This window comes from Helianthus annuus, chromosome 3 (genome assembly GCF_002127325.2).
Source record: "Helianthus annuus cultivar XRQ/B chromosome 3, HanXRQr2.0-SUNRISE, whole genome shotgun sequence".
NCBI classification, from domain to species: domain Eukaryota; kingdom Viridiplantae; phylum Streptophyta; class Magnoliopsida; order Asterales; family Asteraceae; genus Helianthus; species Helianthus annuus.
The window spans coordinates 87,648,169-87,720,257 of record NC_035435.2 but is presented as its reverse complement, the minus strand read 5'-3'; the positions used below and the strand labels follow the sequence as shown (position 1 = coordinate 87,720,257).

Sequence of the window (72,089 nt, the reverse complement as noted above, 5' to 3'; positions counted from 1 at the left end):
GTGTTCTTTAAGATCATCAGATATGTACCCCATTCTTTCTGAGGTAAAGCATAAGCTAATTTGTCAACCCATTCTTCTCGATCTTTGTTTATATCTAACAGTGACATTGAACGCACTAAATGACAATATCTCTCAATCAGTTTCTTTGTAGTTTCACCCTGCAAACTTTAAAACAAATCAAATTCTTTCTTTAATAATGATTTCTTACTCCTGATCATCTCTGTACTTCCCTCAAACTTAATTCAAAGTGCTTCCCAAATCGAACGTGAAGTACCATCGTGTTGAAGTAATATGAAGATGTCTTCTATCACAGCTTGCTGGAGTAAACTGGTCATCATTTTTTCTGCCTTATACATATCTCTCTCTTTATCCGACAATTCAGAAATAGTTTTGATAACTCCCACATCTGTACGAGGTTTAACACACTTCTTTCCAATACACTCCCAAGACCTCAAATGATTTGCTTGAACCCAATTTTCGAACCGGTCTTTCCAACCATAGTATTCTTCAGTGCCCATCAACTTTGGAGGTTTCTGTAGCGTTCTTGTTTCATTTTCCATGTTCACACTCTGAGCAATGGTAACAGGAGTGCCCGGGGCAGTAGCAAACGCATTGTAAAACTCTTCTTCCATGTTTCGGTAAATAATTTCACAAACTCAGCTTTCAAACGAAATGGCAATATTCACACGAATTGGTTTTGGTGCGAAATGGCTTGATGTTTCAAGAGAAATGGAATCAATACTCAATCTGTGCGAAATGGAATTCCCTTTCAAGCGATTTGGATGATTTCGTACGAAATGACAAACTTTCAAACGAATTGGACCTAATCTCAAGAGAAATGGATGATTTGGTGCGAAATGAACCTTCAAGCGAAATGGTTCTCTAACAGACCATTTTGTTCGAAATGAGATACTGATGTCACCCAATCGGTTAGATTTTTGTCAAATTGATCAGGTTTTAGGTCGATTTTAGGTCTAATTCTTTCAAGGATTCTTTAAAACAGTGTTTCGCGCGTTATATGTGAAAATTAGCCCATTTTAACCGTGAAATCTTGTTTAATTTTGAAAAAACTTGTAAAAGAAGGTGTATAAGTCAGAATTTTGATGAAATCAAGCTGAAATCGGTAAGAACTCTTCCTCCTGAGCTCTGATACCACTTGTAGGATCGTTTGCACGACCAAAACGAGTCGTTCAGAAGAGTTCTAGTCAATACGAGAGGCGGAAACAAACGTATCGACTTTGAATTAACTTGATATACACTCTAATTGTCTTGTTTATTGATATAAAAATGTTTTACAGCCTGTAGACACTTCGGCAGCACCTCGGTACCGGAATCAGAACCTTACAAATGAAAGACTCAAGGCTACTATTTATAGGGAATCCTATTTCGCACGAAAAAGGCTCACACGAAATGGCCAGTCCCATTTCGTACGAAATGGACATTTCCATTTCGTGCGAAATGGCCCAATCCTATACATTTCTCGTTTTTCTCATATAATGTGCCCTGATCTATCAAACCTATTACAAGACTCGATACAAGACGAAGTCGACAAACATATGCACCAACAACAATTTTTGGTAACCTGGTTGGAAATGATCAATTTCCTTGAATATAAATGAACTCCATGTCTGTCACTGTCTGTATATATACTCTATCTTACTTATTAAAAACGTCTGTTGATTTGGTCATTCCAACGTTTGTTAATTTGGTCATCTAAACGTCTGTTGAGACTCAACTGAGGTTTCAAACATATTTTTTGAAAACAGGCCTTATCTTCCTTCTTCAAAGGGTTTCCTTAAAGGGACCCAGTTTCTTCTGAACAATGGTTTGCCACAACGAATAAAAACTGGCCAAGTAGCTCAAAAGGTAACTGTTAGCCACATTGGCACCCCTATTTCACAAACCATATATAAACCCTTGACAAACAGAGTTTACATCCATCATCCGTACTTATCAATATCAAAGCATTTCGAAAGAGAAAAACTCCGAATTTGCATTTAAAAAACTTTGATTTCAATCAAAAGATTATCTGTTCAAAAGATTCATAAAATATTTGACCTAATTTCACCGTGGCTCTCGAACTGAAATCCTCCCACAATTACTTGTTGTATCTTGTAAAACACAAGTACACGGATTTTCACTCATCATAGACATCATCACATCCTATAAATATGTAACACCCCTAATTTATTAAACTACATATGTTTGTGTACTTGTATAAATTATAATATTAATAATAAAATAGTGAGAATAGAAACTAGGAATAATTAACCTAGTTAAAATCTTATCATAAAAGATGGTAAATCAAGGCATTCTAACCCTTTTATAAAACTTAGAAACTAGTGGGGCCAATGGTGCCAAATTGGAAAGTTGTTTTTAAGACTCCTGGATAAACATCAAACACACACTTTGTGTGTGTTCGAATAAAACACCCAGGGGCGAACTCTAGCTCTCAAAACCCTAATCCATCCAATTTCACACAAAATCAAAGAAACAAAACCAAATTGAAAGTGATTCTAGGCTGAATTTGTGATCATCATACTTAGTAGGTCACAAGGTATGTTAAATTCTTAGATTTGGTGATGTTTTGAACTTACATTGTAACATTCCTAATTTTTATATAACAATTATGAGTCTGGTTAAATTTATTAACCACTAGTAACTAGTAACTAGTTTATTTTTAATATAAATAACCAACTCAAATAGTTTTAAACACTATTTTATATATAGTTGGTCGAAATATTATTAATTGGCCTGTATATGGTTGACATTTCTAATAAAATAAAAGTATATAAAAACTTATATTATTAGCAAGGTAGCTTACGGGTAAGTTAACTATTTGAAATTTGAATTTTGAACCTATATAATAATTAAATTTTAAAAATACATTGTATTTTGAACCTACTCTATTTTTAATAAAACTTAGACCCAAATGTAGACAAAAATATTCTCGTTCTAATAACATATTTATTGTTTTCTAAAACGTTACATTTTATAAGTTATAAACGCCAAATAAGTAAAGCAGTTAAATTAGTATATATATATATAAATCATAAAATAAAAATAAAGTTAAAAAAAATTTAGATGTTATTTGAATGATAGTTATACGTGTCGACATATGAGAAGAATCAAAACCAAAAATAAATAAATAATAATAAAACATTACATTTTGAAATCAAAGGGTGCACGTGTATAGTTGTGTACACAACATCAAATGAAACAATTAAAATAAAGTATACGTGTATGTTTGATAGGACATATGGAGCTTTCCTAAAATTCTAAGAATTAAAACCTCAAGTATAAATAGATGAGTGCGTATCATCAAAACATTTGTTCAGTCCCTTTCTTTCTCTCACTATGTCGCCAACTTACTCTTAAAATTTCAAAAGTATTCTATGTTAATTATTTATGTTATTTATATTAATAATAATAAGGCTCTGCCCCATTTTAAGTATTGTAACTCCCGATCACCGTTACCCTGCTCCATTTTAAGTATTGTAACTCCCGATCACCGTTACCCTTTCCGATTGATCTGAGTCTCATAACATATGTCAGGGCTCTGCCCGACTAAGTTGTTGGGATTCTATCTCGGGATTTCGGGACAAGGTTGAATTAGGGGTATTATACTTAACACAAGTACATTATATATTTTTAATAGCTCAGAAGTTATACCCAAAATTTATACTAGGAGATTTTCTAGTTAAACCCTAAAATTTACAAAGTGGGTCCATTCTCTTTTCTCACTATTTTATTCTCTTTTTGTGATTTACCCAAAACTATTATTTATTATTCTATTTTAAACAACTCTCATCAAAAGTCATACCTATTATTTTATTTACCCAATAGAAAACCCTAATTAAGAAACCCAAGTAATCCTGCACAACTCCTAAAAATTTTCAGAACAATCGGAATCAGGATCAGGGCCCCTAAAACTCAGGGGGGATAAACCCTAATTGACGATTATCTCTATAAACTGTTGTCGAAATTGAAATTAATGAAACTGTCGACTCAGCTAGCCTACCCATAAACGTGGCAACCCTATGGTGAAAAGTAACCCGTCGCGCCACGCGATGCCGCCCAGGCAACCCCTCGCGACACGCGAGAGGGACCATTTTCCAGCTATAAATGGTAGGCGGTGGGACTTGATTTTTGGCTTTAGTTCGACGTTAAAACTCAAGTCATGCGCCAATATATCTTCTGTTTACTACAAACACACACATAGCTCAAATTCTGCTACGATACAGGGTATTAACTCGATCGCTATTACGATTCAACGTCCGATCGATTGAAACTATCCAACAGATGTTTAAGTGCTGCCCACATTAGGGTTATATTTTGTCATTCGTCGTGATTTCGACTTGAATGTTTGAGTGCTGCCCAAATTCGGCCTATACTCTGTCATTCGTTGTGAATCCGCTGGATGTTTAAGTATCGCACTTTATCATTAGTTGTGAGGGTTTTAATCTCGTGAATTCATCATAAACGCTGTATTAGTTAATTACCTAGTTTCGTGTGCATTATCGCTTAAATTAGGTTATCAGGCTTATCAGTAGACTAAACACTACCCCATACACTTACAATCAAAGTAGATGATAGTTCTCAGAAGAATCTGAATCATGAAGCCTGTTAATTCAATACTGCATGCTTATAATGTGAGTCATTCTCTTTTTATCAACTGTTTTACAAAACTCCAGGTTATTTTTAAAGTTATAATTACAGGGATTAAGTCTTTGTAATCACCAAATTACAGCCGGTATGTGGGGTTTTGTATACATTACTTGATAATCTTCAACATTGGGGCAGCCAATGGGTGATATGACCATAATCACAGACACCACTTGACAGGTGGGCTAGTGGGTCGAGTGATAAAGTACCGTGGGTAGTTGGTTTGATATTAGAGACATTGCAATCGCTCTTAATACTGTGAATTATAACAAATGTGTCGTTTTCCGTAAAATGAATGATTCACTCAGTATTTCCCGCTGACAAAACCTTTTTAAAACGCGTTTCAGGTAATTACTGTAGATTGGGGTAAAAATTGGATCCGGCACTGAAGGACTTCAAGAAGTGGCTTATTTTATTAATTAAATCAACTTAAGAAATATTGTTTTGGGTTTATCCCTTATTAAAGCTACCATTGTAAAACATGGGTTTTATCCCATCTATTTAATAAATGAAAATCCGGTGTTTTTAAAACTCTGATATTTTTCCTAACTCACGGTCCTGATGAAATTTCCGCTGCAATGTTTTTCAAAATAATCACCGGTACCACGTGGCTGTTCGCGGCTCCCGATTTCTCATAACTGAAATTAGTAAAAATTTGAGTGATGTTATGGGTGAATTATGATGAATACACGTCTAGGATTAAGTCTTAGACAATAATTTGATTCACTCATGTTATAATCTATTGAATTCAATGTTATCATAGATGTGGTTATATGGGTTTTGTGAAGAATGCTAGAATTCTTGTGATACTTGATGTTAATCGAATGTTATGATGTCAATTTGGGTGTCGTTTCATTCATATTAGGCATAGGATTTTGAACATGATGAATTCATATGGGAAACTTGTTAATTATGAATATAATCATGTTATTGTTATGATCTTGCCTTTAAGGTGTTTGATAAAATGTCTAAGTGAATCTGAATGTTTGAAAAATATGAAGTAATCACTTAATTGATTAAAACTAGAAGTATTATATGGCGAATATTACACCATGAGTTCTAAGCGATATATTCGAATTAAATTCTATAGGTAATTTGGGTGGATCGTCAAGTGTGCAAGGCGGGACGGATGACCGTTTAAAAGGAAAGCTTTGAAAGGTACGCGGCTATATGCTTCGTAATATCTTGTTATCACTTTTATGTTTACTCGTTGAATGATAATCAAATCGTTATAATGTTTGGATATTACTAAAATGAAGGATTTTGTTTGTAGTAACCAAACAAGAATCACTAGGAAGTTTCGATAAAATACGAATATTAAAAGGTGGTGGATTCCACTCAAATTCTTGAATGGGTCAAAATGACTCGAATAATACATTTTTGATTCTAATAAGGCGATGGATTTCGCTAATGAAATCAAACGGGTCAAAACTAACCAAAGTAATAACTTTGGCAAGTTAAGGTGATGAAGGTTGCTAAGTGAGTTAAACCAGTCAAATAAGTGTTATAAACTTTAATGACGAATACACTATACACATAATGTGTCGTAAAAATATATGCATAAGTAAGTATGCATAAATCGCATGTATGACGTCCCATCAATTTAGTTATGCTATTGGTGTTAATCCTGTGGAAATTAGGAGTTAAAAACCAAGCTTATTAATCATACTTGTGAAACGGGTCGGATAATTATGAAACCTCATATAAGCCGAGGGCTTAATTTAAGAAATTTGTTCATGTGAATGTTGGTTTTAAATCCTATGTTATAGAATATCGAATTTCGATCACGTAGGAAGAAACTTGACGTAAATAGGATTAATAACGAACAAGTTATTGTAGTTTTCGTAAAAATGAGTTTGGCTGGAAAAAGATGCAGATCTGAACCAAACTCGCTGTTGAAATGGGGTCCTCGCGTCACGCGATGACTAACAGTCATCATGGTTGCGGCACGCGACGGGGGTCACGTCACGCGACGGTCTCACTTCCTCCCGTCGCGGCACGCGACGACCTACTACATTGCTGAAATGTTGTTAATTGTGTATTTTGGCCTCGTGAACTTGATTATACACATTATAATTCTCATAACTAAAAACTTTGAGTGGTTTTGAATATAGGTAACTCATATGAATATGCGGATGGCGATCAAGCTGATGAAAGAACCGAACACGCATACGAATGAAGCTCCTGCAACTAAAATTATGTCTTTTGTCACTAAACACTTTTGTGTTGGTTGCTAAACTTGTGTAGCAACTTATCAACATCTTTTGAATGTTTTCTTAAATTGGTGTAAATATTGTAGAATGTTTTGCACTCTAAGAAAATGTCGTTATATCGATGTTTTAAAAGCGTTAAATATTATATTTATAAATCCAAAACATAGGAATATGAAATGTTTTGTAAGGGTCTTACGAGTTGGTAATCAGAGCCTCATCAAGACAAAGTGTGTTCGGTTCAAAGCTTGATCAAGACATCCAGTAAGAATTACTTATAAATGAATTTAGATTTATAGAATTAAATGACGTAAATTATGAAAAAGTGTATGGGAGGAGTGTATTATTACGCTCGAACCCGGGAAATACACTAAGTAAGAAAGGTAAGGCAAGTTATATACTTGACCAAACCGAAAAAGAATAACACATTACTTATGATTAAGTATGTGTGATATAAATTTCCATATAACAAGATGGAAATGAATTAAATAGTTATTGATTAACTATTGTGAACATTTCAGTTAAAGAAATGGCCGGTGTAACCGGAAGTGAATCAACATCTCGTTTAACTGAAGAGATGAAACCTACAATTTCTGAGGAAGTCGGAAAAGCCTTAGAAGCTAGTCTACCTCGATAGACTACAAACTACGCTCTTATCGGGAATAGACGATAAGATGAACAAAAAGAAAGATATGGGTAAATCAAAAGCGTGTCCATATAATAAAATTATGGCGTGCAAACCCCCGCTTTATAATGGTGAAGTTGATCCGATCGTTTGTCAACGACGGATTAGCGACATCCAAGGCGTATTCGAAAGGACCCATTGTGATGAGACTGATTTCATGGCATACGGAACCGGTCAGTTAAGAGGCCAAGCTAAGGATTGGTGGGATAATCTGAAGAATGAACAGGGAATGGAGGCCACGAGAACTATGACGTGGGTTCAAAACACCATTCCTTAGACACCATAGCCCGAAAGCTGTAATCAATAGGATTAAAGAAGAGTTATTCAGCTAAGGCATAGTGGGGAGTCGATAGAAAAGATTAAAGAAGAACGCCTCTTCTTTCTTTTTTGATTACCTTCCTCGTGTATGTATAAGACCGAATCCATTCGATTTCTAAAAAAGTGGGAATCTTTCTTGATAAGCTCAGGTTTTGTGATGAGCTGGTTCAGACTGAAGAACATAAAATATACTATTACTACAACATGCTAAGTGCGGAGTATAGGGAGTTTATGACTCCTTCAAAATACGGGCATCTTACAGAGATAGTGAATGCCGCACGCGAAAGGGAGATCGAGCTGAATAAGCAGATAGAAAGGGGTGAGAGGAGGGTGTTTGATAAAAACCCAACCCCTACAAAGAAACCAAAGCTGAATGAAGCTCCTAAGAAAGGAGTTGAAAAAGGGGGACTACCTCAATGTAAAATATGTGGGAGGAACCATAAGGGCGAATGTTATTTAAAAAACAAACCATGTCCTACTTGCGGCAAAGTGGGACACGTGGTTGCAAATTGCCCAGGGAAGGTATCGGTGTGTTATAAATGTTATAAACCGGGATAAAAAGTCTGAATGTCCGGAGTTGGTTGGAACCAAAGACACAGCTAATACAAATCCTGATTCCCAGAAAGCAAGGGCAAGATCTTTTCACATGACAGCCGCCGAGGCTAAAGCTGAACCTAATGTTGTTTCAGGTATATTTCTTGTAAATTCAATTCCGACACGAATTTTATTTGATACAAGTGCAAATAGATCTTTTTTATCACATCGATTTATTCAACACCCTATATTCACATTAACAAAATTACCTATGCCATTAGAAGTAGAAATAGGTGATAATAAAAGTTTTATTGTTTGTGATATGTGTTGGAATTGCAAATTGAGTATTGATGATGAAGAATATTTTGTCGATCTAATTCCCATGTCGATGGGAGAATTTCAAGTGGTAATCGGGATGGATTGGCTAGCTCGATATCACGCAAAAGTAATATGTAACCGTAAGGAGATACAACTAATGTATCCAAGTGGAGAACATGTTACCATTTATGGGGAGAAAAGTAGCAGCCCCATAATCTGCTCTTTTATAAAAGCTTGTAAACTGGCCCGGCATGGATGTAAGGCATACATGGCTTACATACGTGATTCAACAAAAGAGTCTCTAGAAATTAAAGACGTATCAGTTGTATGGGAATTTAAAGATGTTTTTCCGTAAGATCTACCGGGGTTACCACCGGAACATGAGGTGGAGTTTGGCATCGAATTAGTTCCGGGCGCGAAACCGGTAAGGCTGCTTATCGATTAGCACTATCGAAACTACAAGAATTGTTGTCACAATTACGAGATCTTCTAGATAAGGGATTTATTCGGCCGAGCGTTTCTCCGTGGGGAGCGCCGATATTATTTGTGAAAAAGAAAGACGGAAGCATGAGAATGTGTATTGATTATCGAGAACTAAACAAACTCACGGTAAAGAATCGATACTCGCTTCCTAGGATCGACAACTTATTCGATCAGTTGTAAGGCGCGAGTTGGTTTTCTAAGATCGACTTAAGGTCAGGTTATCATCAGTTGAAGGTAAAAGAAGAAGATATACCAAAAACATCATTTCGAATGCGTTATGGACATTACAAGTTCTTAGTAATGTCTTTCGGATTAACTAATGCACCTGCGGCTTTCATGGATCTCATGAATCGTGTTTGCAAGCCGATGCTAGACAAGTCAGTGATCGTTTTCATTGATGATATTCTTGTGCATTCGAAGAGCGAAGCGGATCACGAGCGTCATTTACGTGAAGTACTTGAAACGCTTAGGCGTGAAAGACTTTACGCGAAATTTTTGAAATGTGCCTTTTAGCTACGCGAGGTACAATTTCTGGGACATGTTATTAGTACCGGTGGAGTGTCGGTAGATCCGTCCAAAATAAAAGTTGTGTCTAATTGGAAACCTCCGAAAAATCCATCAGAGATTAGGAGTTTTCTAGGTCTTGCGGGTAATTACCGGAGATTTATACAAGATTTCTCTAAAATCGCAACTCCATTAACCAAGTTGACCCGTAAAGACTAGAAATTTGTATGGGGAAACACACAAGAAGATGCTTTCGTATACTTAAGAAAAATTGACCAGTGCTCCGGTATTAACGTTACCAAATGGAACTGAAGACATGGTCATTTATTCTGACGCATCCCAGCTTGGTCTAGGGTGTGTACTTATGCAACGAGGAAAAGTGATCGCGTATGCTTCAAGACAATTAAAGATTCATGAAAAGAAATATCTGACACATGATCTGGAATTGGCGGTAGTAGTCTTTGCCTTAAAGATATGGAGGCATTATTTGTATGGTGTAAATGTACTATTTTCACTGACCATAAAAGTCTCAAGTACTTCTTTGATCAAAAGGAGTTAAATATGAGACAAAGGCGTTGGTTAGAGACAGTGAAGGATTATGATTGTGAAATTCATTATCATCCCGGGAAAGCCAACATAGTTGCAGATGCACTAGGCAGGAAAGAAGAATATTCACCTATTCGGGTGCAGTCGATGCAGTTAGTAGTGACCTCTGGCTTACTTGAACGAATCAAAGAGGCGCAAACTGAAGCTGTAAAAGAAGAGAATTTGAAAAAGGAAAGAATCGTGAGTCAGCTTAAAGACTTGAAAGATAATAGTAATGGATTGAAAACCAGTTTCGATCGAATCTGGGTTCCAAACATGTGCAATGTTAAAACTCTTCTTCTTGATGAAGCCCACAAGTCCCGCTATTCTATTCATTGGGAGTTACCAAGATGTACCAAGACTTGAAACAAAACTATTGGTGGCCCAGAATGAAGCGAGACATTACTAAGTATGTGTAAAAATGCTTAACTTCTTTACAAGTAAAAGCAGAACACTAGAAGCCTTACGGTAAACTTCAGCCGTTAGACACTCCGGTGTGGAAGTGGGAGGATATAACTATGGATCTGTTAACTAAAATACCAAGAACATCATGTGGATTTGATGCTATATGGGTAGTAGTTGACAGATTGACCAAGAGTGCTCATTTTATTCCAATTCGGGAAACATACACTTCCGAGAAGATGTCAGAAGTATCCACGAATGAAATTATATCTCTCCATGGAGTATCTTTGTCTATCGTATCGGATAGAGATACGCGGTTTACTTCAAACTTTTGGCGCGATTTCCAAGAGGAGATGGGTACTAAGTTATTCATTAGTACCGCATATCATCCACAGACTGATGGGCAGAGTAAAAGAACTATTCAAACACTCGAAGATATGCTACGAGCATGTATTATCGATTTTGGTGGTAGCTGGGATATCTATCTACTACTAGTTGAATTTTCATATAACAACAGCTACTATTCCAGTATTGGAATGGCACTATATGAAATGCTTTACGGCAGAAAGTGTCGAACCCCGGTGTGTTGGGGTCTGTGGGTCTGCGAGAATTAGCCCACAAAGATGTAGTCAGAATCACTAATGAAAAGATTGAAGTGATCCAGGCTCATTTAAAAGCTGGTCAAGATCGACAGAAGTCCTACGTGGATAAAAGACGAAGACCAATCGAGTTTCAGGTTGATGATATGGTTATGCTTAAAGTATCTTCGTGGAAGGGGGTTATCAGATTCTGAAAACGGGGAAAACTAATCCCGAGATTTATTGGGCCATTCAAAATCGTAGAACGTGTGGGTAAGGTAGCTTACCGACTCGAATTAACAGAAGAGTTGAGCAGTATACATAGCACTTTCTATGTTTCACATCTACGAAAGTGCTTAGCTGATGAAACAACCTATATAAGCTATGACAACATTGAAGTTGATGATAAACTGAATTATGTCGTAAAGCCTATCGAAATTCTCGATCGAAAAGTTAAAAGCTTAAGACATAAAGAGATCAATCAAGTTAAAGTAAAATAGGAACACCGGAAGGGATCGAATACCACTTGGGAGTCTGAAGAAGAGATGAAACCCTTATACCCTTCCTTATTCGGTGCATATTATGATTTCGAGGATGAAATCCTCTTTAAGGGGGATAGACTTGTAACACCCCTAATTTATTAAACTATATATGTTTGTGTACATGTATAAATTATAATTATAATAATAATAAAATAGTTAGAATAAAAAGTAGGAATAATTAACCTAGTTAAAATCTTGTCATAAATGATGGAAAATCAAAGTATTCTAACCCTTTTATAAAACTTAGAAACTAGAGGGGCCAATGGTACCAAATTGGAAAGTTGTTTTTAAGACTCCTGGATAAACATCAAACACACACTTTATGTGTGTTACTGTTCGAATAAAACACCCAGGGGCGAACTCTAGCTCTCAAAACCCAAATCCATCCAATTTCACTCAAAATCAATGAAACAAAACCAAATTGAAAGTGATTCAAGGCTGAATTTATGATCATCATACTTAGTAGGTCACAAGGTATGTTAAATTCTTAGATTTGGTGATGTTTTGAACTTACACGATTTCTCATAACTGAAATTAGTAAAAAATTGAGTGATGTTATGGGTGAATTATGATGAATACAAGTCTAGGATTAAGTCTTAGACAATAATTTGATTCATGCATGTTATAATCTATTGAATTCAATAATATCATAGATGTGGTTATATGGGTTTTGTGAAGAATACTAGAATTCTTGTGATACTTGATGTTAATCGAATGTTATGATGTCAATTTGAGTGTCGTTTCATTCATATTAGGCATAGGATATTGAACATGATGAATTCATATGGGAAACTTGTTAATTATGAATATAATCATGTTAGTGTTATGATCTTGCCTTTAGGTGTTCAATAAAATGTCTAAGTGAATCTGAATGTTTGAAAAATATAAAGTAATCACTTAATTGATTAATTAGAAGTATTATATGGCGAATATTGCACCCTGATTTCTAAGCGATATATTCGAATTAAATTCTATAGGTAATTTGGGTGGATCGTCAAGTGTGCAAGGCGGGATGGATAACTGTTTAAAAGGAAAGCTTTGAAAGGTACGCGGCTATGCGCTTCGTAATATTTTGTTATCACTTTTATGTTTACTCGTTGAATGATAATCAAATCGTTATAATGTTTGGATATTACTAAAACGAAGGATTTTATTTGTAGTAACCAAACAAGAATAACTAGGAAGTTACGATAAAATACGAATATTAAAAGGTGGTGGATTCCACTCAAATTCTTGAACAGGTTAAAATGACTCGAATAATACATGTTTGATTCTAATAAGGCGATGGATGTCGCTAATGAAATCAAACGGGTCAAAACGAACCAAAGTAATAACTTTGGCAAGTTAAGGCGATGAAGGTCGCTAAGTGTCACACCCCGATATTCCACGTATTACCGGTGGGCCCGGTGGGGAGTATCGTGACGTAGTTGTTACTATGATAGTCAATTTTTCACAGTTCAATACACAGCGGAAGTCTAAAAGTAATAATATCACAATCTGAATGAAAGTAACATAAGTTTTACAAATGGAATGTAAAAGGATCCACAGGCGGATCAAAACAAAGGAAATATAGTTCAACAAATTTTAAAGTGATAAAGCTTGCAAGACTCTTTATTTATTCACTCAGGAGTAGCCAGCCTATTTCGCATAGTACCTGCACTTAACCTTTTGGAAAATACGTCAGTTTAAACTGGTAAATACAATTAACAAACTCTTTTGAAAATATTTAAGAAAATTGACTTAAATGCACAAGGCACAAATAATCTTTTATAACTTGGGATAATTATTTTAAAAATAATCTTGTATACAGTTTTATATGTTTGTTGTCCGCCAGGGCCGGTTAGAAGAGCCGGACAAGATTAACTGACACACCACAGGTATAATGCCCACAAGGAAACTCCATATTGTGGGATACCATTTATACCTACGCAACTGTCAGGTGTATGCCTACAGCCTGTGCTTAAGTCGTGGCCATTTCAATGAATGAGCCGAGGATATCCAGGACATGGTCATTAACCCCCCAAAGGCATTACATCAAACAAGACAGATTAAAACGGGTTATGTAAATATATTAATCACAATCCGATTTAAATAACTACACACCCGACCAGGCGGTATTATAGTACCGTATCCCAAGCCCGTATAACGGAAAATAAGTTAAAAGTATTTACCTGAGCTAAAATATAAATTTTAATCCCAGCCGTATAACAAAGCAGCAAGTATGGCAGCTTTTACTGGTCTCCTAAATCTGGAACGAAGGTTTTAATAACCTATTAGATTCCTAACGGGTCTTACTTAAGTTTAAACTTAGACCGGTTAGATTTAAAGAAAGGTTTACGGTTTAAAACGCAAGATTAAACGAAGACCGGGTTGGAATGTGATTTAGACCCGACAAGTATGAAGACTTGTATAATATGGGTAAACTAAACACATTCTGGATTTTGAAGCAAAAATGATAAGGTTTGACCCGTTTCGGTCAATTTATGCAAACTAGTCACATAAACCACACCGAACGCGAAAAATGCGTAACGGGTAACCAAATGAGTCATGTACAGGTTTCACAAGTTAATATGACTTATATATGTTGTGATATGAGTAGGATACCTTCCATTATGCCCAAAACGGATTTAAAACCAATTTAAGCCCCGTAGGGGTATTTTGGTCATTTTTAAGATTATAAAAGAGGTTAAATAATAATCTGAGGTTCTGGTCTAAACTGATCAGTAAAAATATTTATTTTAGTAGGTTATATCAGTAAGATATTGTATATATGTGAAATATATCATTTATGGCCAAACTATGCATCGTAGGGGCATTTTGGTCATTTCACATAAGCTTTAAAGGTCAAATTTGGAATCTGAGTTAAAAACTTTTTCTTACTGTTAAAGTACAAAAATGTACTTATAATATCAGTAGGTAATGGGTCTTAAATGTTAAACATAGTTTTAACCCATACTATGTGTTTAAAAAGCGTAAAACGTCGGTTTTTGGCGATTCTCAGGTTATATAAGGAAAGCTGAGAATTTTATTAGTCCAGAAGGCTTAAAATATTTTATTTAACGTATGAAATCAGTAGAAAAAGATTTGGTATCAAAATGTTATGTAAAACTCATTTTATTAGTAAAAAGGATATAACCGTCAATTACCGAATCAAATAAGAACCCCATGTTATGATCAGTTTAAAAATTAATAAAATCCCCAAAAATCCCAAAATATTATATTACATCAGTGGGTAAAAGGTTTGGTGCCAAAATTTGGGTTTAAATGGGTTTTATGCTAAAATGCCGTTTAAATAAATAAAAAGCTTTCAATTTACGATATCGAGCATAACTCCTAATTTAAACCTCAAACTGATGTCAAATTTTTAGGACATGTTTATAATTTAGTAATAGAGGTTTTTGTCCTCTCACATTTTCAAAAATCTCGTTTTAACGTTAAAAGGGCATAATGGTCAACATTTAAGCAATTAACTGAAACATGCAAATGAATCGGATTAATAAGGAACCATGTAGTATAACCTCAGAGGGTTTTACTAACTTATAATATGGTCCTAAAGGAACCCTATGGCATATCTAAAACAAGCTAAATCGGGTCAGAACTGAAAGTCAAAGCAAAAGTCTACATTTGCGACTTTCGGTTCCGAACCGAGCCTAAACTCAGAATTGTCGGGTTGAACATGCCTATACATGTTCTTACATCATTTACCAAGTTATTTTAATGTTAAAAACATGTTCCATAACTTCTATATTATCAGTTATGAATTTATTTGCAAAAATAGCTTCTGTTGACTTTTTAATATTAAGTTTGACCCGGCAATTGACCAAGTTAGAGTGATAATCAGTAGGTGCCCTTTTAAGCGTTTATTACCTACATAATTACCAACTCATAGCCACTTTCAATTCGAATAATGGCTGGACCATTAGTGATTAATCACAAATTCAAAGCTTAATTACGATGGCTTTGACTTTTGGTCATTAGACTAATAAAACTTAAACTTAGGGAGCTAAGAACACTTACAATTGTCCTTAGCATGATTTTGGAACTTAAGAAAACTTGCTTGAGCTCCAGGAAGCTCCAGAGAATGAGTTTGAATGAGTAATTTTGGAGTGCAAATGAACTAGCAAACAACAAGTGCTTATATTGGATTTCAAACTTCACAAGATCCTTCCACACAAGCCTACAACTGATTTCTGATGATTCCAGGTGTCCCCTATGCATGTAATACTGTTGGCTCAGTCCCTGGAATCGAAAACAAGCTTTCTAAGGCGGTGGAACTGGCTGGACATGCAGCTGTCCACATCTTGGTCGCTGGTGACTTCTACGCGGGCCGCATAAGATCCTTAAAGGGTCTACGCAGGCCGCGTGGACCTTCTGTTCCGGTAAAAAACTTTGGCAGCTTTGCAATTTCGGTCCCTGGTCCATATAAACTTTAATTTACTTCCATTTATTGCACTTAGGACCCCCCATAGTTAACTTTTAAGGGCCTTGGATCACAAACTAATTCCGTTAAGCTCCCGGTTAGTCATACGATCACCCGAAAAGTCTTGTATTCAACGGAACTTCACAAAATTAGTATCCGACATTCTTGAGATCAAAATATATAACTATCACAATGTTTTTTGGGATCGTAAAAAGGTCACTCATAGGTTACTTTCAACATGTTAACACTTTTAACCCCTATGTTTCATAAGATCCTTATTTTAAGCACAAATGACTTCCAGTGTTCGACAATTTATTTATTAAATAAAACGAACATCGTGTGAGGTCAATCAGAGGCACAAGTTAGGCATTTTGACACTTTGGATCCCTTTATTCACATATTTACATCGTTTGACAATTTTAGTCCCTCGGAATCAATTCTTCACACGTTCAAAGTCCATGACACGTGTCTTTATTATATTGGTCGCGATTTTACGAGGTGTTACATCCTCACCCCCTTAAAATAAATCACAACCTCGAGATTTACTGTAATAAATGAGGGTGCTTCTATTTCATTGTGGACTCAACCTCCCACGTGTATTCGGGACCTCTACGGGCATCCCATTTAACCTTCACAATTGGTACGTGCTTCTTTGGAAGTTTCTTAACCTGTCGATCCTCGATCGACAAAGGTTTTTCAACAAACTTTAAGCTCTCATCAATATGCACATCCTTATGTGACAAGGCTAGCGATTCATCTGCTAGGCATTTCTTTAAGTTGCAGATGTGAAATACATTATGGATTCCACTGAGCTCTTCAGGCAAGTTTAGCTTGTAAGCCACTGTTCCGACACATTCGATAATCTCGAATGGTCCTATGTATCTGGGGCTCAATTTGCCCTTCTTGCCAAAACGTATTACCCCTTTCCAGGGTGATACCTTAAGTAGAACCTTGTCACCTACCTCGAATTTTAGAGGTTTACGCCTTTTATCTGCGTAGCTTTTCTGCCTATCCCTGGCAGCTTTGAGACGATCACGTATCTGCACAATCTTATCTGTCATCTCCAGGACTATATCAGGTCCTGTTAGTTGGACATCTCCAACTTCTGCCCAACAAACAGGCGTCCTGCACTTTCTTCCATACAAAGCTTCGAAAGGTGCAGCTTGAATACTTGAATGATAATTATTATTATATGAAAATTCAATTAACGAAAGATGATCATCCCAACTTCCACCTAATACAATGACACAAGCTCGTAGCATATCCTCGAATGTCTGTATTGTACGTTCACTTTGACCATCCGTCTGAGGATGATAAGCAGTGCTGAAGTTTAATTGAGTGCCTAGGGATTGCTGAAAGCTTTTCTAAAAATGCGATGTATATCTCGTATCTCAATCGGAGATAATGGATACTGGCACTCCGTGGAGAGATACTATCTCATTCACGTACAGCTGAGCTAGCTTATCTGAGCTGTGTGTTTCCTTAATCGGTAAGAATTGGGCTAACTTGGTCAGTCTATCTACTATAACCCAAACAGTATCATTTCCTCGCTTTCTTTTCGGTAACTTTGTGATAAAATCCATGGTTACCATTTCCCACTTCCAGGTGGGATGTTCAGGCTGTTGTAGCAAACCTGACGGCTTCTGGTGTTCTGGCTTAACTTGTGCGCACGTTAAACATTTGGCCACATAAGTGGCTATAGATTTCTTCAAACCTGTGCACCAATAATTTTCCTTTAAATCCTGATACATCTTATCACTACCAGGATGAACAGAATACTTAGAACTATGGGCTTCTTGAAGGATAACGTCCCTAAGTCCTCCATAGGTTGGAACCCATATTCGTCCATTCAATCTTAGGATTCCATCCTTGCCATATGATAACTGTTCAGCAGTTACGCCCAACTTCTCATTTGGGTAGTTAGCTTCTAACACAGCTTCCTTCTGAGCGGCTAACAACCTTTCATTCAAGCTGTTCTTCAATTCAATACTCTTGGAATTGATTCTAACGGGCTTAACCCTTTCCTTCCTGCTTAGAGCGTCAGCGACTACATTCGCTTTGCCAGGATGATATCGGATTTCACAATCATAATCATTCAGTGTCTCCATCTATCGACGCTGTCTCATGTTCAGATCTTTCTGATTAAACAGATGCTGAAGGCTCTTATGATCAGAATAGATCACACACTTGGTACCATATAAATAATGCCTCCAAAGTTTTAGTGCAAACACAATGGTACCCAATTCCGAATCGTGGGTGGTGTAATTCTTTTCGTGCACCTTTAATTGTCGGGAAGCATAGGCAATAACTTTGCCCTTCTGCATAAGCACACATCCCATACCTGTGCACGATGCATCACAATAAACCACAAACTCTTCAATTCCTTCTAGCAATGTCAACACAGGTGCATTGCTTAACTTCTATTTAAGAATATCAAAGGATTTTTGTTTCTTAGGACCCCAATCAAACTTGATATTCTTGCGAGTTAATGAAGTTAGGGGTGCAGCAATCCTTAAAAAATTTTCAATAAAACGCCTGTAATATCCTGCCAGACCCAAGAAGCTACGAATCTCTGTGGGCGTCTTTGGCTCTTGCCAATTCATAATGGCTTCAATCTTGGCGGGATCCACCTGGATACCATGCTCGCTAACCACATGTCCAAGAAATTGGACTTCACGAAGCCAAAATTCGCATTTTGAAAACTTGGCGTAGAGCTTCTCTTGCTGAAGATGTTTAAGGATACATCGAAGGTGCTTTTCATGATCAGCCTAATTCTTTGAGTAAATGAGTATGTAATCAATAAAAACAATGACAAACTTGTCCAAATAGGGTTTACAAACGCGATTCATGAGGTCCATGAACGCTGCTGGTGCATTAGTGAGCCCGAAAGGCATCACCAAGAACTCGTAGTGACCACAACGAGTTCTGAATGCAGTCTTATGCATATCTTCATCCCTAACCTTCAGCTGATGGTAACCTGATCTCAATTCAATCTTGGAGAAGTAACTTGCTCCTTGCAATTGATCGAACAGATCGTCGATCCTGGGCAATGGATATATGTTCTTGATTGTAACCTTGTTCAGCTCTCGATAATCAATGCATAAACGCATTGATCCATCCCTTTTCTTCATAAACAGTATCGGTGCTCCCCAAGGAGATGAGCTAGGCCTAATAAAACCTTTCGCCAACAAATCATCCAGTTGACTCCTTAACTCTTTCATCTCAGTCAGTGCCAACCGGTAAGGTGCTCTTGCAACTGGTGCTGCCCCAGGAATAATGTCAATTCTGAACTCCACTTGCCTATCTAGAGGTAAACCAGGTAGTCCTTCAGGGAATACTTCTGGATATTTAGAAATGACAGGGATGTCTTCAATCTTAGGCTTTGTTTATGAGATAACCAATCCATGCCTATCACTATGTCGAAACCAGCTAGTTTCAAAGGAAGCAACGATAACGGAAAAGAGTGGTTCCTAATGGATATAAAACATCCATCTAACACGGCTGAAGCAGTTTCTATGGTACCATCGGCCAATTCTACTTCATATTTTATGCTTAGGGTTTTAACAGACAGATTTAATAACTTACAAAATTTATTATCCACAAACGACTTATCTGCACCCGAATCAAACAATATCCTTGCATAAACATCATTGATAAGAAAGGTACCTGTTATCACGTAGTCATTCTGAAGCGCTTCTTGTGCATTCATTTGAAAGACCCGAGCATTGGTCTTTTTACCTTCTTCAGGTTTCTTTGCATATTTTGGGCAGTTAGTCTTAATATGCCCCTTCTCGTTGCAACCATAACAAGTTGCGTCCTTCAACTTCTTGCAATCCAAAGTCTTATGTTCTTTGGACTTGCAGATCCCACATCCAATCGGCTTTGATTGTGACTGCGACTTTGATTCAAACCTTCATTTTCCAAAATGACGCTTCTGGCAGGTTTTGCATTTAGGCTTCTCATCTGTTTGCTGGTTACCCTTGTTAGACCTAGAATTCTTCTTGTGGTCTGAGTTCCCCCTATGTTTCTTATTAGAATGACGTGAGTTCTCATCCTCACGTTTCCTTTTCCCCTCATCAGAATTTCTAATCGATCTCTGCCTGACCGCATCGAGGGTAAGAGATAATGATAAATCAGCCACTGACCTGAAAGTGGTGGGTCTAGACGCTTTTACACTTGCTTTAATCTCTGGAGCTAGACCTCCATTAAAACGAGCTATGCGTTTTGGTTCCGGTGTGACCAAGTATGGAACCAATCGTGACATAGTGTTGAAGCTCGTAAGATATGCCTGGCAGTCTAAGTTCTTCATAACCAATGTCAAGAAGTCGGTCTCAATTTTCTCAACTTCATGTTGAGGACATAAATTTTCTTTGATTAGAGCGACAAACTGCTCCCAAGTCAAGTTGTATAACGGAATCTTCCCTGTAGCTTGGATCAGTGACCTCCACCAAACTAGAGCTTCTCCTTTAAACGATTGTGACACAAACTTCACAATGTCCTGTTCGGCACAACCACTAATATCAACCACTGTGTCCATCTCATCTAGCCACGTCATGCAATCAATGGCTCCTTTCTCCCCTGTGAAGTCTCTGGAATTGCAGGAGACGAAATACTTATATGAACAGGTTTTAGCACGTGGCTCTTGATTGAGCACTACCTTCTTAGATGGAACACTCCTCTGATTTGATGAGTGATGAGATTCGCTCTTGCGAGCTGTATGAGTCTTAGAGGGTGGTTTTGAATGTGGTACAGACTGAGTTCTGACGCGGGTACCACTTGATTCATTAAACTGTCTGTCAAGAGCTCGAGTAACGACATTATCTATTAATGCCTGCAGTTCCGCACCAGCTACATTAACTCTGATAGTATCATTATTCTCCCTCGGGTGGTTATTAACCTCATCTGATTCAGGCATGCTGAAGCTTGTCTTTTATAAAACAATTGTCAATAATTTTGTTTAGAAGTCTATTTTGGAATCATCATCTTCGATGATTCATTAACCATGGTATAAATAGACCATATTTGGTTAATTTGATAATCAGGTTTATTTTAACTTTTCATTATAGTTAATCCAGTTATAAACTATTAAGGATATTGAAATGCCACAAAAGGCCTTGTCACGAGGACAGTTTCGAATTTATAAGCCATCAAGGTTTGAACATAGTTCATTACCTTTCTTGACAGGGAGTCAAAGACTACAACTGTCTTTTGTCTTTTAGGACAATGGATATAGCCCGTAGACACTTCATCACTAATGGATGTTTATGATATGATCATTTTATTTGATGATTTGAGCCATGATTTCTAAATCACTAGGCTAGATAAGAAATTGGAAGATTCCAATATAAGGATGACTATTGTGATTTTCTCGAATCACATTTGTCAAGAGTGCTAACACGTTCTTAGGTGTTAACAAGGATCTATTATCATAAAAAGTCTTTACCATTACAGCCATGTCTAAAATGACCTATAGGCTAGGTTATACCTTTAAGATTTTCTTTGATATATAATGGCAGAGCGATCATAAATTGAAATGACGTTCTGATTTAGGATATAATACATGTTTATATGTTTAATACCAAAATAAATTTCAAAAAGGAAACTTTTCATAGAAAATCCTAAAGAATCACAATAATTGCCCTAAATGGGTCTTACACAGAGAGATTTGCCCACGCAGGGACTTAGAAGATATATATGTCCTTATAGGGACTACTAGAGAAATGAAATATAACAAAAGAAGTTTCTTCTTCATTTTAATTCTGAAAGTTTTCTCCTTGGTTCACTGAGAGCGATATGGATACTGAAGGTTTTTGTGGGTAGCCGAAATCTTCTATATTAGGAATCCTTGCAAAAGTGGAATCCCAGGATTTTATGGTTAATGAATAATATGGATCACGAAATAAGGTCAAGACTGGTATAATCCAAGTTTGGGATTCCAAGACTTGGAGGTAAGAAATATGGGTCGTTTGGGTCCATAGGTATCAGCTTGGGAGTGGGAGCCTCAGGGACAGTTGGTATGGACTCCTCCGATGTTGGCTTCTCATTTTAAGTTTCAAAAGTCTTAGGTACATGATCTGTAATATGGTTGATGGGTTCAACTGGTTTGATTTTTGGGAATGGGTTCAAAAAGGTCCTTTCTCCATACTGGTCGTATGCAAATTCGAATTGTGATACGAAGCTTAACATTCTTAGACTTCGGGTTTGGGGAGCTTCCACCAATGGCAGCTTTGCTCGGCGACACATTCCTGTAATCCACAAATATCGAAAACAATGTATACATATAACAGGGATGAGATCATTCCTAGTTCATGTCTAGACTCGGAAGTCAAGGAATGTGCTACCGTGTCATTGAGATTAAACACAAAAGACGAGTGTTTAATTCACTCAATGTTGGCTCTGATACCAACCTGTCACACCCCGATATTTCCACGTATTACCGGTGGGCCCGGTGGGGAGTATCGTGACGTAGTTGATATTATCATAGTCAATTTATCATTATAATACCGTATCCCAAGCCCGTATAACGGAAAATAAGTTAAAAGTATTTACCTGAGCTAAAATATAAATTTTAATCCCAGCCGTATAACAAAGCAGCAAGTACGGTAGCTTTTACTGGTCTCCTAAATCTGGAACGAAGGTTTTAATAACCTATTAGATTCCTAACGGGTCTTACTTAAGTTTAAACTTAGACCGGTTACTTTTAAAGAAAGGCTTACGGTTCAAAACGCAAGATTAAACGGAGACTGGATTAGAATGTGATTTAGACCCGACAAGTATGAAGACTTGTATAATATGGGTAAACTAAACACATTCTGGATTTTGAAGCAAAAATGATAAGGTTTGACCCGTTTCGGTCAATTTATGCAAACTAGTCACATAAACCGTACCGAACGCGAAAAATGCATAACGGGTAACCAAATGAGTCATGTACAGGTTTCACAAGTTAATATGCCTTAAATATGTTGTGATATCAATAGGATACCTTCCATTATGCCCAAAACGGATTTAAAACCAATTTAAGCCTCGTAGGGGTATTTTGGTCATTTTTAAGATTATAAAAGAGGTTAAATAATAATCTGAGGTTCTGGTCTAAACTGATCAGTAAAAAATATTTATTTTAGTAGGTTATATCAGTAAGATATTGTATATATGTGAAATATATCATTTATGTCCAAACTATGCACCATAGGGGCATTTTGGTCATTTCACATAAGCTTTAAAGGTCAAATTTGGAAATCTGAGTTTAAAACTTTTTCTTACCGTTAAAGTATAAAAAATTTCTTATAATATCAGTAGGTAATGGGTCTCAAATGTTAAACATAGTTTTAACCCATACTATGTGTTTAAAAAGCGTAAAAAGTCGGTTTTAGGCGATTTTCAGGTTATATAAGGAAAGCTGAGATTTTTTTCAGTCCAGAAGGCTTAAATCATTTTATTTAACATATGAAATCAGTAGAAAAAGATTTGGTATGAAAATGTTATGTAAAACTCATTTTATTAGTAAAAAGGGTATAACCGTCAATTACCGAATCAAAGCAAGAACCCCATGTTATGACCAGTTTAAAAATTAACAAAAATCTCCAAAAATCCCAAAATATTATATTACATCCGTGGGTAAAAGGTTTGGTGTCAAAATTTGGGTTTAAATGGGTTTTATGCTAAAATGTCGTTTAAATAAATAAAAAGCTTTCAATTTATGATATCCAGGTATCCCATATGCATGTAATACTGTTGGCTCAGTCCCTGGAATTGAAAACAAGCTTTCTAAGGCGGTGGAACTGGCTGGACATGCAGCTGTCCACATCTTGGTCGCTGGTGACTTCTACGCGGGCCGCGTAAGATCCTTAAATGGTCTACGCCGGCCGCGTGGACCTTCTGTACCGGTAAAAACTTTGGCAGCTTTGCAATCGCGTTCCCTGGTCCATATAAACTTTATTTTACTTCCATTTATTGCACTTAGGACCTCCATAGTTAACTTTTATGGGCCTTGGGTCACAAACTAACTCCGTTAAGCTCCCGGTTAGTCATACGATCACCCGAAAAGTCTTGTATTCAACGGAACTTCACAAAATTAGTATCCGACATTCTTGAGATCAAAATATATAATTATCACAATGTTTTTTCGGATCGTAAAAAGGTTACTCAGAGGTTACTTTCAACATGTTGACACTTTTAACCCCTTTGTTTCATAAGATCCTTATTTTAAGCACAAACGACTTCCAGTGTTCGACAATTTATTTATTAAAGAATACGAACGTCGTGTGAGGTCAATCAAAGGCATAAGTTAGGCATGTTGACACTTTGGATTCTTTTATTCACATATTTACATCGTTTGACAATTTTAGTCCCTAGGAATCAATTCTTCACATGTTCAAAGTCCATGACACGTGTCTTTATTATATTGGTCGCGATTTTACGAGGTGTTACACTAAGTGAGTTAAACAAGTCAAATAAGTGTTATAAACTTTAATGACGAATACACTATACATATAATGTGTCGTAAAAATATATGCATAAGTAAGTATGCATAAATCGCATGTATGATGTCCCGTCAATTTAGTTATACTATTGGTGTTAATCCTGTGGAAATTAGGAGTTAAAAACCAAGCTTATTAATCATACTTGTGAATTGGGTCGGATAATTATGAAACTTCATATAAGCCGAGGGCTTAATTTAAGAAATTTATTCGTGTGAATGCTGGTTTTAAATCCTATGTTATAGAATATCGAATTTCGATCACGTAGGAAGAAATGTGACGTAAATCGGATTAATAACGAATGAGTTATTGTAGTTTTCGTAAAAATGAGTTTGGCTGGAAAAAATGCAGACCTGAACCAAACTCGCTGTTGAAATGGGGTCCTCGCGTCACGCGACGACTAACAGTCATCATGGTCGCGGCACGCGACGGGGGTCACGTCACGCGACGGTCTCACTTCCTCCCGTTGCGGCACGCGACGACCTACTACGTTGCTGAGATGTTGTTAATTGTGTATTTTGGCCTGGTGAACTTGATTATACACATTATAATTCTCATAACTAAAACTTTGAGTTGTTTTAAATATAGGTAACTCATATGAATATGCGGATGGCGGTCAAGCTGATGAAAGAACCAAACATGCATACGAATGAAGCTTACGCAACTAAAATTATGTCTTTTGTCACTAAACACTTTTGTGTTGTTTGCTAAACTTGTGTAGCACCTTATCAACATCTTTTGAATGTTTTCTTAAATTAGTGTAAATATTGTAGAATGTTTTGCACTCTAAGGAAACGTCGTTATATCGATGTTTTAAAAGCATTAAATATTATATATATAAATCCACAACATAGGAATATGAAATGTTTTGTAAGGGTCTTACAAAATATCATAACATCCTTACTGTAAACGCCCTTATTCGTCTATCCACCCTTAGGGAATTTTGGGAGAATGCAAATTTTTTGCTCCAAAACAAAAGGACCTACATAATCACTTCAACCATCAATAAAAACATGTTGAGATAACTCCAAAATCGATTTCCATCATGTTCAATCGACAGGACATGGCGGGTATGGAAACTATCCCTAAAAATGACTTACAACATGAGCTCATAAAAACGGGATATAATGCTCAGATAGTGGGAGCCAGACTTTTTAAACAAAGTTCCCACCCAAAATGAAATTCTTTTCCATACACTCTTGGTTTGCATGTCTGCTAAGACCTCAACTTTTAATGAAATTCCCCTAAAAACTCAGTATCTGAGTTATGCCATTCTGACAAATACAGATTATAAGCTATCCTAGACACTGTTTATGAATTTGGTGGCAAACATAAAAGCAATCAAGAGGGGCACTAGCAGTCCTTTTCTTCTATATCCAAGATTTTAAGCTGTTATCTAAACAATATTTTAAAACAAGAATGTTTTGCACAGGGTGAAGCCCTTGAAATTAATAGTCTTTCAAATGAAACATTCACCGGAATGATGACCAAGGGTCAAGAAAATGTGGGTGAAGAAAATATTTTACAAAACCAAGCAACAGATCTTACAACATCTGTTGCTGAGCCCACTCCTCCTGGTGACCACGGTGCACAACCTAGCACTATGGAACACACACCAAAAATTTCCACGAAAACCACTTCCATGTCCATCCCCAAATCCAAAAGAAAAAACCAAAAAGAAGATGCCATAGGTACATGTTGTAATACAAATGCAACAAACATCTCTTGTTACTTCCTCACAAAAGGAGAGTGTTGTAAGCACATGGGAACCATGTTGGTGAAGTAATGTCTATCGCCTCCGTCAATCAGTCCGTAGCAGAAGTTAGAATAAATCATAGTCTTATATTGTTATATTTAGGAAAAAGGCAAGGTGACATTTATGTAATTAATGAGAACTCTCATTAAAGCCTTGGCCTATAAATAGAACTCATAGGGTTAGAGTTTAGAACTTTTGTCATTTTGCAACTTTGGAGCTTTGAAGGTTAGAGAGAGAAAGTTCCAAAGGTGATTCGTGGTGCTTGTACTTGTCGTATATTCAATAGAATCACGTTTAGATTACGTTCTCGTGTTCAGTCCACGCACGTGTATGGATTCCGCACGTCACACCTGTCGAAACGCAATCGTTCGGGAGTGAAAAACCGATCCTACACGTGGTATCAGAGCGGGAGCTCGATTGCACGGATCAAACACACTAAATCGCACAAGATTTCATCAGATTCAGAGTCAAAATCATATCAGATTTGTCAAATTTCTTACTCTACTCGTCTTCTTCACGTTCTTGACTGAAAAACGCAAAATTAAACGAGATTTTACAGTTAAAAAACGCTGATTTTTGGATATTATGTGCAAAAATTGTTGATTTACAAGCCTACAAAATTTCAGATCTTAATTCCAAACGGTTTGTGAGGTATTGAGATTTTTTGGTCCGAAAAACGTTTAAAAAAATGTTAACTGTTGTTGTTATTGTTCATGATGATCACCGATCGGATGGCCATTCGATCCAAAACCAATTCGTTTTAATACATCATTCAATCTAAGGCATAAAGTTCTTATGTGATCCGATTCATTTTCATATTTGGTCCAATCATATGTTCTTGAATGTATCAGTTCACGAGAACTGTTAATTGTTAGGTCAAATCAAAGCGGTCAGAGTTATTACACTTGTTAATGCTGTCGGCCATTCATTCATTCAATATCTACAAACCCCATTTAGGGTAATAGTGCTTGCCGTGGATTGGCTTAAATGGGCGGCTGCCCTATTTTTTTTCTTTTTTAGTTTTAATTTAATTAATGTTAGTATAATATAATTATAATTGGTCCTTTCAAAAATTATGATTTCGCTCTCAGTTCAAAATTACGTTTTTGCCATCAGTTCAAAATAAATTTATTCTTTTGTCTCCAGCTAAAAATTACGATTTCGCCCTTAGTTCAAAACTATGATGTTTTCCACCGTTCAAAACAATGGTTTTCCCCCAAGCTAAAAATTACGAATTTGCCCTCAGTTTAAAATTACGAGTTTGTCATCTTTTAAAAACTTATGATTTTGCCCTCAGTTAAAATCTGGAGTCTTGCCATCGTTTTAATTTTTTTTTTCAAAACTATAGTAGTTTTTATTTTACTTCGTTTACTCAATCTAACTTTTTTGTCAAGCAGGTGCCTGACACTCGCTCATTGTTTATGACAATTTACTATTTTGCCCCCAGCTCAGGCTTGCCATCTTTTTTTTTAGCAAAACTATGGCAGTGTTTTGGTTTAATTGGTTGAGTCGATATAATTTTTCTGAGATCGTGTTAGTGGCCCTTTCAAAAATTACGATTTCGCTCTTAGTTCAAAATTACGTTTTTGCCATCAGTTCAAAATAAATTTATTCTTTTGTCTCCAGCTAAAAATTACGATTTCGCCCTTAGTTCAAAACTATGATTTTTCCACCGTTCAAAACAATGTTTTTCCCACAAGCTAAAAATTACGAATTTGCCCTCAGTTTAAAATTACGAGTTTGTCCTCTTTTAAAAACTTATGATTTTGCCCTCAGTTAAAATCTGGAGTCTTGCCATCGTTTTAATTTTATTTTTCAAAACTATAGTAGTTTTTATTTTACTTCGTTTACTCAACCTAACTTTTTTGTCAAGCAGGTGTCTGACACTCGCTCATTGTTTATGACAATTTACTATTTTGCCCCCAATTCAGGCTTGCCATCTTTTTTTTTTTTTTTTATTTTTAGCAAAACTGTGACAGTGTTTTGGTTTAATTGGTTGAGTCGATATAATTTTTTTGAGATCGTGTTATGAGTAGTATGCGCAAGTAACTAAAATACATGCGTACATGTTATTAAACTAAGAAATATTTGGCTTAACGCGCCCCGCAACGCGGGCGGGGCATCCAACTAGTTTTCATACAAAGCCCATGTGTTGAACGGTCAAATTTCTAATATCAATAAAAGTGACCTGCATGTGAAGTGATAGAGATCGTTGGCCTTTAATACCTTGAAAGTCAATATCATTTTGAAGATTCAATCGTCGAACGGCAATTCGAACGAATTGCCATCCGACCCACAACAGTCATTGAACATTTGATTTTCATTGTTCAATCGTCGAACGGCAATCCCAACGGATTGCCATCCGATCCGCTACATCCATTGAAACTGAAAAAGTGATCAGAACAGATCACAATCCGATCCATTGCACAGGTTAAAAAAGTGATCCGAATGGATCACAATCCGTTCCATGATACATTTCATAAAAAGTCACTGAAAAGTGATCCGAACGGATCACAATCCGTTTGATTGTTTTGGCTCAATAAAAGTGATCCGAACGGATCACCATCCGTTCTATTTCACAAAGATGAAAACAACTATTGTCAGCCCACTAAATGCTTAACGGTCCAATAAACATTTCATTTCAATATAAGTTGTCGGCCACACTTGAAACAATCAAAGTTGAAATTTGAATATGAGTTGCATGTGATATATGATTAGTGTTCTTTAATAAAGTTGTCGGCCATTTTATACATTGAAATTCTCATAATACAAGTTACATGTGATTAATACAGATTGCATGTGAAAATGATTGTCTGACACTTACTGTTTCGGCACATGTGATTCAAAGAGGAGGTCCAATAATAGTTCAAGTGGGTGTTGTCAAAGTGTCAAACGGCAATCCATTCGATTCGCCATCCGATCCATATCTCAATTTGAGGCCCAATATCTGTTTTTAAAAGGAGTGGTAAAGTATCGAAGTGTAATTCGTTCGACTTGCCATTCGATCCAATACATTTATTTTAAAGGTCATCTGATCGAAGTGCAATTCGTACGGATTGCAATTCGATCCAACTCATCCGATCCATTGCTATCCGATCCAAAGTCACCCGATTGACTTTTGTTGAACCCGTCCGATCGGATCCACGTCCGATTCAACTGATTGTTTGTTTTTAAATTGATCGTTTATTTGATCGTTTGCAGGTGATTCGAGGTGATAAACGAGGCGTAAAATTTAAGGAACGGTAAATTCAAGAAACATTTTCGAAGATGTCGGGAATTGGTGAAGAGTTTTATAACACGTTTTATAACGCGTTTACATCTGATGCAGTGACACCAAAGAATGCTACAACTGTGATATCTGAGAGTTTGAATCATGATAACGTGTACGGAAATCATCTGAGACCACCAAAGCTCATGAATATCGAAGATTATCACTGGTGGTGTGAAAGATTTGAAAACTGGGTGCAAGCCTATGCGTATGACAGTTGGATCATGTTAACAATAGGATATGAAAAACAAGAAATGAAAAACATGAATTAATCACACTTAAACAATTCACAGCTGATGATAAAAATGAACATTCAAGTGAATTAAGAATGATAACTCTACTTCAACAATCTGTCAGAGAGGATATTTTTTTCACTACTTCAGCATGGTGAAACGTCTAAGTCAATTTGGGAAGCGTTAAAGTTGAAAGCTGAAGGTGGGAAGGATATCAAGAAAAACAAGATATCGATATTGAAGAAGGAGTTTGACTTGTTTGGTTGCATGAAGAATGAAACAGTTCATCAAATAATAGAACGATTTTGCCATCTGAAGATTGAAATGGAAAGGTTTGGAATTAACAAAGACAGAGAAGAGATGGTGGATAAACTCGTCGAGACATTACCACATGAGGAAGATTGGAAAACCTATGTGATCGTTTTGAAAAATGATGATAAATTCGATGAGATGACGTTAGAGAGCTTGATTGAGAAAATAAAGGGACATGATTTGTTGTTACAAAAGCAGAATAAGATGTCTAGCTCTAGTTATCAAAAGAATGTTGATCTATACTATCACAGAGGAATGCTAGAAAAGAACGAATCTCCAAAGATCAAAACTGCTTATAGTGCAGATAAGACTAGTGACTCATCAAACAACAAATCTTTGAGCTATGATCCAGGATATCATTCTTCATCTGCATCTGCATCGTCTAAATCTAATCCAAATCAGGATTGGAAATATTCTCCACTTTTGAACAATGAGCTTGCTCAACAGCACCTGAGTTTCTTAGCTTCTATTCTGGTATCTTACGAAGGTTTAATTGCAGGTAAGATCGGGAATCCAAACATGACGAAGGAGGATTACGATCAAGTTGATCCAGAAGAGATGGAACTCATGGACATTCGCTGGTGCATGGCAAGCATCATCCTAAGAGCTCAAAGATTCATGGAGATAACTGGCAAAAAGTGCTTGGAAGGCCCAGAGATGAAGATAGGTTTCGATAAGAACAAAGTCACTTGCTTCAACTGTAAACAAAAGGGGCACTTCAAGAGAGAATGCACGAACAACAAAGCTGATGATAGCGTGAATCCTTTTTATGAGGATTACTACAAAAAGGCTATTTATCATCAGAATAACGAGCAACCAACAAGAAAGCAGATTGAAGAAGGACCTTCTAAAGAAAAGAGACAAGCTGTATTAACGCTTCGTGATCGTAGTGAATCCAGTATACAAAATGAAAAATCTGTTTGGGATAATTTTGATTGGGATAAATACTTCGATGTGCAAGAAGGAGTCAGAATTGTAATTCATGATGATGAAGGGTATGATTGGAGTCAACATGACAAAGAAGATGGAAAAGCCAAGGCAATGGTTGTTTAGGTAAAACAAAGTCGAGAAGAAAGGCATGCTCGAATGAGGCTGAATGATGTGTATGATGCCTACAAGGAAGCAACACAAGCAGGCAGGTGGAGCAAAGAAAAGGAATGCTTTGTCGATCCTCAAGGAAACCCAACAGTTAATCCTGAGAAGGTTGATTTTAAAGCATTAGTTGCTACAATACTGACTGTGAGTGTTTGGTGCAGAGGCCTTGAGGAGATTCCAAGGTATAGAGAAAAGTTGAAGAAGGCATAAAGAAGGTGATATATGCGAGTTTGGAGAAGAAGAAGACGGTTGAAGAGATTGTTGATGAAAGTGAAAAGTTGGTGAATGAGTTGAAGAAAGAAGATGAGAAATCTGAGGAAGTTGTTGCAGGTAAACAGTAGGTGATTGAGGAAGTTCAGAATCAACAAGCAAAAGAAGCCACGGTGCCTAATACTGAGGTAACAACTCAAACTGATTCTTCTAATCAATCAATTGATAATAAAGCTGAACAACAGTGCAAGAAATGCATGGAAACGTGCAGTGCTTGTACTGAAAAAGATGAAAAGTTTAAAATCAGAGACATTGAATTCACTAAAATAGAAAGGATTTTCAAAGATAAATGTCACGAAATGATTGAAAATGAAAAGTTTTTGAAACAACAAATTGAAAAGCTGAAACAAAGATGTGATGATCTTGAAAAAGAAAATAAAATGTTGAAAGAAAAGTGTTCAGCTGTTTGCGACGAATGTGTTCCAAAAGATAAAACAATTCAAGAGTTGCAAAAAGAATATGATGGAATGAAATTGCCATATCATACCGTAAAAGAAGCTTATGAAACTTTGAAAAGTAGAGTCAAAAGTTTAGATGATAGATTGTCTGCATGTCAGAAAACAACTAAATTTCTTGAAGCTAGATATGAAGGTAAACAAATTGTTTTAAATCAATATATTGATTATGTCGCTAAGCTTAAACAAGAATTGGCAGATAAAGAAAAGTTGGTCAATAAACTGCAAAGTTATCATGCTTCTTCATACATCCTGGAATGTATTTTCAACATCACACCCGATGGGAAAGTGTCAGAAAAGAACAAAAAGGGAATTAGGTCTGAATACCATTAGGTTCCACCACCGTTGGTGAATAATTATACATTCTATAATGGCGAGAAGGTGGAAAAAGCAATAAACATGGTTGACCAGTTACCCGAAAACATCGATGTGACTTACACCAAATCTGATGACATCAGTGATTCAGAGGTGATTGGTAGGGTTGTTGAAAGTGTTCTAGTAGAGGAGTCTACCAAAACAGATAAGTTTGAATCACAAGATGAAAATGAGGGACGTTTTCATGATAGTTATCTTAAACACTCAAAATCTAAAAAAGTTGTGAATGATGATTCAAAAGGATTGGTTTATACCATGATTGGATCGGACAAACTATTTTCGGTTAATGAATTCCCAATTCAAAATGTGATTTCAGATAAAATCAACAAAGTTTTCAAACTGGTAGAGATTCAAAAGTCTGAAATTTCAAAGTTTGTTGGAAAAGGCAAGAAATTTTTTTATAACAAACTTGGTTACAAAAAGAAAAACATGAAGGCTGGGTTGGGTTATAAAAAGAAACAAAATTGGAAAAGAAATGAAACGCCAAATTATCAGGAAAAGATGAACTTTGTTCACGGAACAATTTCTGAAGAAGAGAAAGAACTCCAATTTAGACGATAGTCTAATGTGGAGTTCTACGCTCAAAAGAAAAAAGCAACAACAACAGGTTAAAGATGTGTCCAAGAGAACATGCTTTATGTGTGATCAAATTGGACATCTCAGTCGAAATTGTCCAAATCTTAAACCAGTTGGCGTTGAAACGAAAAAGAAGTCTGATGTTGTGAACCAGAAGTCAACCAAGTTTGACTCAAAGCAAACTTGGAAGCCGAAAATGTCAAAGGCTGACTCACAACAAACATGGAAACCAGTGACACCCAGATTTAGAACAAAACAAAGTTGGAAAACAACAGTTGATGTAACAAAACCAAACCGGTTTTGGAAACCAAAAGTTGTTGTTCAAAATCAAAATGTTAAAAATGATTCTCACTTTTACAAGAGAAGTGCTTCAAAAGGACAAAGCTGGGTGGTTAAGACACAATCTGTTTCTGAACAGAAAAAGAATGAAGTAAAAAATGAAAAGTTGCTTGTACCAAACGATAATAATTTTCCAAGATTGAATGAAAATTATTGTGTCGAAATGCCTAAGGTCAAACAGGCCTGGGCTGAATTGTTCAAGTAATCGAGCTGTGTAAATGTGCAGGTGCTCAAGAATTCTAAAAATTATCAAGATGAAACAAGGAGCAGCCTGGCACGAGAGGAGGAGGCTGCTGAACCCTGCAACTGAATAAGGAAGTTTATTATCTGTACATAAATAAACCCTATTTCAAAACCCTAAAAATTGAAAAATTTAAAAACCAAAAATACGTTTTTATTTTGTCAATTTTTTTTTGAAAAATGAAAAATATGTTTGTTTTTAAATTTTGTCAAAAATTTAAAAATTTACAAAAATATGATGAGTGAATACGCCGAAACCATCACGGCTGAACACGCATGATTAGTTTCACAAGATTGAAAAACGGTTTCCAAACAGTAGAATATCAATGTGTTGTAAATCATGGGGGTATATTTTCTGCAAAACAGAGCATGTGAAGCAGAAAATGGATGGCGAGACAAAGCTATCAGTACTAGGTTGTCAAATTTTCTTTAAATGTTTTGAATTTTAGGGGGAGTAAAAGGGTTGTTGTGACACCTGTGTCACTTCAACCATCAAACAAATACCAAACCAATGAATATTGTATTTCATACTTGGGATTTGTATAAATATGTGTATCATTTGCACATATCAATTCTTGTTCGATTTCGGGCTCTAAATCGCTTTCTGGAAGGTTATGCACGCACTGATGCATAAACATAATCAGTTTAATGAGACAAACACTCTGAAACATCAATATATTCTTAACATACCTTAAATAACCTTTCCATAACTTAGAAATAAGTTTTGAAGGCTTTGGTAGGGCAAAATCAAGTTTATTCGCTTACAGGGACTAAATTCGACAAACTGCGAAAGTATGCCGATTCGTACTGTAACGGACAATCCGGAACAAGAACATAAGTTAAACATACTCTAAATATCCTTTACATAGCTTAGAAATAGGCTTTGAGGGGTTCGATGTGCTAAAATAAACTTTTTGGTCATTCAGGGACTAAAAGCGTCAAAAAGTGCATAAGTTTGCATTTTCACGCATATCTTACGTTCTGAATACATCCGGACATCCAAAACTTTATGTAATCATTAAAATATTTTGTTTTAGTGATTGGCATGATAAAATTCCATTCGTCGCGTAATTTGGATCGTTTTTCGCATTCGTTCGTGTTTCGTCGTAATTAACCGAACAACACAACCGTATGACCAAACGAACCGACATCCGAGATATTTTTGAGCATGTTTCATGTTCCCTATACTATAATTCATTTTAGAGCCTTGAAATGGGATTAACGGGGCTTAACGTGTCAAAAATGCATCAAAAACCATGTTTTGCACATTCATGGACCAAAATTGACAATCTGCCATAGTTATCTTAGGAAGGGACCAAAGTTGAAAATCTGATTTCCAGCTGTTCCCCTCATTTGCACACGGTTTTAATGAAACCAGGGGCTTGTTTTGGGGTACCCATGGTATTCTAAAACCATGGGCACACATGTAAGGTCCAGATCGAAGCTCGGTTTTCGATGAACGATCCTAACGGTCTTGGTTTTCCTATAAATACCCCCACCCTCTTGCTTCAAAACTCACACTTTGATCTGATTTGGCTCTCTAAGTTGAAGTTATACACTTCATACCTGAGAGTAATCGGATCAAAACTCCATAGCTTGGACCCGTTGTAAGTCATCTTTCGTTCTTTTACGCGTTTTAGCGTGACAGTCAAACATTGTTTGACTTTCAGCTTTGACCAGTTTATGGTCAACATGAAGTTCGTTTGAACTTCGTAACGTGAGCATAATCATGATGGTTCTAGTCCCTTGTGACTGTACCTACTGATTACTACGTTATTTAGGCATAGTGGCGAGTCGTAGTTTCGGCCAAAATGCGTATTCTTGCGTATTTTGTAACCAAACTACGGTTAGGTATCAAGACCATTTGTTTTGATACCAAACATGTTTTCTAAATTCGTTAAACATGTTTTAACATGTTTAGCTCGTCATTTTAGGTTTAGTGCTTATATAGGGCCGTAAGGTAAGCGATCTAAACAATCGCTTAGACTTTCGAACCCGACCCGTTTGGTCGATCATTAGGATCCGACCAAACACACTAGGTGACCATAGTTGTACAGGGAATAACCTTTCGAGATTATACCTTATGGTCACATCGTTTAGTTAGTTGTATGATAGGTAGTTTATTTGCCTTAGGAAAATTACCAAAATGCCCTTTTTACGCCAAAATTCATATTAAGCATATGTAACATAATTTTTTACATCTAAACTGATTAGGCAACAATATTAGACATGCTAAGGCATATATTACTTGTCATAGAACTAGTTAGGCAGTCCAAACGCGTTTTACGTGAACGACGCGTTAAAGTAGCGTAAGCTACCTAAACGGGTCGTAATGGGTCATAAGCACTTAGGATAGGTTTCGACTTAGAGTGTAGGATTTATTAAACCTCATTTTATCCGATCTTCCGATTTAGGTCCGTTTATTTACATAGTTACCTATATTAGGTGCCATTTGATTTCGTGATCCCTCTAGCTTTGCTTGGTTGTTGTTCAAGACTTCTAAGCACCATGTCACAACTCGTATTTCGAACCCGTCTTTGTAATGAATGTAGCGTATGTGAACATGTGAACTTGATTGACTTATTGAATGTTATGGCATTGTGATATTAATTATGTGAACCTTGTGAGTAATGAATGCTATGTGTAATATGGGTACATGATACGCGAACCGAGCGCACAACATAGAACCCGATCGCACAAGCCCTTTGGGCCGTGTTGCTTGTAATCGGACTAGGGCAGCCCATGTAAGGGCCGGCCCACTCCTTCCAAACGTGTAAACACCCACCTGTGGGGTTTGTGATTGCATTTGTTACAATTTACCTCACACACAAAGAAACCCTAGCTCTTTTCTCCCTCACTCTCTCGAACTCGAAGGCAGCCGCACATCATCGGAACTCATAGTGTTTCAGATCAATCCCTTGTTCCCATTCTATTCGGTTAGTATGTTGATTATTGTTTGATGATTTTTGATGTGTGTTACGTATGCTCGTTATGATTAATAATGTATTGTTATGATAGGGTTGAATAACATGTGATTGAGTATAGTGTTCATATAATCGGCTTTCACATAGGTGTGTTAGATATTATGCACATGAATCGGATATATGAATGATGATGGTAATCGATCATCATGTCTTGTTTTTGAAATTTATTTCATGATTGCTAGTTGATAAGTATGCAGTCGGGATCATAGGGTAGGTCCGATTGAATGATATAGAACGTGTTCTTGAGGTATGTTAGGGTTCATAAGAATTGATGTTGGAACCCTTGTTTGATCGAGATTTAACATGTTTTGTAACTGTTAGTTGTTAATTTATTTTGTGCAAACTTGGAAACCTTGTAATTGATTTGACTAAATTAATGATTGTAACCGAATGAGCATGATTTTCGGATGTTCAAACGGATCGCACATGTTCCACCCGGTCGCACATGATCAGGTTATAAAGGACCTGATCCAATCGCACAAGCCGGACACCCAAATAGCATCGCACAAGCTATGTACAAATGGATAAGCACAGTGTACTACGTCATACTGCATGATCGCACAAGATCTTATGGATCGCACAAGACAGTGCCGATCGCACAAGATCTTGGGCCACACACGGATCACTTAAACTGTTTTGCTATTGGGCCTTAAGCCCAATCCTAGTCGCACAACTGTCTGGGTCGCACAAACCGCCCGGGTCGTACAAATTGTCCGGACCACACAAGGTTAATTGGATCGCACAAGTGGTAAGCTTGGTTAAACTGTTGGGCCGGAGGGTTAATTGGACTGGGCTTGTCCGATCGCACAACACAAGCCGGACCGCACAAGTTCATTATGGGTTATTAATTGGGCTGCACATGTTGTTGAATCACTTATACTAATATTGGACCAATTCCTAATTTCACAAGATGGATATGTTATGCTCGTTAACTTATGTTGCATGTTTGCCATGATTATTACGTGCACGTTATCTGCTAGCTTATGTGATACATACGTGCATTACTTGAGTCAAAACCTGACTTGTGTGGTAACCCTGTTAGGACGAGATTGACCACTTTAGTTCAAGGAACCTTTTTGTGTATCTGCCGAGCAAACCAAGGTGAGTTCACACAGCCAAGGCATGGGATTCCCGGGTGGGGAATTGGGTTGGAACGTTTGACATGGAATGATTACTCGTACTTACGCAATCACTAGACTATAGACCATCGTCCTCAGGATAGTCAGGACACTTACGTAAAACCTACGTAAACTAGTATCTACCATTGTCTCCCGGGTCGGGAGGACACTTACGTAAATCCTACGTAACCTAATACCCACTACTGTCTTCCGGCTCGGAAGGACACTTACGTAAATCCTACGTAAACCCCACACGTACCACTGTCCTCGGGGAAGGGCACTCACGTAAATCCTGCGTGACCATGTACGTATTCCTGTTCTCGGTTTAAGAAGAACACATGGTTGCAAATAGTCTAGTAAGTACCATATTGGGAAGCCCCCATTAGTAAAGATAAACGTGGGAATCCCCCACTAGTAATATATATACAAGGCATGGGAAACCCCCACCATTAGTACATACATGCATGGGAAGCCCCCACTAGATGAACATACTCATTACTGTTACGAACTTAGTTTCTGTGAACTCGCTCAACTAGTTGTTGATTATCTGCTGCATGCCTTGCAGGACCTTAGGTACTATTTGGAGCTTGCACAAGGAGGAGCAGGTCGTTGTGGGCAATGGATCGTGAACGCTTATTAAACACTTATAACATTTCATACATTGATACTTACGATTGGGTTTTTACTTTAATGCTTCCGCTATATTTACTTATGTTGGTTTTGATAAACACCTTTCGTATTGATGGATAATTATTACTATTTATTTACATGTTCAATATGATTGGTGGCTTGATCCTGGTTAGTCACGCTCCCCAGCGGTGATACTCCGCAGGTGGATTTTGGGGGTGTGACACACCCTCAAGTGAGTACATAGACCCCTCTTTTACTGTTTTTCAAATGTTTTGGGGTGAAACACAAGTGCTTACTTGTTATTTCCATGCTTTCCATGTTTTCCATATCATATACTTGCTATGTTCATTAGTACACTAGTAGTACATGATTTCATTATGTTTTTGCTATGTATGTCCATTTAGTGCATACTTAGTACATCGTTTTACAATACGTTTTATGCTATGTATGTCCATTTAGTGCATACTTAGTACATTGCTTTACATTTCATTTTATGCTATGTACGTCCATTTAGTGCATACTTTGTACATTGTTTTACATTTCATTTAATGCTATGTATGTCCATTTGTTGCATACCTAGTACATTATTTTACATTACATTTCATGCTATGTATGTTCATTTGTTGCATACTGATGTGCGTGAAGTGTGTTATATTTTTGATGTATATTTTAAGCCCTTTTACACTTTTTAGCCAAGTTTTAAATTTATAAAACACGATATTTACTAACACTAGACACACATATGGGCAAGTGCACCCATCGTGGATGTAGTATAGTGTTGGTAAGATACCGAGGTCGTCCAAGGACACAAGAGCTTTTAGTACCGGTTTATCCTCAACGTCTAATAAAATCAAAAATTTAGAAAAAGGTTTTAAACTAGAAAAATAAAAACTAACTAAATGCTGAAAAATAAAATAAAATAAAAACAGATAGACAAGATGAATCACTTGGATCCGACACGTGTATTAGTATAACCTTTGATTATTTTCGCACTTTTGCACTTGTTTAAGAGATTATCTTAGTTATTGTAGTAGGCCCCTCTTTTGAAGGCGACGTTACCCTCAACCCAGTAGTTTGAGTCAGCAAGGATACAATCCTAAAGGGTCGGATTATTGAAAGATAATGAATTAAGTTATTAATGCAAATTGTGGTAGGCCCCGCTTTCGGCGGTGACGTTACCCTCGGCTAAGTAGTCTGAGTCAGCAGGGATACAGTCCTAAATAGCCGGGTTATAGTATTAATAGTAGTTAACTTATGAGGGGGTCAAAGAGTTTGGATCCCCGCCATCCAATACCTATGGGCATTGAAGGAGATCCTACTAAATTTGACCCAGGTCCCAAGCAGGACCTCTAAACGCTGAACAAGGGCAAGACCCTTACCAAACCGTTCCCTTAACCCCCGACCAGGTAGCTAACATACCTCCATATAGACCGTGGAGATATGAATGGTGAAAATCTTTTATTTTATATAGACAGTAAAATAATGCCAAGACACCACGGACAAACGATAAGGAAAGATCACCTTCAACATAAGCAACTAGTTATTAAAGTCATTAATACAAAACCAGATAAAAAGTGCAAAAGATTAAAAATAAAAAGTATTATACTAAACACTTGTCTTCACCAAGTGATGTAAGAGACTTAGGCAAACATGGCCTTGATTGTCAAGAACTCTTACGATCAATCTTGGATCCCGAGACGACTCACACACTCTATGGTGGACAATGGATGATGGTGGTGGATGATGGTGTTATGGTGGTGGTGGGTGGTGGATGAAGTGTGAGAGAGGTGGTGTGCCAAGGGATGAGATGGAATGAAACCAAACACTCCTATTTATAGGCTGAACAGAAGGCTGGGCACGGCCCCGTGTCCGCTGGACACGCCCCCGTGCCCGTCTGACACTCTCTCTCCTCATTAATTGTAATTCACAATTACAATTAATGCGCCTGCTGTACTTTCACCACGCCCCCGTGCCCGCTGGACACGGCCCCGTGGTGGGCAATGGAAGCTTCTATAAGTTTGTCTTTTATGCTGCTTCTTGGGCACGGCCCCGTGCTGGCTGAGCACGGGGCGTGTTCAGACTTCTGCTTTCTCTTCTTTGCCTTGGAGGATGCCGTTGAGGGTCCGGGCAGTCTACTTTTATTCCTTTTCTTGTATTTATGCTAGAATTAGTTGTCTTTTTGCTTCTTTTGTGAATTTGAGCTCATTTCATCCTGAAAATACAAAAGAAAAACAAAAACATTCTTTTTCCAACATTAGTACTTAAAAAGGGTTAGTTTTATGCCTTAATTGATGTGATTTATATGTTGTATTTTACACACATCAAATACCCCCACACTTGAACTTTTGCTTGTCCTCAAGCAAAACTCTTTAAATGTGGCTTACACTCCCAAATGGAATAGGTAGAAGAGAAAGTTTTTGGCTTGTCATAGAGTGTCGGGAATCCAAGATCTTTGTAAGTTTTATTTTTATTTATTTACAATCCTATTCGTTATGATTTATTTAGAACGTTTATTACTTATTCGGGCATAGCATGCCTTATTAAAATTCTATTTATATACAAGTTCACATACCTCACGGGAGATCACTCGACGCTCGGCCGAAGGTGTAATTTTTTTAGTGAATCACTCGAGAGCGGCATGGAACTTACGCCTTCCATAGGCTTGCCAAGCAATCAATCCTCCTCCTTTTTAACTTTTTACCTTTGTAAATATCAAGAGGACTTTTTGGGTGAAGGGTTAGGCTTGGGTTAAAGGTGGGTGGTTGGGTTAGTGGTTAGTAAAAGGGCGAAAATCGTAAAAAGCTTCGGTTTTCGTGACACACCTTGTTTTTAGTGACTTTTTATTTTGAAGTATTTCTCCAAACAAGCTTTTATATAGCTTTTGTTTGTTTTTGACTTCATCATTTTTTTTTGATAAGTCACATAAAATAGCGAGCTTACGAAAAACCGAGCTTGTTACTAAAATAAAGGGTGAAAAATAAAAAAAGGGTTTTTGGTGGGTAAAAAGGGTTTTAGGGTAATGAAATGAAAGGTTTAGGCTCAAAGGGGCTAACTAGGGGGATTTTGGGTAGGTGGTAAAAAAAATGAAAAATAATGGTGTAGAAAGAAAAATATGGTTAGTCCTAATGCCTCCATCACTTACTTACTTGGGTTTAAGTTGGTAAGGACCGGGAATGTATCGTCGTGGCAAGTTCTAGAGTTGTAAGAACCAAGCGGCTATTCACACAAGAAACGAAAAATGAGCATTTAGTCTAAAGATGTATATTTGTATGCTCAATAAAGGCTCAAAACTCACTTTTGTGGGAATGGGTTTTTAATGCGATCAAGTATATATAATCGAATTTTTAACTAGACTTGTTATGCCGTTTCGTAATTTTCTTATGTTGGTTCTTTGTTATCACGACGCTATCGGTTGTAAATTTATAAAAATATAACCTTTTTAGAGCTTGTTATTCCCAAGTTAAACCAAGACAAGTAAAAAAACGAAAAGTTTTTGAAAAAATTTGGGGTGTTTAGCGGTTCCAATAGAGTTTTGTGTAAGGCTTGTAATTAGGATTTGCAAAATTCAAGGTTTTAGCATCCCCCCCTCACTTAAATTACACATTGTCCTCAATGTGTCCCAAAAATAAGATTTTCGGTTGATTAGAATGTGTAAAAGTGGGTTAAAAAGCAAAGATTTATGTTACTGGCATCCTGGACACGGCCCCGTGGTGACCGGGCACGGCCCCGTGGTCAGGTGCCAGTAACAGAAATTAAAGAAATAAGACAGAAGCCTGGACACGGGGGCGTGTCCGCTGAACACGGCCCGTGTCCAGTTACCTGAACTGGGCGTTTTTTCTGCAGGTGGCTCAGCACGGGGCCGTGTTGGTTGGGCACGGCCCGTGTTGAGCCTTCTGTGATGGAGATTTATGTCGGGTTGCTCTGTTCTTTGTGCATGGGGCCATTTTTCTCGTTCCCTTTTTCATCCATTACCACCATGAGTGTGTTTTATTCTGCAAATTAAAACTAAAAGATTAAACTAAACTAAGGATAGTTCCGCGGAATGCCTTCGTGGTGCGCCACGTTTATAAGGGTCCTTGGCTAGACCCAATGCGAGGTTATATGTTTTCTAAGTGGGATGCCTGGCGTCCCATGTTACACCGTCGGAGAGCAGCATCCAAGCTCGAATCAATAACCTTCATGTAATTGACCGGGTCGTCGTCCTCTATTCTCTTCCCAACTCCGAACTTCACTTCATCATCCCCATACCTCAAGGTGAGTGTCCCGTCATTCATATCTACCACTGCTTGGGAGGTGGCAAGGAAGGGTCTCCCTAGTATGAGGGGGACCTCGGTGTCTTCCTCCATATCGAGTATGACAAAGTCAGCTGGATAAACGAATCTGCTTACCTTTACCAAGACATTCTCGATGACACCTTGTGGGAATTTGACGGATCGATCAGCGAGTTGTATGCTCATTTTTGTAGGGCTCGTGGTTCCTAAGCCGAGTCTTTTGAACATTGATGAGGGCATGAGGTTAATGCTAGCCCCAAGGTCGGCTAAGGCATTACGAACGGGTGATTCCCCTATTGAGCAGGGAATCGTGAAGCTTCCGGGATCGATTTTCTTTTGGGGAAGTTTATTGAGTACGAGGGCGGAGCATTCTTCGCCTAAATTGACTAATTGCAAACTTTCAATTTTCTTTTTATGTGTAAGGAAGTCCCTCATGAATTTAGAGTACTTGGGCATTTGGGTTAGGACTTCGATAAAAGGAATATTGACATGCAATTGTTTTAACAGACTTTCGAACTTTGCGAATTGCTCATTGGTCTTTTGACGAATTAACCTACCGGGGTATGGAACTCGAGGAGCCTTGGTAGGCTCTGGTGACGGAGGGGAGTTCTTTTCCTGCAGAGGTGTGGGTACTGTTTCTTCCGTTGGTGGTGGCACTTCTGCAGGCCCTACGGTGCGGTTCCGTAGTGTGATGAGGTGAACTTGCGCTTTTGGGTTCGTTTCGGTATTGCTAGGTAATGCGCCTTGCGGTCTCTCGGCAAAATTTTGAGCTATTTGATTTAATTGTTTTTCTATGTTTTGAATACTAGCTTGTTGATTTCTAAAAATTGATTCTAATTGTAGAAATCTTTCCGAGTTTTTCTTATCAGTGTCGGAGACGAGGCGAGATACAGTATCTTCGAGCCTTTCTCGTCCACTTTGTTGTTGAGTGAAATTTTGTGACTCATTTCTTAGTTGCTGAAAGTTTGTTCGTTGGGTTTGTTGGTTACTACTATTGCCGGGTTCCCTCCAACCAAGGTTTGGGTGGTTTCGCCATCCTTGGTTGTAAGTTCCCGTTGGGGGACCCGATGGCCTAGGTCTATTATCAATGTAGTTTACCATTTCTTGTTGATCGTCTGTTTCTTTCATGCAACTCCAATTTTCATGTGACCCACCACACCCTTCACAAGCCATAACCGAGACTGTTTTTGTCATTTCCAATTTTTTTATCTTTGAAGAAAGGGCCTCGATTGGGCTTGTAAAGAAGTGCTTTCATCGACCTTATGGGTGCCCGGGGCGATAGACTTGTTTCCCCGGGGGGTGTGCCATTGAAAATTGGTTTGAGCAATTTCCTCAATTTGATTATATATTTCGTGTGGGCGTCGATTACCTAAAAGTCCCCTGGAGCTAGAATCAAGTATCTGCCTAGTGTGTGGCAACAATCCATTATAGAAAGTGGATACTTGTTGCCATATTGCGAGGCCGTGATGGGGACACTTGCGTAATAGCTCCTTGAACCTTTCCCAAGTTTCATATAAGGATTCCCCGTCCTCTTGTGAATATGTATTAATTTCAGTCATTAACTTAGCAGTTTTAGCGGGAGGGAAATACTTATATAGAAATTTTTGGGCTAGTTCATCCCAGGTGTTTACCGATCCAACTGGGAGGGCGTTGAGCCAAGCTTTCGCTCGGTCTTTTAGTGAGAAGGGAAACATACGGAGGCGGATGGCGTCGTTTGATTCTCCATTGATCCGAAAGGTATCACATATTTCCAAGAAATTAGTTATATGTAGATGGGGATCCTCGTCCGCAAGCCCGTGGAAGGTTGCGGAGTTTTGGAGCATTTGTATCAAATGCGGCCGAAGTTCGAAGTTATTAGCTTCGACATTCGGAGCATTGATAGCGGCGCCTAGATTATCTACGGTGGGTCGTAGGTAATCCATAAGGGTACGTTGGTCCGCCATTGGAGGTGGGTCACCCGAAACCTTCTCTTGGTTTTTGGCTTTTAACCTTTTTCTGAGAAAGCGTTCGGGTTCTTCTAGTGGTTCTTTTATGTCTTTATTGGAACTGGAGCTCATACACTACGTGAGGTTGGCGTCGGGTTCCAAGTTCTGCAATAAAAACAGAAAAGAATGTTGGTCAGAAGGTTCACCACGGCCCCGTGTTTAGCGAACACGGCCCGTGGTCGGAGTTTCAGTGATTGTTTTCCAGATCCCAGTTACTGGAAGTTGGACACGGCCCCGTGTTGCACCGGCACGGCCCCGTGGTCAGCCTTCTGTAACTTGGAAAACAAAAACTGCCAGTAACGATGCTGGGCACGGCCCGTGTCCGACCAGGCACGGCCCGTGCTGAGCCCTGCAGAAGCTGAAAAGCTAAGAAATATCCTAAAAATTAAAAAGAAAAATAAAAATATGATTAGGCCGTTGATTCCTAACTTTCTCAAAATCCTTGTGTCCCCGGCAGCGGCGCCAAAAACTTGATGTGCGTGAAGTGTGTTATATTTTTTATGTATATTTTAAGCCCTTTTACACTTTTTAGCCAAGTTTTAAATTTATAAAACACGATATTTACTAACACTAGACACACATATGGGCAAGTGCACTCATCGTGGACGTAGTATAGTGTTGGTAAGATACCGAGGTCGTCCAAGGACACAAGAGCTTTTAGTACCGGTTTATCCTCAACGTCTAATCAAATCAAAAAGTTAGAAAAGGTTTTTAAACTAGAAAATAAAAACTAACTAAATGCTGAAAAATAAAATAAAATAAAAACAGATAGACAAGATGAATCACTTGGATCCAACACGTGTATTAGTATAACCTTTGATTATTTTCGCACTTTTGCACTTGTTTAAGAGATTATCTTAGTTATTGTAGTAGGCCCCTCTTTTGAAAGGCGACGTTACCCTCAACCCAGTAGCTTGAGTCAGCAAGGATACAATCCTAAAGAGTCGGATTATTGAAAGATAATGAATTAAGTTATTAATGCAAATTGTGGTAGGCCCCGCTTTCGGCGGTGACGTTACCCTCGGCTAAGTAGTCTGAGTCAGCAGGGATACAGTCCTAAATAGCCGGGTTATAGTATTAATAGTAGTTAACTTATGAGGGGGTCAAAGAGTTTGGATCCCCGCCATCCAATACCTATGGGCATTGAAGGAGATCCTACTAAATTTGACCCAGGTCCCAAGCAGGACCTCTAAACGCTGAACAAGGGCAAGACCCTTACCAAACCGTTCCCTTAACCCCCGACCAGGTAGCTAACATACCTCCATATAGACCGTGGAGATATGAATGGTGAAAATCTTTTATTTTATATAGACAGTAAAATAATGCCAAGACACCACGGACAAACGATAAGGAAAGATCACCTTCAACATAAGCAACTAGTTATTAAAGTCATTAATACAAAACCAGATAAAAAGTGCAAAAGATTAAAAATAAAAAGTATTATACTAAACACTTGTCTTCACCAAGTGATGTAAGAGACTTAGGCAAACATGGCCTTGATTGTCAAGAACTCTTACGATCAATCTTGGATCCCGAGACGACTCACACACTCTATGGTGGACAATGGATGATGGTGGTGGATGATGGTGTTATGGTGGTGGTGGGTGGTGGATGAAGTGTGAGAGAGGTGGTGTGCCAAGGGATGAGATGGAATGAAACCAAACACTCCTATTTATAGGCTGAACAGAAGGCTGGGCACGGCCCCGTGTCCGCTGGACACGCCCCCGTGCCCGTCTGACACTCTCTCTCCTCATTAATTGTAATTCACAATTACAATTAATGCGCCTGCTGTACTTTCACCACGCCCCCGTGCCCGCTGGACACGGCCCCGTGGTGGGCAATGGAAGCTTCTATAAGTTTGTCTTTTATGCTGCTTCTTGGGCACGGCCCCGTGCTGGCTGAGCACGGGGCGTGTTCAGACTTCTGCTTTCTCTTCTTTGCCTTGGAGGATGCCGTTGAGGGTCCGGGCAGTCTACTTTTATTCCTTTTCTTGTATTTATGCTAGAATTAGTTGTCTTTTTGCTTCTTTTGTGAATTTGAGCTCATTTCATCCTGAAAATACAAAAGAAAAACAAAAACATTCTTTTTCCAACATTAGTACTTAAAAAGGGTTAGTTTTATGCCTTAATTGATGTGATTTATATGTTGTATTTTACACACATCAAATACCCCCACACTTGAACTTTTGCTTGTCCTCAAGCAAAACTCTTTAAATGTGGCTTACACTCCCAAATGGAATAGGTAGAAGAGAAAGTTTTTGGCTTGTCATAGAGTGTCGGGAATCCAAGATCTTTGTAAGTTTTATTTTTATTTATTTACAATCCTATTCGTTATGATTTATTTAGAACGTTTATTACTTATTCGGGCATAGCATGCCTTATTAAAATTCTATTTATATACAAGTTCACATACCTCACGGGAGATCACTCGACGCTCGGCCGAAGGTGTAATTTTTTTAGTGAATCACTCGAGAGCGGCATGGAACTTACGCCTTCCATAGGCTTGCCAAGCAATCAATCCTCCTCCTTTTTAACTTTTTACCTTTGTAAATATCAAGAGGACTTTTTGGGTGAAGGGTTAGGCTTGGGTTAAAGGTGGGTGGTTGGGTTAGTGGTTAGTAAAAGGGCGAAAATCGTAAAAAGCTTCGGTTTTCGTGACACACCTTGTTTTTAGTGACTTTTTATTTTGAAGTATTTCTCCAAACAAGCTTTTATATAGCTTTTGTTTGTTTTTGACTTCATCATTTTTTTTTGATAAGTCACATAAAATAGCGAGCTTACGAAAAACCGAGCTTGTTACTAAAATAAAGGGTGAAAAATAAAAAAAGGGTTTTTGGTGGGTAAAAAGGGTTTTAGGGTAATGAAATGAAAGGTTTAGGCTCAAAGGGGCTAACTAGGGGGATTTTGGGTAGGTGGTAAAAAAAATGAAAAATAATGGTGTAGAAAGAAAAATATGGTTAGTCCTAATGCCTCCATCACTTACTTACTTGGGTTTAAGTTGGTAAGGACCGGGAATGTATCGTCGTGGCAAGTTCTAGAGTTGTAAGAACCAAGCGGCTATTCACACAAGAAACGAAAAATGAGCATTTAGTCTAAAGATGTATATTTGTATGCTCAATAAAGGCTCAAAACTCACTTTTGTGGGAATGGGTTTTTAATGCGATCAAGTATATATAATCGAATTTTTAACTAGACTTGTTATGCCGTTTCGTAATTTTCTTATGTTGGTTCTTTGTTATCACGACGCTATCGGTTGTAAATTTATAAAAATATAACCTTTTTAGAGCTTGTTATTCCCAAGTTAAACCAAGACAAGTAAAAAAAACGAAAAGTTTTTGAAAAAATTTGGGGTGTTTAGCGGTTCCAATAGAGTTTTGTGTAAGGCTTGTAATTAGGATTTGCAAAATTCAAGGTTTTAGCATCCCCCCCTCACTTAAATTACACATTGTCCTCAATGTGTCCCAAAAATAAGATTTTCGGTTGATTAGAATGTGTAAAAGTGGGTTAAAAAGCAAAGATTTATGTTACTGGCATCCTGGACACGGCCCCGTGGTGACCGGGCACGGCCCCGTGGTCAGGTGCCAGTAACAGAAATTAAAGAAATAAGACAGAAGCCTGGACACGGGGGCGTGTCCGCTGAACACGGCCCGTGTCCAGTTACCTGAACTGGGCGTTTTTTCTGCAGGTGGCTCAGCACGGGGCCGTGTTGGTTGGGCACGGCCCGTGTTGAGCCTTCTGTGATGGAGATTTATGTCGGGTTGCTCTGTTCTTTGTGCATGGGGCCATTTTTCTCGTTCCCTTTTTCATCCATTACCACCATGAGTGTGTTTTATTCTGCAAATTAAAACTAAAAGATTAAACTAAACTAAGGATAGTTCCGCGGAATGCCTTCGTGGTGCGCCACGTTTATAAGGGTCCTTGGCTAGACCCAATGCGAGGTTATATGTTTTCTAAGTGGGATGCCTGGCGTCCCATGTTACACCGTCGGAGAGCAGCATCCAAGCTCGAATCAATAACCTTCATGTAATTGACCGGGTCGTCGTCCTCTATTCTCTTCCCAACTCCGAACTTCACTTCATCATCCCCATACCTCAAGGTGAGTGTCCCGTCATTCATATCTACCACTGCTTGGGAGGTGGCAAGGAAGGGTCTCCCTAGTATGAGGGGGACCTCGGTGTCTTCCTCCATATCGAGTATGACAAAGTCAGCTGGATAAACGAATCTGCTTACCTTTACCAAGACATTCTCGATGACACCTTGTGGGAATTTGACGGATCGATCAGCGAGTTGTATGCTCATTTTTGTAGGGCTCGTGGTTCCTAAGCCGAGTCTTTTGAACATTGATGAGGGCATGAGGTTAATGCTAGCCCCAAGGTCGGCTAAGGCATTACGAACGGGTGATTCCCCTATTGAGCAGGGAATCGTGAAGCTTCCGGGATCGATTTTCTTTTGGGGAAGTTTATTGAGTACGAGGGCGGAGCATTCTTCGCCTAAATTGACTAATTGCAAACTTTCAATTTTCTTTTTATGTGTAAGGAAGTCCCTCATGAATTTAGAGTACTTGGGCATTTGGGTTAGGACTTCGATAAAAGGAATATTGACATGCAATTGTTTTAACAGACTTTCGAACTTTGCGAATTGCTCATTGGTCTTTTGACGAATTAACCTACCGGGGTATGGAACTCGAGGAGCCTTGGTAGGCTCTGGTGACGGAGGGGAGTTCTTTTCCTGCAGAGGTGTGGGTACTGTTTCTTCCGTTGGTGGTGGCACTTCTGCAGGCCCTACGGTGCGGTTCCGTAGTGTGATGAGGTGAACTTGCGCTTTTGGGTTCGTTTCGGTATTGCTAGGTAATGCGCCTTGCGGTCTCTCGGCAAAATTTTGAGCTATTTGATTTAATTGTTTTTCTATGTTTTGAATACTAGCTTGTTGATTTCTAAAAATTGATTCTAATTGTAGAAATCTTTCCGAGTTTTTCTTATCAGTGTCGGAGACGAGGCGAGATACAGTATCTTCGAGCCTTTCTCGTCCACTTTGTTGTTGAGTGAAATTTTGTGACTCATTTCTTAGTTGCTGAAAGTTTGTTCGTTGGGTTTGTTGGTTACTACTATTGCCGGGTTCCCTCCAACCAAGGTTTGGGTGGTTTCGCCATCCTTGGTTGTAAGTTCCCGTTGGGGGACCCGATGGCCTAGGTCTATTATCAATGTAGTTTACCATTTCTTGTTGATCGTCTGTTTCTTTCATGCAACTCCAATTTTCATGTGACCCACCACACCCTTCACAAGCCATAACCGAGACTGTTTTTGTCATTTCCAATTTTTTTATCTTTGAAGAAAGGGCCTCGATTGGGCTTGTAAAGAAGTGCTTTCATCGACCTTATGGGTGCCCGGGGCGATAGACTTGTTTCCCCGGGGGGTGTGCCATTGAAAATTGGTTTGAGCAATTTCCTCAATTTGATTATATATTTCGTGTGGGCGTCGATTACCTAAAAGTCCCCTGGAGCTAGAATCAAGTATCTGCCTAGTGTGTGGCAACAATCCATTATAGAAAGTGGATACTTGTTGCCATATTGCGAGGCCGTGATGGGGACACTTGCGTAATAGCTCCTTGAACCTTTCCCAAGTTTCATATAAGGATTCCCCGTCCTCTTGTGAATATGTATTAATTTCAGTCATTAACTTAGCAGTTTTAGCGGGAGGGAAATACTTATATAGAAATTTTTGGGCTAGTTCATCCCAGGTGTTTACCGATCCAACTGGGAGGGCGTTGAGCCAAGCTTTCGCTCGGTCTTTTAGTGAGAAGGGAAACATACGGAGGCGGATGGCGTCGTTTGATTCTCCATTGATCCGAAAGGTATCACATATTTCCAAGAAATTAGTTATATGTAGATGGGGATCCTCGTCCGCAAGCCCGTGGAAGGTTGCGGAGTTTTGGAGCATTTGTATCAAATGCGGCCGAAGTTCGAAGTTATTAGCTTCGACATTCGGAGCATTGATAGCGGCGCCTAGATTATCTACGGTGGGTCGTAGGTAATCCATAAGGGTACGTTGGTCCGCCATTGGAGGTGGGTCACCCGAAACCTTCTCTTGGTTTTTGGCTTTTAACCTTTTTCTGAGAAAGCGTTCGGGTTCTTCTAGTGGTTCTTTTATGTCTTTATTGGAACTGGAGCTCATACACTACGTGAGGTTGGCGTCGGGTTCCAAGTTCTGCAATAAAAACAGAAAAGAATGTTGGTCAGAAGGTTCACCACGGCCCCGTGTTTAGCGAACACGGCCCGTGGTCGGAGTTTCAGTGATTGTTTTCCAGATCCCAGTTACTGGAAGTTGGACACGGCCCCGTGTTGCACCGGCACGGCCCCGTGGTCAGCCTTCTGTAACTTGGAAAACAAAAACTGCCAGTAACGATGCTGGGCACGGCCCGTGTCCGACCAGGCACGGCCCGTGCTGAGCCCTGCAGAAGCTGAAAAGCTAAGAAATATCCTAAAAATTAAAAAGAAAAATAAAAATATGATTAGGCCGTTGATTCCTAACTTTCTCAAAATCCTTGTGTCCCCGGCAGCGGCGCCAAAAACTTGATGTGCGTGAAGTGTGTTATATTTTTTATGTATATTTTAAGCCCTTTTACACTTTTTAGCCAAGTTTTAAATTTATAAAACACGATATTTACTAACACTAGACACACATATGGGCAAGTGCACTCATCGTGGACGTAGTATAGTGTTGGTAAGATACCGAGGTCGTCCAAGGACACAAGAGCTTTTAGTACCGGTTTATCCTCAACGTCTAATCAAATCAAAAAGTTAGAAAAAGGTTTTAAACTAGAAAAATAAAAACTAACTAAATGCTGAAAAATAAAATAAAATAAAAACAGATAGACAAGATGAATCACTTGGATCCAACACGTGTATTAGTATAACCTTTGATTATTTTCGCACTTTTGCACTTGTTTAAGAGATTATCTTAGTTATTGTAGTAGGCCCCTCTTTTGAAAGGCGACGTTACCCTCAACCCAGTAGCTTGAGTCAGCAAGGATACAATCCTAAAGAGTCGGATTATTGAAAGATAATGAATTAAGTTATTAATGCAAATTGTGGTAGGCCCCGCTTTCGGCGGTGACGTTACCCTCGGCTAAGTAGTCTGAGTCAGCAGGGATACAGTCCTAAATAGCCGGGTTATAGTATTAATAGTAGTTAACTTATGAGGGGGTCAAAGAGTTTGGATCCCCGCCATCCAATACCTATGGGCATTGAAGGAGATCCTACTAAATTTGACCCAGGTCCCAAGCAGGACCTCTAAACGCTGAACAAGGGCAAGACCCTTACCAAACCGTTCCCTTAACCCCCGACCAGGTAGCCAACATACCTCCATATAGACCGTGGAGATATGAATGGTGAAAATCTTTTCTTTTATATAGACAGTAAAATAATGCCAAGACACCACGGACAAACGATAAGGAAAGATCACCTTCAACATAAGCAACTAGTTATTAAAGTCATTAATACAAAACCAAATAAAAATTGCAAAAGATTAAAAATAAAAAGTATTATACTAAACACTTGTCTTCACCAAGTGATGTAAGAGACTTAGGCAAACATGGCCTTGATTGTCAAGAACTCTTACGATCAATCTTGGATCCCGAGACGACTCACACACTCTATGGTGGACAATGGATGATGGTGGTGGATGATGGTGTTATGGTGGTGGTGGGTGGTGGATGAAGTGTGAGAGAGGTGGTGTGCCAAGGGATGAGATGGAATGAAACCAAGCACTCCTATTTATAGGCTGAACAGAAGGCTAGGCACGGCCCCGTGTCCGCTGGACACGCCCCCGTGCCCGTCTGACACTCTCTCTCCTCATTAATTGTAATTCGCAATTACAATTAATGCGCCTGTTGTACTTTCACCACGCTCCCGTGCCCGCTGGACACGGCCCCGTGGTGGGCAATGGAAGCTTCTATAAGTTTGTCTTTTATGCTGCTTCTTGGGCACGGCCCCGTGCTGGCTGAGCACGGGGCGTGTTCAGACTTCTGCTTTCTCTTCTTTGCCTTGGAGGATGCCGTTGAGGGTCCGGGCAGTCTACTTTTATTTCTTTTTCTTGTATTTATGCTAGAATTAGTTGTCTTTTTGCTTCTTTTGTGAATTTGAGCTCATTTCATCCTGAATATACAAAAGAAAGACAAAAACATTCTTTTTCCAACATTAGTACTTAAAAAGGGTTAGTTTTATGCCTTAATTGATGTGATTTATATGTTGTATTTTACACACATCACATACCTAGTACATTATTTTCATAAAACATGCTTACATTTTGGTATGACATTTGGTTTGTTTAAATGACTCAAAAATACATTCATTAACATTAGCTACGTCGTTCGTTAGTAGGTAGTGGTACCATAGGAATTGATAACTCCCGTTCCTGACATCCTAGGTATGTTTGGATGAAAGGAATGACCGAATTCGATACACATAACTCAGATAAACCTTTAATTCGTTTAAGGGTTTATCGCCACAGTCTCAAGGCTTGAATGTATACATTTTCACAATACCGCATAGTTGTTTGTATCAGTAAAGCATGCATTATTCTACAAAACATAAATTTTGATTATAATTTGTCAAATGCATTGTTTTGTACATTTCTTTCTTATAGGGTGGAGTAAATGCTTTTAATCAATAAAGGCATTTTAGTCACTCTACTTTACATTACACAATAACATGTCAACATTTGTTTAAAACATTACATTTAGTTATACATGAACATTTTTACATTGGTGGTTTGTTTGGGTAAGTGATTTAAGTAACGAGACGTGTGTAATATGATAAAAGCACGGGAGATACGCCGCTAGTACTTCCTATATATAAGTGCTTTTATGATATTACATATCGTAGCGTTATTTAAACCATTTCAATTTTGACATATTACATTTTACACAATTAACATATCTTTACAAAAAAATGTTTTACAAATAACACATTTTATACAAATTCATTTTTACTTGGTTATTTACATAACCATACATATTCTTTTATATCATCTGTTTCCTTATCGATTTTTATATGATTTATAAAACAAAAACATTTTACAAGGTTCATGACTACTTTTGTTAAAACATTATTTTTAAACTTATAAGTCATGAATCCTAAATCAATAAAACCTATGTATCTCACAGGCATTTTTATGCTGACGTACCTATTTTCACATGTGTTTCAGGAAATGATGCATAGGATTGATCAAGTTACATATAGGCAGACTCGGGCCTTAGTGACAATAAAAGATGCAAGGCTAGTTAATTATGTTATGCTTCCTTGTTGTTAAGACATTGTAACTCTTTTATTCAATAAAACAAAATTTCAAATTTCCATGTGTTATGAAATAATGATTCTGTTACAACACTCCCTGACGTTTCCGCTACGATTTGTTGTTTTACATGGTCGGGGTGTGACAGAAAAGTTGGTATCAGAACTCATGATTATAGGGAATTTGGTTATTAGTAATGCTTTGACCTAGTCTATAACCTTCCTAGGACCCTAACGCGAGTTTACTTGCGTTTAGATCTTAAAACAAAACCGTCACCTATCCTTAGGTGACAACCACAATAAGAACATAAATTTCAAAACTGCTTTGAAAACTAATCATCTGTTCTAGGATGATTTATTACTAGGTTTTCAACCCTCTAAGTTTTCAAAATCTCGTCAAAGTTGAGTCTTATAATGTGAACACGTGCAAACTGGAAGGGTGAATGCCTGTACTCTGAGTTTTCTGTCTAAGGCTAGAGTGTTCGTATAAATCCGCAGTATCGGACCAGTCACTCTTACCTGGGAACTCTTGGGGTGAGTGTTCACTTATATGCAAGCATCTCTCCAGTGATACATTAATATGACCCGCTTACTTTGATTTGTCACCGTCTCATTTGTTTGCCTTAGGTAACAAACAAATGATCGCAATTTTTATATGTTGTCATTCCGTTTTGATTTTCCAAAGACATTTCACTTGTTTCCTCTTATGTCTTTCACTTCCTCCAGAATGTCTCTTCATCGCAGCAACACTCAAATGTCTGAGCAAACTGCCAAATTTGCCCAGCGAATAGGCGAAGTAATCCTAAAGTCTGTGGATTTAGGTGTCGCTATGTCTCGTCTCAATAACGAAGCCACCCAATAAGCATCGAAAGAAGCAGAAGCCAAGCCTTCGAAAAGGTCAAGGAAGCGTAAAGCTTGAAAGAATCCTCCAGTCGTTGCACCAAAACAAGCAGGACCTAGCCAGGTGGCAGCACCACCAGCCAAGAAGTCGTACTTGGGAACTGCTTCCCTGTGCAATCGATGCAACCGTCATCAACCAGATCAAACACCATGTTTCAAGTATACCCACTGTGGACGATGGGGACATTTGGTTGACGTGTGCCGCTTTGCTATCCAAAACAAAGCTGTTGCAAATCTTGTTGCTACTCAACTCCAAGCCAACCCTGCTCAAGCTCGCTTTCCACCTGGATAATGCTACAACTGTGGCGAGACGAGCCATTTCAGGAATAAATGCCCAAAGATTGTCAATGCAAATCCAACCCATGGATGAGCATTTGGCTGATTAGGAGAAGTTGTTGCTTTAAATAATTTGAATCTTCTTCTTTTGTATCTTTTGTTGAATCCTGAAACAATCTGCTTTGTTTATAAATAAATTGTTGTTCACAATTCTGATGTACAAGTGTAGTTACATATGTGTATGGTATTTCCCTATGATACCTATATCAAGGAACTATGTTCTTTACAAACTACTCTTGTGTTTCTCCTATTCTCGTGTTTGCTCATGAATTCCTCAAAAAATTTAGGTACTCGTTTCATTCTAAAAAACAAAGTACAAAAAATAAAACGACATTATGAGTAATCGTGCTTTTTGCACATCTGTGCCTTTAAATCCTTGGTTTGATAACTAAGGGTATTCCTCAATCTCATACCCATTACATTCTGATTTTCATAACAAGATGCATAGCATAAGTTTTTAAAAGCAACCTTCATAATTTCAAAATATTCCATATAGTTTGAAAACATTTTTAACATAGTATATTTACTTAATATATCAAGTGCATGATTTCAAAAACATCATTCATGTTTTCAAAAACCTTATACATAATTTCAAAAAAATTTATCTCGCATGATTTTAAAACATTTTATAAATATACTTATCTAATACACCTACTTTATGATTTCAAAAGTATTATGTAAGGTTTCAAAAACATTAAACACATTTCAAAAAGAACCCCATGCATAGTTTTCAAAAACGTTTTCCCCATACATTGACTTAACCTTCAAACTCTGCTTCATATGTCGCCTTGGCATATCTAGCGCCTCAACTTCATGAGCATTTTACCACATGTATCGACTTAAGCACGTCTAGTGCAAGGTTTTGAAACGCATCCCGCTTTTCAAATCCCAAAATCCATATGGGATCTCTTATTTTTACAATTAGATCCTTATGGATGATTATCGTTCAAATCAGAGTTCTTCATTGGATTCCTTGTATGCCTTAGATTCGAACATTACGATTCCTTATAATCAAAATCGAATTTTCTTTTTAAGATCTTCCTATCTTCATAGTTAGATTCTTGGAAAATATTTAAAGTGCCAATCGAAATCCATGGATTGGATACCTGGTGTGCTTTAAATACATGTGCACAATTAACAAAACAAATTAGCAAAATGATAACAAATTAAAGATCAAGATAAACAATTTGTGATTATGTGTTCATGTGTTTTCTTTTATGCATTTTGTGTTTTTAAGTAATCTGGATATTCGTTATCCAAATCCTCGTAGAATCTTCCATATCTTCATATGAAATATTCATAGTAGGATATCCAAAGGTACTACCTTAAATCCTTAATGGGCTTCTACGTAATAGTTAAGACCCTTGGATTATATAGTACCATTCCATAATTCAAAGAGACCCTTTGAGTGGTCTAGTAAAAAAAGATTGATTCAGAATCTGGTTAAGAATAACATGTGATGATATAAGCTGAAAAGACTCCTTGGTGGTCTAGTTAAAGAGATCATTTATTGATTCAATTATAAAGGACCCTAAGATGGTCTAGTCACACTCATCACAAGTTTGTTCATTTAGTTTTTCCCTACACATTATAAAATGCGCTGTGCGGACTATGCAAGGAATTATGTAATTATGGACGCGTACATAATTATGAAATTCAGTGCACAGGAGCCCAGTAAGATTTATCATGTGTAAGAACCTATGGTGGCGACAATAACGAAACGTGAACAATGTAATGAAGGTACGGTGGACGCACCAATAACGCTTTATATACTTGTATATAAGTGTCCCTCTTACATTGCAAGCGTGATGTTATTTAAAGTTACTAGAAGTTCAGGACTCTAACCAGTGTTGTTAGATCTTTTCAACTTCATGTTTCAAGCTCTCACAAGTTTTCTCTAGATAAATTTCGGGACGAAATTTCCTGAAGTAGGGGAGACTGTGACACCTGTGTCACTTCAACCATCAAACAAATACCAAACCAATGAAATATTGTATTTCATACTTGGGATTTGTATAAATATGTGTATCATTTGCACATATCAATTCTTGTTCGATTTCGGGCTCTAAATCGCTTTCTGGAAGATTATACGCACACTGATGCATAAACATAATCAGTTTAATGCGACAAACACTTCGAAACATCAATATATTCTTAACATACCTTAAGTAACCTTTACATAACTTAGAAATAAGTTTTAAAGGCTTTGGTATGGCAAAATCAAGTTTATTCGCTTACAGGGACTAAATTCGACAAACTGCGAAAGTATGCCGATTCGTACTGTAAAGGACAATCCGGAACATGACCATAAGTTAAACATACCCTAAATATCCTTTACATAGCTTAGAAATAGTCTTTGATGTGACATCTGTGCTTGTGATATCATTTTACAAACTCTGAACAATACAAAATTAATAAAACAGTGTGTTTTGATCCCAATGTTTGTCATTTATGTTTGGTTTTGTGCCCATGTTGATTTTTGATCGATTTTGAACTCTATATCGCTTTCTGGAGAGTTATACGCAAACTGATGCGTAAACACCATCAGTTTAACGCGACAAACACTCCGGAACATCATCATAGACTTAACATACCTTAAATAACCTTTACATAACTTAGAAATAAGTTTTAAAGGCTTTGGTATGGCAAAAACAAGTTTATTCGCTCTCAGGGACTATTTGCGTCAACTTGCAAAAGTCTGCCGTTTCGTAAGGCAACGTACAGTCCGGAACTTGATCATAAGTTAAACATACCATATATAACCTAAACATGGCTTAGAAATAAGCTTTGATAGGTTCGGTGTGCAAAAATATGCTTATATGATCTTATAGGGACTAAAGGTGTCAAAAACGGCGTAAGTTTGCATTTTCGCGCATATCTTACATTCTAGCCACATCTGGACATCCAAAATCTTTGTACACACTAAAATATTTTTATTTTAGTGATCGGCATCCAAAAATTCCATTCGTCGCTTAATTTGGTTCGTTTTCGCGTCCGTTTGAGTTTCGTCGTAATTTAACGAACAACGCGACCGTACGACGAAACGAGCCGACATCCGGGAATGTTACAAGCATATTTTGAGTCCTCTAAACTTCATTGACCTTGTAGAGCCTTGAAAATGGCTTAACGGGGGTCAAAAAGGCCTGAAATGAACTCGAATGCATGCAGGGACTAAAGCTGTCAATATATCAAACTGTTGCTGATCTGGGGAGCCCAGGCGGGCCGCGTAAGCCCTCTCCCATTTCTTACGCGGGCCGCGTCAACATGCCCAGTTCCAAAAAGTTTGTTTTTGCTGCTGTTTCATAGTTCAGGGACTGTTTATGCATTTTTCTTGGAATGTTGAGCAAGTTTATGTGCTCTCCAAGTAATACCAGCTGTCCCTAACACATGTATGGTTGTGATTCATTGCTTAATGGCTAATCAAAACACTTGTGATGATCCTAGTGCATCACCACAACTATAAATGGCCATCCAAACTCCTTCATTCCTTGCTCATTCCTTCTTTTCTCTCTTTCACATCTGACTTGGGAGCTCTCTCAAGCATTGGGAATTTGACTTCTTTGTTGAAAAGATAGCAAGGACCCTTAGTGAGCATTCTTTCATTGTTTTTATGGCTTTTTCCTTATGTAGTGCAGAAAGTCAAACGTTTGGCCAACAGTTTGACTTTCGGTTTTGACCATCAATTGGTCAAGTCAAAGTTCAATTGAACTTCGAAACGTGATTGTAATCACGATAGTTATAATCCTTCGTGATTATAGCCGCTGATTACCACGTTAGCTAGTTGTAGTGTCGAGTCAAAGTTTCGGTCAAAATGCATTTTAGCACGCATTTTGCCTCGGAACTACTTTAGGGTATCATAACACTTTGTTTTGATACCAAATCAGTAGGTTAGACATGTTTTGACATGTCTAACTCGACACTATTAGTTTGTGCTTGTTTAGGGTCGTAAGGTAAGTGGTCTAAACAACCGCTTACACTTCCGAACCCGACCCGTTTGGTCGATCTTTGGGATCCGACCAAGCTTAGTTAGTGATCATAGATGCATAAGGAATAACCACTGAGGTTATACCTTATGATCACATAGGATTGGTTAGTCATATGCTTGTTAGCTCGTATGCCCATAGGAAATGACCAAAATGCCCTTTTGAAGCTAAAATCCGTATTTTGCCTATGTGAACATATTTTTGACATGTAATCTGATTTAGTAACATGTTTAGGGATAATTGGGCATGTAAGACTTGGCATAGCACATAGTTAACCATCCGATCATAGTTTTGCGCTAACGACGCATTATAGTAGCTTATGTTACCATAATGGGTCGAAACGGGTCAAAAGCACTTAGGTAGACTTTCAAATCAGAATGTGGGGCCTATTAAATCATACCATATGAGTTCAATTACTCATTTGATTTATAGAACCTCATTCTATCCTATCTCCCGATTTTAGGAGCCGATTATTAACATAGTTACCTATACTAGGTGCCGGTTGATTTCCGTGATACTTGGAGCTCAAATTGGTCTTATTCTCAAGACTAATTAGCAATCCCAAGTGAGTACATAGTTCCCCTCTTTTACCTTTTTCAAATACTTTGGGGTGATACACATGTACATACATGTTACTTTCGTGCATTTCATGCTTTTATGACATAAACATGCTAGTTTCATCTAGTACACTTATAGTACATGCTTTCAATTGTGTTTTGCTATGTATGTCAAGCACGCTAGCACATTGATTTATTACACATTTGTTGCATATGTTTACTTAGCATATGGAACACATTGTTTTACATGACATTTCTGCTATGTATGTTTACTGAGCATGCTAGCATGTTGTTTTACATGAACATTTCTACTAGGCATGTTTACTTAGCATTCCTAGTACATGGTTTTCACATGCTACATTGGTTATGACATTTGGTGTGTTTAATAGGGACAATAATACATTCATTAACATTGATCACGCCGCTCGGACTTATGTAATGGTACCTTAGGAATTGACAACTCCCGTTTCCGACTTCCTAGGTTTGTCTGGAAGTTGGGAATGACAGAATCCGACTACATAACTTTCGATGAACCTTTAATTCGTTTAAAGGTTTGTCGCCACAGTCGCAAGGCTTGAATGTATGCGATTAACATTACTGCATAAATGTTTGTAATCATAAAGCATTGTTTTTCTGCAAAACATAACATTTGATTTAAACTTAGGTTTATTCAAAAACATTGTTTTGTACATTTTCTATAGGGTTGAGTAGCTTCTAGTTATTCACCATACATGACACGGTTGATACATTGACATCATCACATAGTTTAAGTAGATGATTTCCTACTTGCTATGCATTTCATTTGGTTATACATGAAACATTTCACACATGACATTGTACATGGTTTACACATATACACTTTTGACATAGAACAAGACATTTTGGTGGGTTGTTGGTAAGTGACTTATGTAACGGGGCTATGTGTTATATGATAAAAGCATGGTGGATACGCCGCTGGTACTTCCTATATATAAGTGCTTTTATTGTATTATACATTGTTGCGTTATATGAATCACTTGGGCAAGACATGAAACATTTTATACAAGAACAAGACATTGTTTTACAAAGTACACATTTTATCCAAATTCATTTTCACTTCGTTTAACCATGCATTATCATTTCATCATCATTTGATTTTCATTGATTCTCACATAGTTTTACAAAGGTAAACATTTTACAAGGTTCATGACTACACTTTATTAAACACTTCTTTCAAATACAAGTCATGAATCTGCATAAACAAAACCTATGTATCTCACAGGCATTTTATGCTGACGTACCTATTTTTACATGTGTTTCAGGTGCTAATGGATAAGGGTGATTGTGCTTCACTTAGGCGGACTCGGGCCTTAGTGACTTAAAAGACAGTTATTATGTAGTTTTAGTTGAACTCAAAGACAATGTAACTTTAATTTTAATAATACATATCTTTAATTGCCATGGTTGTTGAAACAATAATTTTGTCGCCACTCACCTCCCCGGCGTTTCCGCCGCGGCTTTCGTTGTTTTACCGCGACCGGGGTGTGACAGAAGAGTTGGTATCAGAGCCAATGGTTATAGGGAATTAGGTTATTAGCAATGCTTTGACCTAGACTTTAACTTTCTAGGACCCTAACACAAGTTTACTTGTGTTTAGAATTTTAAAACAATACACGTCTCCTATCCTTAGGTGATTACCAAAACTTGAACACAATATTCCAAAACGATTTTGAAATCAATCATCTATCCTTAGATGATTTCTTTTGGCTGTGTGCCTTCCAAATTTTCAAAATCTCGTCAAAGTTTTGGGTCTAAATAATGTGAACACGTGCAAACTGGAAGAGTGAATGCCTGTACCCTGAGTTTTCTGTCTAAGGCTAGAGTGTTCGTACAAATCCGCAGTATCGGACCAGTCACTCTTACCTGGGAACTCTTGGGGTGAGTGTTCACTTATAGGCGAGCAAGTCTTCGCGATACATTATTATGACTCATTTACTTTGATTTGTCACCGTGTGTTGTTTGTTTGCTTTGTGGTAACGAACAAATGACCACCTTCCTTGCTTTTTGTCGATTTTATTGTTATCTCAATTTCATCACATCAACTCACTCGTTTTCTCTCATGTTTCCTCTTTTTGAATGCCTCCTCGATGTAACGTTCCTCAACCTGATGCCGAACTGGCTGCTATTATAGCACAAAAGATGGCTGCTATGCTACCTGGTCTCATAACTCAAATAAACCAAGCCACCAATAACAATGTTAATGCACCTGCTCCGTGCAACTTTAAACAGTTTAACTCGGCTAAACCGCTCAAGTTTAGTGGTACTGAAGGAGCAACAGGGCTCCTACTGTGGTTTGGGAGTCTTGAGAGCACATTTCGCCATGTTCAGTGTCCGAACAACCGTGAAGTCGAGTTTGCTTCGAGTGTATTTCAAAAGAGGGCCCTTACCTGGTGGAATGGGGTAATGAGAGATAGAGGTGCTGATGTTGCTTTGGGTCAGACATGGGAGGAACTCAGGGCTCTCATGATGAGAGAGTTTTGTCCTCGACACGAGCAGAGGGCACTCGAAGATGAGTTCAATGATCTGAAGCAAGTCAGTGGTGAACACCGGGCTTATACAGACAGATATGTGGAGTTAAGCTTGCTCTGTCCGAATATGGTCATGCCTTTGGATAAGGCAATCGAGAGGTACATAGATGGGTTGCCAGATCCTGTTTAGGATATTGTCACTGGCAGTCACCCTACTACCATCCGACAGGCCATTGAGCTAGCTGCTACCCTTACTGAATTGCAGATCAAGAAGGGTAAACTCCACAGGAAAGGTGACAAAAAGCAGAAATAGTCTGATGGCGCCAAGGATAACAAGGGCAAGAAGGCTGCTGAGTCTTCGAAGAAATCGAGGAAGCGTAAGGCTTCCAAGAATTTTGCTGTTACCGCTCAGAGTAACCAGGCTGCTCCTAATCAGGCAGCGCAGAATCAGGCTGCACAACCTGCTGCCAAGAGGCAGTATGCTGGTAATGCACCTCTGTGCAACAGATGTAACAGCCATCACCAGCCACAAATGCAATGTCGCATCTGCACGAATTGTGGCAAGTCTGGTCATCTTGCAAATACCTGCCGTTTTGCTCCTAATCAGAATCAGGCAGCTCAAAACCCAGCAGCACAAAACCCTGCCCAGAATCCTACACGACCTCACTTTCCGCCTGGTTCATGTTTCAACTGTGGGGATCTGACCCACTACAGGAACAATTGCCCGAGGTTGGCAAACGCAAATCAGGCACCGGCTCGTGGTAGAGCCTTTAACTTGAATGCCAATGAGGCTCGCGCGGATAACGAAGTGGTGAATGGTACGTTCCTTGTTAACAACCATCCTGCTTCTGTTCTCTTTGATTCGGGTGCCGATAAGAGTTTTGTGTCCTTAGCATTTGAGCCTTTGCTTGCGATGACTAGAACAAAACTAGGAAAGCCCTTGACAGTAGAAGTAGCTAGTGGTGAACCCATTATACTCGATTCGGTTCTTCGAAATTGCCAGTTGAATCTCAATAACCATCTTTTCCCTATTGACCTCACACCGATGCAACTCGGGAGCTTCGATGTTATAATAGGAATGGATTGGTTATCAAAGTACCATGCTGAGGTGGTATGTTTTGAGAAGTTGGTTCGTGTACCGCTTTCGACTGGTGAGATCTTAGAAATTCATGGGGAGAAACCTACTAGTGGTCTTAAGCTCATGTCTTGTACCCAAGCCCGCAAATACCTACAAAAGAAAGATGTTGCTTTCTTAGCACATGTTGTAGAGGAGAAAGGCAAGGGTAAGACTATCCAAGATATCCCCGTTGTTCGGGATTATCCAGAGGTATTTCCTGAAGAATTACCTGGTTTACCCCCTGTACGCCAAGTTGAGTTCCGCATTGATCTTGTGCCTGGTGCAAATCCCATTGCTAAGTCACCTTATCGTCTTGCACCGTCTGAGATGCAAGAGTTATCTAAGCAGCTTCAGGAGCTTTCGGACAAAGGATTCATCCGTCCAAGCTTTTCCCCTTGGGGCGCTCCTGTCCTACTCGTGAAAAAGAAAGATGGATCATTCAGGATGTGTATCGATTACCGTGAGCTTAACAAGCTTACCATCAAGAATCGATAACCCCTACCTCGCATTGATGATCTCTTTGATCAGCTACAGGGTGCTACTTGCTTTTCAAAGATTGATCTACGTTCTGGGTACCATCAACTTCGAGTCTTTGAAGAAGATATTGTGACAACTCGTATTTCAGAACTTACCGTTGTACTTAATGTAACGAATGTGAACATTGTGTGCTAATCCGATAGGTTGATTTAATGGATGGTTACGAGACTTATGTTGTATTATGCAAATCTTTGTGTGTATATTTATATATATAATTTGTATTAGGGATATAAATTGTGTAATTAGTAAAACTTGGATTGGACCTCTTGCCAAACACACCCAACCCGAAATATTTCCCCCACACGAAAACACCCTCACCGATTTGGTTGAGGTACGGGCTTTGGCCCAAAGGTGTTCGACTGGCCCAAATATGTGTTTATGTTATAGCTACAACATCGTATACAATAGAACTCACTTGGAAAACCCTAAAGTACTTTTCTCCTATTAGCGACGGTAGTAGACCCCCCCCCCCATCGACTCAACAACATCTTGATTAATAGCTGGTACGTATGTTACTTCTTCATAGTTTTGAAGTTATATTACTTCTTGATTGTTTGTTTTTGCTATGTATGCATGAACTCGATTAATAGTAGTATATATATATGCGGCTTAGTGTTAGCATGTGAAAAGATGTTTAATCGGTGACGGAATTAGTGGCCCAATCGGTTTTATCCTACATCAGACCTCAGTGGATTCATTGTCATAACTGTCAATTACAAACAAGGCTTAGTAATATCTTAAATGGATTGACGGTTGTTGTCAGTCATTATAAATTGGAAAAGATGTAGCATGTGAACAATTTTAGTGACCCAATACATTGCCGCCCACCAAAAAGAACCGGCCCAGTAATCTTTTGAAACCTTAAACTATTGTCGGCCATTGGGTTTTAAATAATCCTTTTGACAACTTTAAACAATAATCGGTCTAATCATGTCTTGTCTTGGGCGGCTAGTTTTGTTTTCACTCTATGTGCATAGCCAAGTTTTATTATATATGTGTGTAGTATAATTTTCAAACCTACCAAAAAGTTTGGTCTAATAACATTTGAGGTGGTACTAAGTTGTCGGCCACTTTACATTGAATTATATAAGGTTTCATGGAAAATTGAGGAACTTGTATGATTGGATGGTGATGGGCGGCTAGTAGAGTACAAAATAAATCAATTGTCAGTAGGTTGCAAAGAAGTCATGTGACTTTGGGCGGCCATAAATTCCGATTGGTAGTTGTGGGCGGCCCTTTAAGGGTATTGGTTATTATATCGGCCCTTTAAGGGTGTCAACTGAATTTATTAAGAAACTATTATTTTGTTACTGTGATGATATTAACGAAACTAGACTTTAATTTCGCCAAAGGGGATCTTGACGAAACAGAAAGTGTTTCGCCAAGGATATGTTGACGTATTAGAGGGGTGTTTCGCCAAGGGTAGTTGGCGAAACAGAATGTGTCTCGTCAATTATGTGTTTCGCCAAAAATCCTTGTTCGCCAACTTGGTTATTTTTGCACAGTAACATGATTCAACCCTGTTAAAAGCTAACTGGATTATTTAACCGCTGTTAAGTGTCGTACATAACTTATGTGATAACGACTACATGCTGGTACTTGTATGATTACCTATACGTGCACAACTTGGATATAAACTGATTGTGTATATGTGCATACTCTAGGACGTGACTGATTTATTTGAGCACATACTTAGCATACCGAGCAAACCCAAGGTGAGTTCACACAGCCAAGGCATGGGGTTCCCAGGGTGGGAATGGGATTGAACTACTTTATTGTACATACTCAGTTGATTGAACCTAACGATAGAACTACGACTAGACTAGTAACACTTATCGAACTGATCTTCGCACACCTGCCAAGGGTTGGCCGCGATATTATGACTGACTTCGCACACCTGCCTTTGGAAGGCCGCGAACTGAAATTTACTAATCTTCGCATACCTGCCTGGGAGGCCGCGATACAGATAAACCTAGTCTAGAATACTCGGGACGAACATCCCCTAATATCTTCGCATACCTGCCTGGGAGGCCGCGATGGAAACTGATACGATACATGACCAAACGAACGAACATACTACTACTCACACTATACTATTACTGAACTTTTAACTGTGAACTCGCTCAACTAGTTGTTGACTCTCTGCTGCATGCCTTGCAGGACATTAGGTACATATGGAGCTTGCACAGGGAGGAACAGGTCGTTGTGGAGCTTGGGTCGTGGATGTTATGTTACACTTTCAACACTTGAACTATTTACATACATTGGATTCTCATTATTACGCTTCCGCTACTTAAACTATGTTTTGTTGGATCATCAATCGTATTGAATGGTTGGTTTACATTTATTATACTTGACATTAATTATATGTTCGATATGATTGGTGGCTTGGTCCTGGTCAGTCACGCTCCCAAGCGGTGATACTCCGCGTGTGGATTTTGGGGGTGTGACAGATTGGTATCAGAGCCATTGGTTATAGAGAACTTGGTTTTAATATGGGGAAAACGTTTTTATTAAAACCAGACTATAACCAGTACAGTGCTCTCAACGATCCACAACGACGCTTCGCTCCACGTGCAAGACTCGACATCCTAGGTAATAAGGTTTATGTTTATTGCCTACATGCTAGAATTGCGTAGAACTTTGCTCGTAGTATGCTTACATTACTTTGCTCACTACTTGTTACTGCTTAAGAACACCTATGTGCCTACACTTTTCTGTCATCGCCCTACTCGCGAACCATTCATACTTATGCTACCTTTACTGTTCGATTATGTCTGGACGTGTTGACATGACTCAAGCCCAGTTGGCGGCTCTTATTAACAAACAAGTTGCTGCGGCGCTTGCAGCCGCACAAGCAGGAGGTATAACCTGCTATTACAGACCTATCCTAGGATGTTAGATCCTACTCTCGTGACCCAATTCTCGCGCTTAACCTTGACCTATCTTTCTCGCGCAATGGGTCAGAACGCACAGCAACCTGTCTGCACATTCAAGAAGTTCATGGACTGTCGTCCAAGCACATTCAGTGGCACGGAAGGAGCAGTGGGACTACTCCATTGGTTTGAGAAGCTCGAGTCAGTGTTCGAGATGTGTGAATGCCCTGAGGCTCGCAGGGTAAGTACGCCACTGGCACGTTGGAAGAAATCGCGTTAACTTGGTGGAACGCGCAAGTACAAATCCTAGGGCTGGCAGCTGCTAACGCCACCCCTGGAACGAATTCAAAGAATGCATTAAAAGGGGATACTGCACGTGTGATGACATCCACAAGTTGGAAGTAGAGCTTTACCATTTGAAAATGACGGGGTCAGAAATGGAAGCTTATACGAAACGGTCGAACGAACTGGCCATCTTGTGTCCAACCATGATGGACCCTCCAAGCAAGCGTATCGAATTGTACCTCAAGGGTCTAGCCTCGGAGATTCAGAGCCATGTTACATCGGCTAACCTCGACAATATCCGAGACATTCAGCGTCTTGCTCATCGCCTCACGGATCAGGCAGTGGAACAAAACAGGCTGCTTAGTTGTATCAGCGCTATTACTACCGCTATGACTTATGCTACTCCCGCTACTCCTAGTGACAACAAGCAGAAGAGGGATGGGTATTCCAGCAAGGGTTCAGTTACCGTTCGGTCTCAAACTCAGCAGCAGCGCAAGAATAGTGATCACCAGAGCCGAATCAGCCAACCTCTGGTGGTCAGGGGCAGGGTGGATATTGGGGAATTCACCCAATGTGTAGCTAATGCAACAGACACCACGGTGGTTAGTGCAACGAGGGACGTTGCCAGAGGTGACTCAAGAGGGGCCATGAAGCTAAGGATTCTGGAGTCCACGGCCTGCAAATCGGAATCGCCAGCAGCAACTGCAAGCAGAAATCCTATGCAAAGAAAAGATTGTTCGCATTCCTCGTTCTGGTCAAGAACCTCTCGAAGTTCAAAGCGACAAAAGTGGTGCTGTGGTTGGCATCACCTCTTTCTTGAAGACTCAGAAATGTTTGCGGAAGGGCCACACCGCAATTTTTGCTCTCGTTACTGACGCATCAGCGAAAGAAAAGAAGTTGGAAGACCATTCAGTTGTACGTGATTTTCCTCAGGTGTTTCCTGAAGATTTACCCGGTTTACCGCCTCACCGCCAAGTCGAATTTCAAATCAAGCTCGCTCCGGGGGCAGCACCTATAGCTCGCGCACCATATCGTTTGGCTCCAACTGAACTAGAAGAACTATCTAAGCAACTACAAGAGCTCTTGGAAAAGGGTGTCATTCGTCCAAGCTCTTCACCTTGGGGAGCTCCAGTACTACTTGTGAAAAAGAAGGATGGCACTTTCAGAATGTGCATTGATTACCGTGAACTGAACAAGGTCACAGTGAAGAACCGTTATCCTCTTCCACGCATTGACGACTTACTCGACCAGTTGCAAGGGTCGAGTTACTACTTCAAGGTTGATCTAAGGTCTGGTTATCATCAGCTGAGAGTCCGGGATGAGGACGTCTCCAAGACAGCATTCAGAACTCGCTACGGCCACTACGAGTTTCTTGTCATGCCGTTCGGGTTAACGAACGCACCTGCCGTGTTTATGGACCCTATGAACAGGGTGTGCAAACCCTATCTTGACAAGTTCGTCAATTGTCTTCATCGACGACATCCTGATCTACTCCAAGAGTCAGGAGGAACACGAGCAGCACCTACGCCTTATTTTGGAACTCCTACGGAAGGAACAACTGTACGCCAAGTTTTCCAGGCGATTCATCAAAGACCTTTCAAAGATCGCTCAACCGCTCACATTGCTGACCCAGAAAGGCATCGTTTACAGATGGAGTAATACGCAGGAAACTGCTTTTCAGAATCTAAAGGATAGACTTTGCAGCGCGCCTATTCTCTCATTGCCAGAGGGCACAGATGACTTTGTAGTATATTGTGACGCATCAATACAGGGTCTGGGTTGCGTATTGATGCAGCGGGATAAAGTTATTGCCTACGCCTCTCGTCAACTAAAGATTCATGAACGGAACTACACCACGCATGATTTAGAGCTGGGAGCTGTCGTTTTCGCGCTTAAGATACGGCGACACTACCTGTACGGTACCAAGTGCACGATTTACACCGATCACAGGAGTCTCGAGCATATTCTTAAGCAGAAGGATTTGAACATGCGTCAACGACGATGGGTCGGACTACTGAACGATTACGAATGCGCCATCAAGTACCATCCAGGCAAAGCCAATGTTGTGGCTGACGCCCTCAGTCGGAAAGACACTTTACCTAAGCGCGTGCGAGCGCTACAGCTTACGATTCAGTCTAGCCCTCCTGCACAGATACGAGATGCTCAGGCAGAAGCATTGAAACCAGAAAACGTCAGGGCTGAAGCCCTGCGTGGCTCACGACAACGATTAGAACAGAAGGCAGACGGCGCCTACTATGTAACGGGGCGTATTTGGGTCCCACTTTATGGTGGTCTACGCGAACTTGTGATGGACGAAGCACACAAGTCTCGCTACTCGGTACATCCAGGGTCGGACAAAATGTACCACGACATCAGAACTACTTATTGGTGGCCTAGCATGAAGGCCCACATCGCTACGTACGTTGGAAAATGCTTGACCTGTGCGAGAGTCAAGGTGGAATACCAGAAACTAGCGGGCCTACTTCAGCAACCCACGATACCGCAATGGAAATGGGAAGCAATTTCCATGGATTCCGTTACAGGCCTACCTAGATCTCAGCGTGGGAATGATACCATATGGGTGATCGTGGATCGACTCACCAAGTCTGCACACTTCCTAGCTATAAAGGAAACGGATAAGTTCTCCACTCTCGCAGACATCTACCTTAAAGAAGTTGTTTCGAGGCACGGGGTGCCCACCTCCATCATTTCGGATCGGGATGCACGATTCACGTCAGAGCTATAGCAAGCGATGCACAAATCTTTCGGCTCACGGTTAGACCTGAGCACAGCATATCATCCTCAGACGGATGGGCAGTCTGAGCGAACGATTCAAACTCTTGAAGACATGCTTCGGGCGTGTGTTATCGATTTCGGCAACGGCTGGGAAAAGCATCTCCCTTTGGTGGAGTTTTCTTACAATAATAGTTATCATACCAGCATACAAGCCGCTCCATTCGAGGCATTGTACGGACGTAAATGCCGGTCACCTCTCTGTTGGGCAGAGGTGGGGGATAGTCAGATTACGGGTCCAGAGATTGTAGTGGACGCCACAGAAAAGATTGCACAGATACGACAACGCATGGCGGTAGCACGCGACCGTCAGAAAGCCTACGCGGATAAGTGTAAGAAGCCATTGGAATTCAGGTCGGGGACCGGGTTTTACTTAAAGTCTCACCCTGGAAGGGTGTGGTTCGATTTGGTAAACGAGGCAAACTCAATCCACGGTATGTTGGACCGTTCGAAATCACTGAAAGAATAGGCCCAGTAGCCTACAGACTGAACCTACCAGTTGAACTCGGTGCAGTTCACAATGTATTCCATGTGTCGAATCTGAAGAAGTGCCTGTCAGATGAGACCCTCATAATTCCTTTTAAGGAACTCACTATCGATGAGCGGTTGCAGTTCGTCGAGGAACCAGTTGAAATCACGGACCGGGATGTTAAGGTCCTCAAACACAAGAGAATCCCTCTTGTTCGAGTTCGTTGGAACTCCCGACGTGGCCCAGAGTACACCTGGGAACGCGAAGACCAGATGACAGAAAAGTACCCCTAGTTATTCGGAACCAATGCAACCACTACTGAGGCTGAAGCTACTACTGCGGAATTTCGGGATGAAATTCCAGATCAACGGGGGGAGGATGTGACACCCCAGGAAAACCAGTGAACGATACAATTTACCTAGCTTCCTCAGTGAGTACGTACCAAATTTCAGGACGAAATTTCTTTCAAGTTGGGGATAATGTGACAACTCGTATTTCAGAACTTACCGTTGTACTTAATGTAACGAATGTGAACATTGTGTGCTAATCCGATAGGTTGATTTAATGGATGGTTACGAGACTTATGTTGTATTATGCAAATCTTTGTGTGTATATTTGTATATATATAATTTGTATTAGGGATATAAATTGTGTAATTAGTAAAACTTGGATCGGACCTCTTGCCAAACACACCCAACCCGAAATATTTCCCCCACACGAAAACACCCTCACCGATTTGGTTGAGGTACGGGCTTTGGCCCAAAGGTGTTCGACTGGCCCAAATATGTGTTTATGTTATAGCTACAACATCGTATACAATAGAACTCACTTGGAAAACCCTAGAGTACTTTTCTCCTATTAGCGACGGTAGTAGACCCCCCCATCGAATCAACAACATCTTGATTAATAGCTGGTACGTATGTTACTTCTTCATAGTTTTGAAGTTATATTACTTCTTGATTGTTTGTTTTTGCTATGTATGCATGAACTCGATTAATAGTAGTATATATATATGCGGCTTAGTGTTAGCATGTGAAAAGATGTTTAATCGGTGACGGAATTAGTGGCCCAATCCGTTTTATCCTACATCAGACCTCAGTGGATTCATTGTCATAACTGTCAATTACAAACAAGGCTTAGTAATATCTTAAATGGATTGACGGTTGTTGTCAGTCATTATAAATTGGAAAAGATGTAGCATGTGAACAATTTTAGTGACCCAATACATTGCCGCCCACCAAAAAGAACCGGCCCAGTAATCTTTTGAAACCTTAAACTATTGTCGGCCATTGGGTTTTAAATAATCCTTTTGACAACTTTAAACAATAATCGGTCTAATCATGTCTTGTCTTGGGCGGCTAGTTTTGTTTTCACTCTATGTGCATAGCCAAGTTTTATTATATATGTGTGTAGTATAATTTTCAAACCTACCAAACAGTTTGTTCCAATAACATTTGAGGTGGTACTAAGTTGTCGGCCACTTTACATTGAATTATATAAGGTTTCATGGAAAATTGAGGAACTTGTATGATTGGATGGTGATGGGCGGCTAGTAGAGTACAAAATAAATCAATTGTCAGTAGGTTGCAAAGAAGTCATGTGACTTTGGGCGGCCATAAATTCCGATTGGTAGTTGTGGGCGGCCCTTTAAGGGTATTGGTTATTATATCGGCCCTTTAAGGGTGTCAACTGAATTTATTAAGAAACTATTATTTTGTTACTGTGATGATATTAACGAAACTGGACTTTAATTTCGCCAAAGGGGATCTTGACGAAACAGAAAGTGTTTCGCCAAGGATATGTTGACGTATTA

General features: G+C 38.8%; 2 non-coding genes across 2 annotated transcripts; both read left to right on the top strand.

Annotated features, from left to right (window-relative positions):
- The first annotated feature begins 44,101 nt into the window (after positions 1 to 44,101).
- On the top strand, positions 44,102 to 44,208 carry LOC118490920. The gene has a single exon (XR_004890145.1). It is a non-coding gene; the product is annotated as a small nucleolar RNA R71 (small nucleolar RNA).
- Positions 44,209 to 50,198: 5,990 nt separating this feature from the next.
- Positions 50,199 to 50,305, top strand: LOC118490919. Its single transcript, XR_004890144.1, has one exon. It is a non-coding gene; the product is annotated as a small nucleolar RNA R71 (small nucleolar RNA).
- The last annotated feature ends 21,784 nt before the right edge of the window (positions 50,306 to 72,089 follow it).